Source organism: Gadus chalcogrammus, chromosome 15 (assembly GCF_026213295.1).
Source record: "Gadus chalcogrammus isolate NIFS_2021 chromosome 15, NIFS_Gcha_1.0, whole genome shotgun sequence".
Lineage (NCBI taxonomy): Eukaryota > Metazoa > Chordata > Actinopteri > Gadiformes > Gadidae > Gadus > Gadus chalcogrammus.
In genome coordinates this window covers 27,987,407-28,059,495 of record NC_079426.1, presented here as the reverse complement: position 1 = coordinate 28,059,495, position 72,089 = coordinate 27,987,407, and the positions used below count along the sequence as shown (strand labels likewise).

At 43.0% G+C, this 72,089-nt stretch overlaps 3 protein-coding genes across 3 annotated transcripts; 1 reads left to right on the top strand and 2 right to left on the bottom strand.

Annotated features, from left to right (window-relative positions):
• Positions 1–39,326: 39,326 nt before the first annotated feature.
• LOC130404595 (G2/M phase-specific E3 ubiquitin-protein ligase-like) lies at positions 39,327–40,520 on the bottom strand. Its single transcript, XM_056609411.1, has 3 exons — positions 40,327–40,520; positions 39,821–40,035; positions 39,327–39,748 (listed from the first exon to the last, which is right to left on the bottom strand). Exons 1-3 carry the CDS (start codon positions 40,518–40,520, stop codon positions 39,513–39,515), a joined length of 645 nt encoding a protein of 214 aa, XP_056465386.1. The 3' UTR covers positions 39,327–39,512.
• A 929-nt stretch (positions 40,521–41,449) lies between these two features.
• On the bottom strand, positions 41,450–58,141 carry LOC130404596 (uncharacterized). The gene is made up of 6 exons (XM_056609413.1): positions 57,395–58,141; positions 55,290–57,286; positions 55,105–55,187; positions 54,852–54,904; positions 41,667–41,759; positions 41,450–41,586 (listed from the first exon to the last, which is right to left on the bottom strand). The coding sequence occupies exons 2-6, from the start codon at positions 55,579–55,581 to the stop codon at positions 41,493–41,495; spliced, it is 615 nt and encodes a 204-aa protein (XP_056465388.1). The 5' UTR covers positions 55,582–57,286; positions 57,395–58,141; the 3' UTR covers positions 41,450–41,492.
• Positions 43,633–52,775, top strand: LOC130404594 (uncharacterized). Its single transcript, XM_056609410.1, has 4 exons — positions 43,633–48,965; positions 50,596–50,703; positions 50,933–51,140; positions 51,974–52,775. The coding sequence occupies exons 1-4, from the start codon at positions 48,784–48,786 to the stop codon at positions 52,436–52,438; spliced, it is 963 nt and encodes a 320-aa protein (XP_056465385.1). The 5' UTR covers positions 43,633–48,783; the 3' UTR covers positions 52,439–52,775.
• Positions 58,142–72,089: the final 13,948 nt, after the last annotated feature.

Here is a 72,089-nt window from a genome sequence, read left to right as displayed (position 1 = left end):
GGCATAAAGAAACGTTAAATGGCTCAAATCAAGCAAAGGGATTTAAACAAAAGTTTATGGAAGTTAAAGTCTTAATGGAGTAAACAATGTAAACATGCACACCATTTAAGAAATGTACATGGTTGGAAACAAATAAAGTGACAGCTGAATGAAAAGCGCAAAGCATTGCTAAAAATGCAGAAATGTAAAATGAATTGAACTGAAGAATCTGAAAGGTCAAATGTATTGCCCTGCACTGCTGGTGTGTGTGTGTGTGTGTGTGTGTGTGTGTGTGTGTGTGTGTGTGTGTGTGTGTGTGTGTGTGTGTGTGTGTGTGTGTGTGTGTGTGTGTGTGTGTCTCTTCATGAGAATAGCGAGCCGGTGCGTGATTAAAAGTAGCTCAATAGAGTGGGAAAAACCGCCCCAATCTGGCAACACTGCCTGAACGTCCTCCAAATGTAGTCCAATAAGGCGGGAAAAACGCCCAATCTGGCAACATAGCGAGAGAGAGCGCGGAAGTGGCAGTTGCAGCAAATTACATATTTAATGGCAAAACTATGTAAAAACATTTTTTTATATTAAAATGAAGTTGAAACTATTTTTAATTTGTAACTTTATTGTCAAAGGTCAATGAAATTAACACGAGCCATATAACATTAAACTAATTAACGTTATATTTTATGTAATTATTATATAGAGGGATTATCAGTCTACGTCACTCTACGTCACTCCCCCCTCTACATGCATGTCGTTTGCAGAAAGAGAAAAGAGCGAGAAGAGCCGCAATCATGTCTTGTGGTTGGTTGCACAAACCCTTTTAATAAGACTGATTATCCCATTTATTCTACTTCTTGCTTGCCATCATAATAAAACAATTTAAATACTTTAATAATTATGCATTTTCTTATTCGTATTGCATGCTTATTAGATGTATACTCTGTTTGAGTTCATCTCCCTCAAAAAGTAGTCCCCTTTGATTACGATCAATCAAACATGTTTTGGACACCTCGAAATAAATTAAGATCATTCATCTACATTTTCATGCGTTTTACAATACAAATATAAAGTTTTTCACATGAATAGGACGGACCGTAGCTACAACTTGGCAACGGGAGGTATTGTAGTCAGCTGAGCTATGAGCCAGAGAGCTAACGTTATGGATTGTACATATTTATAATTCGAAATTCGTTCCAGTCTTTATACCACAGATACTCTAGGGTCTATAGCATATAACCACGTTGTCTGATTACAGTTGAATTCATTTTTCACAACTTACCAGCTCTCGACGGTCTATTCTTTCAACATAAAGTACATATTTATCATTTGGAATTCGTCCCAACCTTTATACCACAGATACTATAGGGTCTATAGCATATAAGCACATTTTCTGATGGCAGTTTAATGTAACAATAAACTGACAACATCGCTAATTAATACCGCAATTGCAAATTAACCACACAGAGATAACCATGGCAACTGGTCAAACACATTCTGCACACGCATCCGCCGTGTTGATAAACTCATTGCTTGTTGGCCAACGAGCAATGAGTCTTCCAACAGAATTCAATGGGATTTATAAAAATGCACTAAATGTGCAATAGAACACGATAGAAACTCTATTTCGCTACGATACTTGATTCAACCACTCTATTTCATCCTAGACAAACCAGAAAGGGAGCTCAATGTTCAAAATACCAGAAAAAAAGAATAGCTCATAGCAACATATTGAAAAAAAGAACTATGAACTAGTTCATTTTTGGAACTGTGAACTTAGATAATTTTTTTTAATTATGAACGTTTAACTGAACTAGTTCATTTTAAAATTTGTGAACTAGTCTGTTACGTATTTTAAGCACATAAGCTGCCCCCAGATAGCCATTAGGGAGCAGGATCTAACACACAAGCTGCATTACCCTCACATAGCCACTAGGAAGCAGGATCGAACACTTAAGCTGCAATAACTACTCCAGCCACAGATGGCAAGCACCTTAGACAGGGGCGGAGCCATTACGTCACCCCGGCCACGCCCACTTCACATAGGCCACGCCCACTTGACGGGCAGTAGCGGGTGATTCGAAGTGGAGAGGACAGAGATCAATAGGTAGACGGCGGAGAGCCACCGGGCCTAAGCCCGGGGGGTTTGAAGTAGATCACGGTATTTTCCTCTCCACGCGTTAGATACAATTCCCTCCCTTAAGCTTCATAGTTACCATACCGAAACATGCCTACTTTAACAAATAAAGTGAGTTAAAAGCGACCAAGGATTGGACGACTTTCTTCAAGAATTACGCAATATTTGGTTACCCCGACGTTTGGAAGAAAGTCCAGAGAATCCCGGCGGGCGCGACGCTAAAACAACTTCCACGGCCCATACACGTATGAGGTATGTAGAACCTATTTTCTTAAAGATTAAATCTGCAATAGGATTAGTTATAAGAACATTTAGGTGTAAGTTTGTTTTAGCCACCGTCCTGTCGTGCTGCTCCGGAGGCCTAGACCTCAACTTAAAAAGCATAACACAACGTGTAGATGAACTGTTGCAGAGAACTCTGAAGGCTCTCCCTCCCCCTTTCTTTCATGCCCCACTTTTGAGTTGTTTTGAGTACTCGTCGTTAACGATCGTTCTTGGTACTGGTTGCGAGGTGAAGTCCTCCACTATCGGTCTCCATAGATCGGGCCAAAATAGTATATTAACGAGAGTTCCAACCCTTACTATCTTTCACTTCTCCCATTCCTCTGACCTTTCCTGAGGCCGGCACGGTCTATGTTCCTAAGCAGTAGCTCCATAGCGGACGTTCGGAGTGAATACTATCTTATCTGCCGATCCGCTAATACCACCCTAGACTGCATGCTTACATTTTACATTCAAGTCTGTTGGTATTTTGTTATTAAAGACGATTAATTATTAAGGTACGAGTCCCGCCTGACCCCCTACGCTTGTAAAGTCCCCACCACCCCCCCTCCAGGCCCCCTACACCCGAGAACCCCCCCCTCTCCCCCTCCCTCCGCACCCCCCTCGTAATCTACCCCTCTAACGCCTCCCTCCCCTTGAACCCCTTTCATCTCCCTCTTCAGATCCCGTCCAACACCCCCCTCCCCTCCCTCCGCACCCCCTTCGTGAATCTACCTTCAAACAACTCTCTTCCCCTCACTTCCTTATTCATATTGCTGAAAGAAGAAGGCCACACGCCTTTCTATTTGATAGTTGAATTGAAGTTATTTTCTTATTGTTCTTCTTCCCCTTGCTCCCTTCCACCATAAACACCTGGTCATGTGTTGGGACCAGAATGTAAATTTAGTATATTTGTTTGTATATTTGAGGGTCTGTGTGTGTCTGGGTGCTGAAATACGGGGAGCCAGTCCCTTGTTAATATCGGCAGAACACGCAAGTATTTGTGTAGGTTGTAATCACTGTTTTTTGATTCACCAACATTAATAGTTTAAACGATCTGTAAATGTTTACATTTGTACTAAATTTGTTCTTTCTCTTCAGGCCTTGGCAACCCGAGCAGTGACGGATGCCCGGCATTCATCATTTTAATTGTTTACATTACTACAAATATTCTCTTTTCTCTTCAGGAAGTGGAAACACAAGCACTGCAGGTTGCCCAACACTCATCATTTTACTGCTGTGCATTGATCTAAATATTCTCTCTCTCTTCAGGAAATGGCAGTATATGCAGTAACGAATGCCTAACACTCACAGACATTATGTTTTTCCAGGTTGCTGGGCCCTTCTGTCTATTTTCATGCGTTTTGTGTAGCAAGACAGGAGTGCAATAGACACTGGTTGTGTCATGCACATTGATATTAGAGAACCAGGATGGTTCAAATAGACACGGGGTTCAATTGCTAAAATAATATGTTTAATTAATAAATGATGCACATGGTTTTAACCGGTGCACAAGGAGGGAGTTAGCTCAACTGCTGTAGTTCAATTACAATAATTTTTTTGCAAATATTATGATATTTTGTTAATGTTACGAATTTAGGTTTTGTATGTTTGCATCTTCCCATGTGGTCTTGTCACCCTGTTATTCTGCAGGGTCGTTTAAAATTTAAACCTTTGAGCTTAGTGGTCAATCTGTTCTCACTCTGTTCCTTTGTTATCTTGTATTGGTTTGGGCCTGTTTTACTTGACCCCCTGGGGAGCGTAGAGAAGCAAAGGGTGTTAAGGAATAGCCTCAACCACCTTCTTAACCTCTGAAGAAACTTCAATCAATAGATTAATATCTGGTTAACAAAGGCTTTTGGTTTGTTGGGAGACAACTGCCCTCAACAACCCATTCTAAGTGTGTAAGAACTCCTGGCCACTCAGCGGACTTCTCTGCGGACCTTTTAGAGAATGAAAGGACCCCGCAGGGAGAAATCCCATCTGAGACCTCAGGTTATTGAATAATATGCCTGTTTTATTGTCTGTTGATGCATGTCATCTCTGGGCTCTGCCATGTGCAGAAATACTCAGACGACACTGCGATAGTTGGCTGTATCAAGGATGGAAGGGAGGGGGAGTACAGGAGCCTGGTTGAGGACTTTGTGAGGTGGTGCAAGTCCAACCATCTGCAGCTGAACTCCTCCAAGACCAAGGAGATGGTGGTGGACTTCAGAAGGAAGAAACCACATCTCCTACCCGTGTCCATCGAGGGGGTCGATGTGGAGGTGGTCAGGACCTATAAATATCTGGGACTGCAGCTGGACGACAAGCTGGACTGGACAGCAAATATGGAAGCTTTATACAGGAAAGGGCAGAGCCGTCTGTACTTCCTGAGAAGGCTGGGGTCTTTCAACATCTGCAAAAAACTACTGCAGATGTTTTACCAGTCTGTGGTGGCCAGCGTGCTCTTTTATGCTGTGGATGTTGGGGAGGAAGCAGCAGGAGGAGAGACGCTGGTCGAATGGACAGACTGGTGAGGAGTGCTGGCTCAGTAGTGGGAACAGAGCTGGACTCTCTGGTGACAGTGGCAGAGAGAAGGACCCTTGACAAACTGCTGTCCATCCTGGACAACACCCACCACCCTCTGCATGACACCTTCACCAGGCAGAGGAGTGTTTTCAGTGGCCGACTGCTGTCCCAGTCCAGCTCCACTAATAGACTAAAAAACTCTTTCGTCCCCCTGGCCATCAGACTGTACAACAGCTCCCAGTAAAGGCAGGGAGGACAATTGATAACAACAATGGACATTTTATTTATTTATATTTATTTATATCTGTATTTTTGCACATCCATCTGCACTGTTTCTATGTGTGTTTTCGGCTGCTACTGGATACTTGAATTTCCCCCGGGATTAATAAAGTATCTATCTATCTATCTATCTATCTATCTATCTGTTATGATGCATCTTCGTTCGTACTTTTCTTATGAATGTGTGTATAAAGATAAAAGATCAAATGAAAATAAAAATAAGTAAAAGTGTAAAATAAAAACAAATGGAGGATAAAATACCATGTGTGAATGTCCTCTCGTGTGTGTCAGAGCCACCAAGATAATGGAGGTTACTCGACAGTTACATACACGAGGGGATATTGAAAGCATACTTCAGATAAAACTATAGGATAATTTGGAAATAGTTTATTATAATTGACTTACAATAACATTTGTTTCAACCGATAACTTCTGAATTTTTCTTTTAGGTTCAGTTTTTGTTTTGTTTATAAAATATCACCATATATTTCATACCCAGATGTGCATAATTGTTGTAAGTTTGGATGACTCTTTATTCTACCTACTTTAGACGGTTTGATTGACCTAGCTCAAAATTCACCAGGTGTCAGACGTAGGATTGTGGCACTCCTTGGGAGCCCCCGAGCCACACGTCAACTGCACCAGGTGTCAGGCGTAGGATTGTGGCACTCCTTGGGAGCCTCCGAGCCGCGCGTCGACTGACTAATCGTTCCTGCGGGTTCGGGAGTGGTGACGGTGGAGCTCATAGGGAGGCTCCGGGAGAGTTGGCAATCACGGGCTCACACGGGGAGTGGTGACGGTGGAGCTCATGGGGAGGCTCCGGGAGAGTTGGCAATCACGGGCTCACACGGGGAGAAATCAAGTAAGTCAGGATTACAAGGTTGAATTAATGTATCGATTTGATGTTGACCAACAAAAAACGAGATAATTATAATAATAAATACTGTTCATGTAATGGTATAGTTAGGTCTGGGACCTGCGTAGCTAAAAAAACTGTTTTGGAAATAGTAATGGACGTGTCCGGGACATGTATAGCTATAAATAAGTAAAGATAAAACTGGGTTTTACTTTGCTAAGACATATGCATGTTTGATGTGGTATGCAAAAGGTACTTGAACTCCTTCACTTGGGCTAAGGAATATTCACGTGATAAAAATGGATCTTGCATGTAATAAAAGAAAAGATTTAAACAAACAAAGTAACGACCGTGACGTAGCCAAATGGAACGGCGTAAAAGTACCGTTCTTTCTTCAAATATTTACTCAAGTAAAAGTAAAAGTATGTTGCAATAAAACTACTCCTAAAATTACAATTTATCCAAAAAGTTACTCAAGTATTTGTAACGGAGTAAATGTAGCGCGTTCCTACCCACCTCTGGTTGTAATGGTGTCTGACTGTTTTATGTGTGGGGGGAGGGAGTTCCAGAGCCTGGGTGCTGAACAGCTGAATGACCGGGCACCCATTGAAGTGAGTTGTGATGTGGGGATACATAGTAGTCCAGCAGAGGTTGAGCGGAGGGAGCGGGAGGGAGTGTATTCAAGTAGTGGGCTCACCTTTCAAATGCCACTGCTGCTGCTTTAACGCTTTGATACAACGTCAGCGTTTCATAGTATGATATTTTTTAATTTGGCACGTAGGTATACTGACTCATGTATCGTTTACGGTTTAGTGCATTTGAGAACAGTGTGGTCTCAGACGGCTGCATAGAACCACCAATATCGACCTTTGGTTTTGTATACTAGTTTTCATTTCTCTTCACAATAGATTGGTTTATATACAGATGATTAAGGAAAGGAACTTCAACTTGGTTGCACTACAGTGTTGTTAGGTTTGGTTGTCATTCAATGCGCATGGCTGAAGCAATGCGCAAGGAGGGATGTAGTGTGAAATTAAATCAAGGTAGATACTGTAAATCATGCTTCTGTAACGTGAGCGTTTGGCTGAACCCAAGTGCACAGACTGGTGACGAGGGTGGAACAGTGTCAATAGTTTATTCGGATACAGGATCGGCAGGCAGGATAGTCAGACAGGTAGGGATCAGGAACCGGCAGAATAGTCAGACAGGCGGGGATCAGGAACCGGCAGAATAGTCAGACAGGCGGGGATCAGGAACCGGCAGAATAGTCAGACAGGCAGTGATCAGGAACCGGCAGAAGAGTCAGACAGGCAGGGATCAGAGAGCAGGCAGGATCGGTGGTAGGTCAGGATTTGAATCGCGGGAAAGCACTGTGAAACACAAGGGACAATCTGGCAGGGAATGTTTGGGAGGAAAGGACTGATATAGGGGAAACACAGGTGAAGGTGGTTGGGTTAATTGGAAGTGATCAGCTAGGCAGGGAGGTGAATGAGAAAACCAGGGGCGGATCATGACAGCTTCACTTACATTTCAAGGGTCCCATAAGGGACTTCCATTTGAACAATTAAAAATAGAATTAAAGGAAATATGCTTTTGAACAACTAACATGAGTTGTACATGAGTCTGTATTTCTACAATTCAATTCAATTCAATTCTATTTTATTTGTATAGCCCTTAATCACCATTACAGTCTCAAAGGGCTACAATAGAAACACAAAGTTCCAAAGTCAGATGCAGACACACCCGGAGCCTACAAACTACGTTCGCCGAGCAAGGAGTAACAGTCACATGAGGAAATCAAATAACGGCAGGATTTGAATCGGTTTTGTTTTGGTTGTCCACCATTAGAAAAAATATTGTTTGGATAAATTACATCTATCATAATCAGCAACAGTTCGTGCAGTTTTCCACGAATAAGGTTAAAGGAATATATAGATATGGATATGTTATTGGCAGAGCATGGAGGGGTGTATGCGCTGATAGGCACAACATGTTGTAATTTTAGCCCCAATAACACAGCTCTGGGCCCCGTTTCCCGAAAGCATCGTTAGCCTAAGTGGATCGTGAAGTGCGTCGTAAGGGCATCGTAGAGTTTTCACCGCGTTTCCCGAAAGCATCGTGGGGAACGAACGTCTTGAAAACGCTCGTAGCTAACGAGTACTCCAGGGGTGCTCGTAGGACGCTAGAGCATCGTCAGCTATAGCCTCAGTGGCGACACCATCGGACATTCCGTCTATTGGATGCGTTTTATTAAAACGCATTGCGCCTTTATGTTCTTAGTTTGGTAATTAATAAAGATTATTAATTTATTTATTAATAAAGATGTTAAAATGGCCAAAATAAAACGGGACAGTCCAGAAAATGTTTGCGCAGGCAGGGCACTCAAAATGTGTGAGAGAAAGTGGGGGGATTTGTGCAGACTGACATAGGCTACTCATAAAACGTAGCATAAAATAATGTAAAAAATTAAATTAAATTAAAAAAAATTAAAATAAAGAAATAAAATAAATTATAAAAAACAAGCAAAGGAGCAGGCAAAAGGCTGGGATATGGTGGGGACTGGTCACGTTGACGGGAATGTTTAGTGACATGTGGGAGGGTGGAGGGGGTTAAAAAAAAGTCTCAATCACTCTTCGACGCGCATGAAAACCAGCCGCGTAGTTATGAGGGAGGCCGTCCTCACACCGATCTTCCTCGTCGTCATCGTCCTCAGCGTCCTCCGGTTCAAGCAATGCCACCCCAGCCTTAGCTGCAATGTTGTGCAACATAGCCGTCACACATATCACGGCGCATGACTTGGCCGGCGAAAACTGGAGCCCTCCGCCTGACTTGTGAAGGCATCTAATATAGCGCAACTTCCACCTCCCGATCGTGCGCTCAACGATGCACCGGGCCAGACGGTGGGCTTCGTTGTATTCCTCATCAATACATACCTTACCCTATTTCCGGAGGGGCTTTTATAGCCAATCAAATTATCAATCAAGGAAACCCTTATGCGGAATCAGATTAAGTCGGCTCTCTTTGCTGCGCAAAGCATGTTTCAGAAATCAGCCCATTAAGATAAATGTAGTTGTCACACAAGCAATTTTTAATTTTTTGTCATATGGAATTATTTCAGGGGGGAAAATGCCGTGAAACGCACAGTGCATTCAGGATTAGGACTGATATATGTCGGTTTAAGCCTAATCAATTGTGTTTTAATGTCTTGCTATAGCATTCATCTAATTGCAGTCTATTTTTTTCGGAGGCTACTCTGCTGTTGTCCTTGATGGGGATTTATTTTAACCCTTTTTAACACAATTTTCCTGCGACATTCCTGCGTCTCCCCCTCCTACGGAGCCCATTTCAGCACCGTGTCAGTAGACAGTTACAATCCTACGACGTCGTGAGTGCAGCGAATGCGCGTTCACGTTAAGAGGAGTTTCGGGAAACGCTCCAAAGAAATTGACGATGGATCGCAAGATCCATCGTGAGAATGATCGTACGAGCGTGGATCCATCGTTATCGGGAAACGGGGCCCTGGATGGGTTGGTGGCCAGGGCGCTGGCATGATTACAATCCCTCAGGTTCGAATTGGCAGAGAACTCCGGCAATAATGACCCTTTCACAGGATGGATGGAGAATATGTTTGGGAGATGGAAAGGCATGATCCAGTCAGTGCCCGTCGCGGGAATAATGGCAGTAACCGTGTTAATTGTAGCCGGCTGCCATTGTATGGCAGCACGAGGGCTACTGCATCGGCTGATCACCACAGCAGTGGGCGCTACAGAAGGGCCAAGTGCCATTCAGGCTTACATGGGAATCAGATATGATCCGGTGAAAGTGGATGAGACATCACCTGAGGGGCCCGACCCTATCCAGCTGTAATATGTAGAATAGTCAACACCTATACTATTCTAGTAGTAGCGCCTGTATACAAGATGATCAATATCCCGGATTTACTTGAATAACACATTTTTAAACAACCATACCAGGTTATGTTTGTTATTGTGTAGTGTTGCTTGGTTGCGAATGCAACCCGTTATTTCAACCCGGTCTCACGAAAATACGTGACACTGTCACGTTTTTTAATCTATTGAAACGTGATCAGGGACACGTATTTTCAAAATTTTCGTGTCAAAAAGCACAAATTTGAAACCCATGTATTTCAATTGGAGGTATTTGTCGTGTCACTAAGCACGACTTCCAAACTAAGTTTCTGTCCGGGAGCGTTCTCCCTAATGTCCCTTAAGGAGCTCCGTACAGAACATTTATTGTTTAAAATTGTCTGTGATAACTAACAATATGACAGCTTTCGGCCACCCGTTTCTACTTAAACTTGTCTGTGAACAATATGACAGCTTTAGGCCACCCGTTTCTACTTTCACCTTTGATTCTGAGAAATTGTGCACGGATATATTAAATGCAGGTGCGCTGCTCCGTAGGCAAACCGCGAAGGAAAAAAGGGTAGCTGCTTCATCTGTTCTTTTTAGAATTGTATGTCTTGATGTTTTGATCTAACCATAGATCTATTGTCTTGTTTTTGGCTATGTGAATGGAAGTCCGCGTCGATGCCTCGCAAGTCCAGTGTCGCAAGCGGACGTTGCCATGACATCTAGAAATCATAGCGTATTTAATGGGTTATCATTAATATTGATGTGTAGGGGTTGATTATAACTCGTGAATAATATTGTTTATACCACAGTCTGGGGGAATACTCGTATTCTGATTGGCTGCAGGGTGTGTATTAACTCCTGATATAGGCCTACAGACTCCTGCTAAGTAGTTCCAGTCAGTGTTAAGATTCTCTGCCCGAGCCCGACCCGCGGGCCGGGTTGGGCCGATATTTCCCACCACTATCCTCGGGCCGGGCCTTTGATCAAGCGTTTTTATTTTTATTTTATCATTGGTTTATTGGCCTAATCTGAGGAGAATTATAAAAAAAATTGGGTTGAAATCGGGCTCGGCCTCATAATTACAGTTAATCTGTCGGGGCGGGCCGGGCTCGGACAGAACGTGCACGGGCTCGGGCTTGATTTTCTTTATTTATCGAATGGGAAATGCAATAGGCCTATTTTAGGACCGAATCACCGTTAAACTTGTTTCAAATAACATTTCTAGCGAGAAATATACTTTTTACTTGCATAATCTTTAGTCAGTGATTACGTCTGCTCTTTAGTTTTATAGTTATTAGGAAGATTTTATCGGCTCGCTCGCATGTTTCAACGACGTCAGGTTGCTAGGGACGCTGCTTTCGCTAAACTAGCAGCTCACGTGTTTCCTGCGTTTGTGTTATTAAACCATTACTGTTTCTAACAATGATATCATTTTGTTAGAAACACGTATATCTGAGAGCCAACCCAGTCGCCAAAAGCATACAGTGTACGTTTTCGTGAACACTGGATTACGTTGCATTTCAACATAAAATAGCGTGTTATACACACACACACACACACACACACACACACACACACACACACACACACACACACACACACACACACACACACACACACACACACACACACACACTGTATTTCGCTGCTAAAACAGAACAGCAACAGATATTCCCTCAATTATTATTACTTTCAAAACGTTGGCCAAAGTGGAATCTCTTTTTTATTTGGGCTGCTTCTAGGACATTTTGGGTGGATTTTGAACGATAATGCATAAAGAATAAATTCATGCATTATCATTCAACTTGAACATGTGTTTTTACAGTATAGCGTGGTGGAGGGATGACGTATGTTGGCCAACCCGGAAGTGAGCGTCGCCCTGGTTTCCCTTGACAAAAAGCCAACGGGTTTTTCCATTGGATTTTGGATTATTGCAGAAAAATTAGCATCTTTGAAGCACCTCCTCAAAAACTGAAAATAAATAAATAAATAAAAATCTGTGCTCCAAAGAACGAAATGTAAACGAATGCATTCTGAATGGGAGTGTTTCTCCGATTTTTCCATGCTACACAGAACGAAATGTGAACCCATGCAAATAAAGACTTCATGTTCATAATAATTTAAATATCATTAATCTCCTGAGTGTGTAGTGTGGTATTACATTTTTTTCAACGGGGCTGCATCCAGTCACTTCACCGTCATGTTGCTATGGTGGTTGCTATCGACCGCCCCCTCTAATCCTTCAACGCAGTCGCCAAGAAAAAACGTTGATGGTGTATGTTTCCATGAACACTGGATACGTAGCATTTCAACGTAAAATAGCGTGTTATACCTACAGTATCCACGCGTGCCGCTGTGGAGGCGGGTTTCAGGGTTTGGGTTTCACGGGTTTCGCGGCAAATTTTAGACACGATTGTTGAGGGGGGGGGGGGGTAGACTGTTGTTGACCGGGGAGGGGGGGGATGGAAGACACGTTTGTTGAGGGGGGGGGGGGGACACGTTTGTTGAGGGGGGGGACACGCTCGACAACGAGAGTTGGTTTTTATTGAACGCTCGACAACGAGAGTTGGTTTTTATTGAACGAGACTTCAACACGGAACAGCTGCCCGAAACGATGGTCACGACAACAATGAACACACGAACAATGAACATGTTAATAGAACAACACACAGCCACATAACATCCCGATCCCATTAACCCCACTTAATCCTAACAACAAAAGCCCCTTTTGTCAACTGACAACCCCAATTCCCAGAATCCCCCGCGGCTCCAGAACACGGCGTCCACACCCGTGGTCGCCACAATATATATATATATTTATTTTTTTCATTTTACATTCCCCTCTGCCTTGGAGCAAAGCGTGACCCTGAAAACGTTTTCTTCTCCATTCGAAATGAATGGGGGAATAGCACCAACAGGGGGCCATACGTTCTCCTAGCATTTGGTGAAATTGTTACGTAGCCTATATTAATCTTTATTATCTGAATGGGAAATGCAATATTTTAGGACAGATACACCATTAAACGCGTTTCTAATGACATTTCTAGCGAGAAATGTACATTTTCCTTACATAATCTTCAGTCAGTGAATGTGTATGATCATTAGTTTTATAGTTATTAGGAAGATTTTATCAGCTCGCTCGCATGTTTCAACGACGTCAGGTTGTTAGGGACGCTGCTTTTGTGGTAGAAATTAATGATTATATTCTATGGTAAACTATGATTAAAATTAGGCCTGTATATCTAATGGTAGAAAACATGTAAAGCGTCTTGGATTTTGATCCAGGGCTGGTCACGAGGCCTGGGAGTCTTGGGTCAGAGCAGGGGTTGGGGCGCAACCCCCCAGGAGCAGTTGTCTACTGAGACAATGCATGCTGACTCCACTTCCTGGGTCCTAGACTATCTCGGTGACCATCTGTTTAGAAGTATTTGTGTTTTATTATGTGTGGACACCTAGAAAAACAAGAAACTGCTGAGGACTGTGCTTTTGTGTGTTTAAGAAGAGGCTCAAATCTGTTGGCAAGCCAGTGACTCTTAAGACCCTACTCGGCTGTTATCGTTGTTGTTTTTCTGCACGACAAAGTCTTTTGTCAATTCTTGCTCCGGACCCCTCGTTTTATTTTACTCTCTCTCTCTTGAATTAGCCTAAGTGTTTTAAATCTCGATTAATCTCCGACATAATTGGCGTAACGACCAGGAGGAAATAGGGACTCGTCAGCTGCCGGGCCAGAGGACGGGACGCGAACGGATCATACGACCAGAGCTCAAGGGTAAGTTGTCTTGCCATATATAGGATAGAGTCGTTTGATCTGTTCTTGCCCCGTCTGAACGCCGAGCAGCAGGTAAAGTGTCTCTTCGATCAAACAAACCAAAATTATAGATAAATGAGCGAGTGAGAGATACGGGGGCTCCGGGAGAGATTGACGTGCGCGCGCACATATGCCATAACGCGTTCTGTGGTTCTAAATGACCAAGACGCTTTGTGTTGTTGTTATTGGTGTTGTTGTTATTGGTGTTTTGGTGTTTTGTTTTGTTTAAATAGGCCTTCTGTAAAGTCCTGTGGCTGTCTTCTGAAGGAAGGAAGGACAGTGCAGTGTTTTGTTTAAATAGGCCTTCTGTAAAGTCCTGTGGCTGTCTTCTGGAAGAAGGAAGGACAGTGCAGGTCCGCAGGTCGGTTGAAGTAGGCCTACCTGTTGGATGACTGAGAGTATCCCAGAAAGCTGGGTTGGAATTCATTGCCGTCGATGAATTCATTCTTAGTTTCGAAAAGTTTCCTTGAAGTACCGACTAGTGAATTGTCTCTTGGTTTGGGCCAATCGAACAGTTTTCTGATCTCGGATCGATTGAATGAGTTTCTTTTATTTTGGGCCAATTGAACAGTCTTCTGATCTTGGATCAACTGAGTGAATTTTCTCTTATTTTGGGCCGATTGAACAGCTTTCTGATCTCGGATCGATTGAGTGAATTTTAATTCTGATGTTGGCATTATGAGGGAAAAGGGTTTTTATTTTAAGTTCAGGTTGAGTAGCTCAGATTTGGAGTACTCGACTGTTCATGTTTTAATCAAAAGGCCAGTTTCTACGCTCGGTCAACCTTGTATTTGTAATTGATTACAAACAATTCTGACATTTTTCATTTTTTTTGTTGTTGATTCTGTAAATAAATTAGGCGGACAGAGAATAGTTAATTTGTTTAAAGTAGTTGATAATCATAAATAAATTAGACGGATAGAGAATAGTTAATTTGTTGAAGTACTGAATAAATGTGTAACCGCGCTGACTCTAACTGCACGTGCACGAGCAAACACACAGGGGACGAGCAGGAGCCTGCAGGCCAGTGTTGGGGCCACATTCCAATCTTCGGGAGGGAGACGAGCGCTTGGGAGGAGTTCACATTTGTAGCTTAGAGATAATAAAGTATTTAAACTAACTAGTAGAATAAACTCAAATAAATTGTATTAATAGTGTATTTCAGAAAAAACAAATAAAGTAATAAAGTTATAATTAAAAATGGCACCAACAGCGGTAGAAGTTTTGAGTAGAGACAATCCACTCCTCAGAAATGAGATCAAACGAATTTCTGAGAAGTGGGAGAAGCGGACAGTTAAATCAGGCACAATATGGCCCGCGGGAGGGACTTTTGATCAGACAATGTGTAGGGACATGGAGGTAGTAATAAGGAACTACAAACCTAACAGAAGTGGTAAAAAGCCCTTGGAGAAGAGAGACAGGGAAAAGTTAGTGCTAGCTTTGTTTGAAGAGGAGGGAGAGAGGTGGCGCGCATTACAACGAGTGGCCAGAAGAATAATCACAAAGAAAGAAGAGGCTCAACCTTTGCCTCTGAAGCTTGAGCCACTGCCGTACAAACCAAATAAGATGTGTCCACTGTTAACTGGCAACGTAGAAATTAAAGGGGAAGTCACACTAGATGAAGGAGATAATAAGTGTAACACACAGGGGAATAGGGGCGCACCCATACACATGGACTGCTATGAGGGGATTAGGAAAGCAAGAGAATAGTGTAGCAATGCTGACACTAGTTATAGTAAGAGTGAGGATCAGGACGAAGATGAGACAAGTGGTGATGAGCACAGTAATAAAGATGTGAAAGATGGTAATGAGCGAATTTGCGAAGGGCCTTCTCCTAGAAAGAAAAGGAGAGGAAAAAACACAAAGACAAGGACGAAGTCTCAGAAAAGGCAAACAAAAAAGAGTACTAAACTCAAGGGGGAGGGGTATAGTGAGAGCCCAGCGACAGAGGAGCTTGGCTGCAGTATATCAGTACTAAGCCCCACACCACTCGAGTTAAATGAGAAACTAAGGAAATCGCAAAGGGCAAAAAAGGCACCCGACACCCTCCCCGGGAACTATCCTATTCTAGTCAAAGGACAACATGTCCACTATCAACCGTGGGGTTCACAGGACTTGGAGGGAGTTATTTCTAAACTCCCTAACATTCATAACGGGGCGTCTAAATGGATTCGAACATTTGAGGAACTCACAGTGGGAAACCTAATGGCAGTGGGGGACCTGAAAGCTCTGTTGGCAAGAGTATTGGGGTTATCTAAATTGGAGTCTGTACTGAGGAATGGAGGGTTGGATATAATGGACGTAATGCATGATGGGATTACACTTGATCGCTACAGAGTGGCGATGTGGAACACACTCAGAAGGGAGTTCCCTACCCATATCGATCATAAAAACATGAGAGGCCTCCCCATCAATGACACAGAGAATCCTGCATCCTACCTCCAGGCCCAAGTGGACAGATGGCGCTTGGAGACGAATGAGGATCCTGAGATCCATCCTGTGTTTTCGGTCATTTTCAGAAACTCTGTGATAGAGATTCTACCTAGCTCAATCAAAGTTAAGCTGGATGATGTGGTTGGACTGGTTACAAATAAATCTCACAGAGAGTTTTGCGATCATGTGGTTCATGCAGTGGACAAATATCGGCAGAATGAACACAAAATACAGGAACAAAGCAAAGAGGTGCAAAGGAAGCTATCTCAGCTTCAGTTGGAAGAACTCACAAGAAGAGAGAAAGAGAAACAGGCAGTTGTTTCAGAACCTGTTGATACAATATTGCAAGCCGTCCAGCAGGGCGCACCACAAACCCAACCTCAACAGGCATTCTTCCCCCCAGTACAACAGCCTCAGAGCCAATGGTCACCCATTCCACCTGCCATAAATATACACACACATAACAATGGGAACCCAATGGGTGGGAACAAGCAGAATCACAACAAGGGGCCCCAGGGACAGTATAAGAATAATCAGCAACAGGGGTCCCAAGGGCAGTATAAAAATAATCAACAACAAGGATTCCAAGGACAACGCAGAGGTCCTTTAATATGTTATGGGTGCAACCAGGAAGGACATATGAAGAGAAATTGTTTGACTAACCCTCTTCCATCCCAGCAAGGACAGGGTAACGGTTATCAGGGGAGGCAAGATCAAGGGAACTACAACCAGGGACAGCAGGGTCCCTTTATGGGACAGGGATACTAGGGGTGCCAAGGGAATCCACAGGGGGAGGGTCAGCTTGTAGCAATCACAAAACAAGCTGATGAGGAACCAATGCTGCAGGTTCTGATAAATTATAGAGGCATGCCAATGATGGCCCACACTGGAGCCACTAACACTTGCGTAGGTCCAAATTATGCCTCTCACCTCCCCATGGCAGGAAAATTCACCAAAACTTTAGGATTCTCGGAACACACGCAGTTAATACTTATGACAGCTCCAAGTCATAGGTATAGCTCCATTCTTATTTTAAGTTGTATATGTGAGCGAATGAGTGAGTGAGTGAGAAAGAGTTACATTGAGTTGAGTTAGAGGGGTCAGATGAAGTGATTTGTGAAGAGTGAGACAGAGAAGAGGAGGAGTGTGTGGATTGGCAACGAGAAGTGGCGATGAGATTGGAGAAGGCTTTCCGGTTAGAATTTTCTTTGGGGACATTCATATCTTTCGATGGCCTTTTAAGATTAATAATCTAGTTTTGGAGTGTGTCCAACAGAGAGAAAGAGATTGAATTTGCATTGTGCCTAATAGATTATTTGTGCGTTTGGATGTACTCTGTAATTTGTTCCTGAATGTAACCCATGTCCACTGTTTTAGAAAAAACGTAGAATCACCACTGGGATGGGTGATTCTGTGGTTCTTGGAGACTCTCCAACGCGTCGGAACACCATGTGGTATATATCATTACATCTTGGTACACAGAGCACTGGTGAGACAACGGGTTGGATCAGAGGGAGAAGGTGTTTGGAGAAGGGAGAGGAATGTAAAGAAAGCAAAAAGGGCGGATGCGGACCGACGCAGAGGTAATAAATCAGCGGAGAGGTGGCTGGGGGTCGGTTTAGCTCAGGAAGTAGAGGGTGTCTGGTAACCGAATGGTTGCTGGTTCGATCCCCATCTCCTCCTAGCTGAGTGTTGATGTGTCCCTGAGCAAGTTAAATGGTGATTACAGGATTTAGGGATAATTATAGAGATGCACCGATTGCAAAATTCTTGGCCGATACCGATTTCCGGTTTTTAAGGAGGTCTGACCTGCCAAAACCGTTTTTTCCGATACCGATTTTCTAAGAAATAATTATAATCATATAATATGTTGATAGGTTTTCAATGTAGTGAGTCCCCGGGACCCACAGGTGGCGAGTTTGGTGGGTCCCTGAGAAATTCAATGGGTCCCGACTCCCCAGTTTAAAAAATGTGTTTCTTTTTTATTAGGGGTCCAAGCCAACAGGTTGGATCCCTATTGTTTTTGTAAGGATTATTATTATTCTTATACTTCCTACCAAGAAAGTGGTACCACAGCCCAGACCGTAAATGGTGCCGACATGCCAATTGCATGACTAGATCCAGGTCCGTGAAGACTATTCAGACGACAAAATCCAGACACGCCGAACACTAGGTGGCGCTATACCAAGGGAAAACGCGTTTGGGGCTATAACTCCCACACCGAACCTCCCACAGTCAAAAACCTGTACCCACATATTCACTGGAGTCTGCTGCATCTTTTGGCATAGGCCACGCCCATTTGCGTCTATAATTTTTTTTCGCGAAAACCGCAAAACTGCCTTTTCCCTACTCCTCCCACATTTCTTGACCAATTGACCCAAAACTTTGCACACAACATCTTTAGACGCACACAAAAAGAAATCAAGGAACACTTTTTTGATCCGACCTTCGATTACGAAACGGTAGCGTTTTGAATATTTGTTTATTAGCTACGTTTTACGTCGAAACGCAATTTTAGACACATGTCGGTGCTACCCTTAATGGCGTTCAATAAAAAATTCGGAATATTTCGCCAATAGGGGGCGCAATAAACGAGGAAATTCTATATCTTCGAATTTGCCTGAGGAATGTTCTTCAAACGATAGTTACGTATGTAACTACGGTTCTATGAATCCTGGATGACCGCCAGAGGCGGTGCTTTAAGCACTGGATTTATCCGTCTCGCGCATGCGCAGTTCGAGTACCTAATATCAACAAAGTCACCTGTGACCCCTGATGAGCTCCGGACAGCCTATATCTTCCGGTGACATCAGAGGATCTGTTCCTGCAGAATCTTCTCGCGAGTACACAAGGATTCTGAGTGACAGAGCGCTCTGGCGGTCATCCAGGATTCATAGAACCGTAGTTACATACGTAACTATCGTTCTATTTCATCCTTACTGACCGCCAGAGGCGGTGCTTTAAGCACTGGATGGCTCCTACCAACAAGGTCACGAGGAACTCCAACACCTACCTCATTGAGAGGGAACAGCAGAGTCGGGCAACAGGACCACGGCCAACGGATGGGGAGTGGCAACGTTCACCCGGTAGAACCTGGAGAAGGTACATGGTGATGTCCATGATGCTGCATCACAGATGTCTTCCAGGGGCACGCCCCGCAGGGCAGCCCATGACGTTGAGACAGCCCTGGTAGAGTGGCACCTGACCCCGGATGGCAGGGGGTGACCACCTCCTTTATAGGCATGGGTGATGACGTCCACAACCCAATGAGACAACCGCTGCTTGGAGAGAGCACAGCCCCTCCTAGGACCACCATAGCAGAGGAAGAGCTGGTCCGAGCGTCTAATGCCTGCAGTCGCAGCTACGTACGCTCTCAGAGCTCGCACAGGACACAGCAGTTTGAACCTGTCCTCCCCTTCCGAAGCGACAAATTGCGCCAGGCGGACAGGTCGGTTGAGGTTCGATGATGACAGAACCTTCGGGAGGAAAGCTGGATTCGGCCACAGGGTAACCCCTGAGCCATCCGAGTTCCACCTCAGACATGAGTCACTCACGGACAGAGCGTGAAGCTCCCCGACGCGCTTCGCTGACGCGATGGCGAGGAGAAAGGCAGTCTTAGTGGAGACCCACTTCAGCTCCACCTGAGCCAGGGGTTCAAAAGGAGGCAAGCATAAGGCATTGAGCACCAGGTGCAGATCCCATGCTGGGGCACGCTGTGCTCGTGGGGGTCGTAACCGCAACGCCCCCTTCAAAAAAAGGGACACCAATCTGTGGCCCCCCACTGTGTCATTGTCTACCCGAGCATGTCTCGAGGAGATGGCTGCCACGTATACCCTCAGAGTAGCTGGGGCCCGGCCGCCATCCATGAGTGACTGGAGGAACTCCAAAATCATTGGAACTGAACAATGCACAGGGTCCTCAGCCCTGTCTGAACACCATGCCGTAAATAGCTGCCACCTATTCTCATACTGCGCCCGGGTAGAAGGCGCCCTGGCGTTCAGTATGGTATTGCAGACACCGTCTGAGCACTCCGTCAGCAGCGGGTTGGGCCCTGCAACGGCCAGACCCATAGCTGTAGGCAACGAGGGTCGGGATGCCAGATCTTGCCCTGTAACTGTGACAGGAGATCCTTCCTGTCGGGAAGGCGCTGTGGTGAACTGCTGCAGAGCCTGCGCAGCAGTGGAAACCATGTTCTCCCTGGCCAGAAGGGGGCTACCAACAGCAGTCTGTGACCCTGCTGGAGGACCCTCTGTAGCGTCGGAAAAATCAGAGGGATTGGTGGAAAGGCATAGAGGGGACCCTCTGGCCAATCGTGGGCGAGAGCATCCTGACCCAGAGGGCTGCTCTCCTCTGTCCAGGAGAACCACAGGGGGCAATGGGTCGACTCCTTTGTGGCAAAGAGATCCACCTCTGCCCTGCCGAAGACATCCCAGATGTTGAGGATAACCTCCGGATGAAGCCGCCACTCCCCCGGCGGCGGCTTGCAACGGGAGAGTGAGTCTGCAGCCTGATTCTGTACCCCAGGCAGATACATTGCTCTCAGGCTGGCCAGGCGTGGTGCTGCCCACAACAGGAGGTCCCGGGATGCCTGCAACAGCCGTGCAGACCTGGTGCCTCCCTGGTGGTTTATGTGAGAGACGGCCGAGACATTGTCCGACCGCACGAGCACATGCCGGCCGCCCAGGAAGGGAAGAAATGACTGCAGTGCGCTGTGCACAGCCCGCAGCTCCAGAACATTGATATGCTCTGAGCGGACCTGAACGGGCCACAGCCCCTGAGCTGTCCGGTTCTGCCACACAGCACCCCACCCCGAGAGGGAGGCATCTGTTGTGACGGTTTCCCGACGGGATGCAATGGAACCCATGGGCATGCCCTGGAGAAGAAACGATCTTTCCCTCCACGGAGCCAGAGCAAGTAGGCAGCAGCGTGACACCTTGAGTCCCCTGTGCCGATGCCATCTGACATCCAGATGAAAGCTGTGCAGCCACCTCTGGAGGGGGCGTAGCGACAGCAGTCCTAGAGGAACCACTGTAGCGGCAGCCGTCAGTTTCCCTAAGAGGCGCAAAAACTCCACATAGCGCAACAGCCTGCCTTCCCGAAACAGGAGAAGGAGGCGGAGGATGCCGTCCACCCGCTGTGGCGACGGACAGGCCTTCATGGCGACTGCGTCGAGAGACACACCGAGAAAGACTATGCTCTGCGATGGCACCAGGCAACTCTTCGTGAGATTCACCCGGAGACCCAGACGGGCCACATTGGAGAGAAGAAGTGTCGTGTCCAGGGCCACCTGAGACTGGGATGGTGCACAGATGAGCCAGTCGTCCAGATATGGCAGAATCTTCATGCCCCGTGACTGTAGGGGTGAGAGGGCTGCTGCCACACACCTGGTGAACACCCGTGGGGAAAGGGAGAGGCCAAACGGGAGCACCCTGAACTGAAAACGACGCCCCTGGAAAGCAAACCGCAGAAACTGTCTGTGGTGCGGTGCTATGGGAACGTGAAAGTAGGCATCCTTCAGGTCTACTAATGTAAACCACTCCCCCCTGGCAACAGTACGCAGAACCTCTGCGGTGCTCAGCATGTGGAACCTCAGGATCTTCAGGAACCTGTTTAGGCCCCTCAAGTCGAGGATAGGACGCAGTCCGCCGTCTTTCTTTGCTACCAGAAAATAAGTCGAGTAGAACCCCCCGGGTTGCAACCGGGGATCTACTGGCTCGATGGCACCCTTGTCCAGGAGGGCGGAAAGCTCCTGGGCGAGGGCTTGGGCTTTGGCCGGGTCGTGTATGATGGTCATCTTGACCCGGCCATAGGCTGGGGGCCGGCGTCGGAACTGAAGTTTGTACCCATGGGTCAAGGTGGAAAGCACCCACGGGTCCCTGGTGGAAGCAGCCCAATAGCTGAGTTGCTGCTGGGAAAAACATCCGACGACCGGCCCCTGACCCTCAGCGCCGGGTCCCCCGACCTCTAAAGGTCCTGGGGGAACGACGGGCAGCATATGGGACCTGAGGCTGCCCCGAGGGCAGCCGCTCAGGGGCCCGAAAGGCCTGTGCCTGCTGCTGAGCAGGCTGTGGACGTGGGCGCTGAGACCTAAGGTAGCCACTGGGGTGAGCCTGTGGGTGATAGCTACGCTGTGGGGCAGCTGAAGAACCTCTAGGCCTGCTAGGAGGAGGCACACTCCTTTGAAGCACAGATAGATGCTCGCGAGTCTTCCTGGCCTGGACTGTTCGCTCAAGCGCCTCTAGAGCTGCAGAGCCAAACAGCTCCCCAGGTTCAACTGGAACACTGCGGAGGGTTCTCCTGCACGCCTCAGTAAGAGGAGACTGTGCTAACCAAACCTGGCGGCGAGCCTGGACGAGAGTGGACATCACCCGCCCCAACTCTCTGGACATCAGTGCGAACGCCTGCAAAGAAGCGTCACTGAAATCGTGGGCCGGAGCACCCACTGCAACCTCCTGCAGGGATGCTGAAAGAGCGAGCATCAGGTGGGACATAGAATTGCCTATCATCAGCCGGCTTTTCCTATGATGGTTGCAGTCCGTCACTCCATGATCAAGTGAGCCAGTGCTCACAGTGACTCTGCCAAGTAATTGTGACTGTGCCTGAATTAGGTTGTCCCGAGCTTCAAGGTGGGATCTTACCCGTCGTTGGCTAACCAGCCTTCCATACTGGCTTATTGCAGGATGCCGTACCTGGGATACGTTCAATCCCCACCTATATGGTGGCATAGATCGCAAAGTGGAGGGATGGAGAGAGTCTTCAGCTGCATCTGCCTTATGCAGCCATATGTGTGCGTCATGAATGCACATCAGGGCGACTATAAAACAAAATATAATTTATCAGTTAAAATTATTAAAGTGTTGCAGCAGTATTAGTGGCATTTGAAGGTAAACCCACTACTTCCGAATCCAATTTGACAACATAGCATGTATGACTCCTTCCCAGCAGATATGGCGTCAACCCACCTACTGTCCTTTACTAGGGAGATGTGAAAGAAAACAAAAATCACAATATTAAAACTTGCATTTTCAATATTGGGCGACTCACTTCTGTCTTAACCGTTACTCAAAATCACAATCCTCTTCATAATCCTACCCGATTGCCCTTCACTATCTATTTAAATTGGACGACCAATATGCAATAAACATCCCGCTTTGAACGGTGAACTCTTTACGCCTAGCAGCTATAAAAAGCTACAAAAATTATAAAAACTACAAAATGACTCTATTAATGCAGACTATGTGGGAAATGCGCCGACTTTGGCTCAGCCTGGCTCCGCCTCTTTCACTACGTAGCTACGAGTAGAGGTATACCAAATATGTGTCGATAGAAATATTTACTGTCAATCAACTTTGCACAAATGACCTTCTTTCACTAACAGGTAGACTATAGCCATTTATCAAGTATCTCAGAAGAATGTGTTGTATTTGTGAATATGGTGTTTACATAGTTGAGAACATGCTGGTGGCCAAATGAAAGCAGTTGCAGTGTAAATATATTCATTCTGAGAGGCTTGATGAACGCATTCTGTACAGTCATTGAACTGAAACAGACAATTTAACAAACCCATCCCTGAACATAGCCTACGCTCAAGGGATGTGCAGTTCATCAAGGGTGAATTGGCAGAGGCTAGAATGACCCCATCTTGTGGACCAGGGCCAGCCACAAGCCAAGAAATTTTCGCCATCCAGCTGCCTATCACCAACAAGGATGACTTCAATGAGGCCGAAAGGTCTGACCATGCTGAACATTGATCAGAATGGTAAGTAAGGGATAAAGTAAATAGCGCCAGTCATTATCAGGATTATGGAATTATCATTATCAGGATGCCTAGTGAATCAAGTAGAAAGACTTTACATTTTGGTCTCTACTATTTAGGGAAAGCCAATATACCACTCAAACCATACATTTTCTGAAAGCTTGTGTCCTCTAGATGTTATTAAACATGCAAAGACAGATGTCACACCTGCCCCTAGCTCATGGAGAGGCATGTTCCTGTAATGCATTTCCAATGTATTCCAATGAAACATGTAGTGCATCCCAACATTTTCACTGTTAACATTTTTTATCCATGTTCCGCATGGTCAGACCTTTAACACACCGGTGTTCCAATAGGGGTTATGCGGAGCGCCCAGCGTTCGAACCGGAAAACAGGTGTAAACGGGTCTAATCATTTCCGCTTTTCACTTCCGTACACTGGTTGACTGCAGTGGTAGGTGATCTCCTGGTAACTTCTAAGTTTCGCTTTAGTGTATTCTATTTAGTATTTAGTATTCTATTTCGTGTGATTAAAATTTCATTTTAACATTTGTGAAATTAAAATTTCACAAATGTTAAAATACCAGAAACGGCAACCATACGAGTAGAGGTATACCAAATATGTGTCGATAGAAATATTTACTGTCAATCAACTTTGCACAAATGACCTTCTTTCACTAACAGGTAGACTATAGCCATTTATCAAGTGTCTCAGAAGAATGTGTTGTATTTGTGAATATGGTGTTTACATAGTTGAGAACATGCTGGTGGCCAAATGAAAGCAGTTGCAGTGTAAATATATTCATTCTGAGAGGCTTGATGAACGCATTCTGTACAGTCATTGAACTGAAACAGACAATTTAACAAACCCATCCCTGAACATACCCTACGCTCAAGCTGTGTGGTTTTTCATTATTCTGCATGGACCTGTGACAAGCTGCTCTGACAGTGACAGTACCTCTCAACCTGTCTTTGTTTGAAACTGGTGGAAAAGAAGATACAGCATCATTTCATTCATTCATTCATTCATTCATCACAGTTGTCTTTATACAAATCAATGTTTTAGAAATCTGAAACACCTGCCAGAACGGTAGCAGCTAGTCGACATTAAACCTAGCAGCTATCCTAGTAGAGTCTACTAGGATAGTAGTGTCTGGTCTTATGCGTCTACTAGACACATACGACCAGCGTACCACGTCGACAAAGACCAGCTTAAACACACAGGACATCGTAGTAATTATACTGTTGGTAGTATAAACCCATCGCTAAAATGCAGTCTTCATCTGATTGTCTTAATTGTCTGTGAGCAAAAATACTGCTAAACTAACTGATAGCATACAAGTACACAACTAGGCTACTTACAGTTAACTAACGCTAACGAGCGCTATTAGCAAAAGCTACAAATGTAAATACCTTCATAATTATGAATAAATGAGGAGGCGTAAAACTTAAATCCCTTGTCTAACAGAGTCCCCGGGGCTCTGGACGTCCGTTTGGCAATACTGTGCACATCGGTAATAGTTGTTCAGGGTTGCTCCTGTAAACACCGGCTGTAGAAGGTCGCCATAATAAACTCAGCTTATTGAGCAGCGGACGACCGGAAGCCAAGACCACTGTTTTGTAGAACCCGGAAGAATGTTGCGCATAAGGCCTATTGAGTCACATCAACAGGCAAACTGGCATTGTATTTAAATCCATTTTTCCTCTCATCTCAATAGATTGCCCGCTTGGCCTTGGTGGGAGGCACTAGCTCCACATGTATGGTAAGGAGGATGCTTGCAACGGTTTTGACCAACGGCCTGGCCTGCAAGTTCAATTGGGCAGGAAAAACCTGAACACAAAGGGATGCCAAGCAGCCCTTCAAAGACACAGCCCTGCAAGACTGCATGTTTGGTGAGTTTATCTAAATATTCCTTGTGCTGTTTTGACACAGTAACAGTAATCTGCATTTAAGGCCAAACAAAAAAAGCATTTTCGGTCTCTCTACACATCGTAAGTGTAACTGGACTGTTGACATTTCAACTGCATTAGCACTATTGCACTTTGGGTTATCATTTTTACACTGCCCGGCCAAAAGAAAGTCGGCCTGTTTCAGGTAGCTGGTTTAACATACTCTGAGTTTAATCCTGCGCTCTGAGTTGGTTGACTCAGAGTTCAGGGTTGAAAAGAAACTCTGTGTTTTCGGTTTCAGAACAGGTGATCAGCTTTGGGTTAATCAACGCTGAGTATGTTCACTCTGGGTTGAGGGCGTGCCTGTTGACTATAAAGAGCCATCATCAATGGATTTCTGATAACATGATCAAACATGGACCAAAATTGTAGATCCACTTACTTTCCCCCACGGAATTGGAAATTCTAATGAACGCGTATGTATGCCGAGCAGTTACCCAGAGAGAGCTTGGCCTGAAATAGCTGAACAAGTCAATGCGTGAGTAAAATAAATTAGTAAAATAAAATAAAATAAGAGGAAAGTTTAATATATTCCACTTATTCAATATGTAAATTGTCCTGTCTTGTCTGTCCTGTTGTAAACTCCACTGTACCAAAACAAATTCCAAACATGTTTACATGTCATGGCAAATAAAGACTTCTGAATCTGAATCTGAAATTGTGTGTATGTGTGTGTGTCAATTTACGCAACCCCGAGTTGCCCCAAGAGGACTTGGCAGCAAATGAAGATGAAGTACAAAAATATAGTTCAAACAGGTAAACTAATGTTGAATTGAAATCAAATCAATTGTGCTGTTTTGCCTGCTGTACCTAATTTAACAGCTATATTCAACATGTGATGGGCCTATATTTAAGCAGTAAATGTAAGTAGTACATTTCCCAGCCACCCCCAACACTGCCAATATTTAATAGGATTTAGATATATTAGAAGGCTACACCTAGGCAAAATGCATTGTATGTATGTATGTATGTATGTATGTATGTATGTATGTATGTATGTATGTATGTATGTATGTGTATATACATATATATGTGTCTTCAAAATAGCGCTTACTGAATATTAGGGTAACATTTTCCTCCATGTTAGCAAATCGAAAAAAAGCAGAGCCCCGGCAGACTGGAGGGGGTCCACCACCTGCAGCCCTCACAGAGGCTGAGGAGATGGCGCTCAGCCAACAGAGTATGCGTCCTGTGGCTGAGGGCATCCCTGGAGGGAGCTCCTCTGATCCCCCCACCCCCCAGGATAGAAGTGCCTTTATAAGAGGTTGGTTATTCAAAATAATTAAATATGTACATGCAACCCAGCGCGTTGCAAATTAGATGGGGCAATATTCTGGCTCAAGTAATAATTTCACTGTCTAATCATCTTCTTCCAGTTACTGATGGCTTCATCGCCCTACTGGAACCAGATGCCCTCACCAACCTCCATGCAATTGTAACAATTCTTCACCTTCCACAGATTATTAATAATGTCTTGATAATTGCTGAAAACAACTGTTAATGTCATTACAGGAAGATGATGGAGAAACATTGTCTGCGGCATTTGAAAGGGAAGAGGAAAGGCCTATGGAGGTTAACACCTTTTAAAAATAACATCTAAAAGTTGATGATAGCGTTGTACAATTTAAAACTGACATCTTCTTTCTCTCAAACAGGATGAAATCGAATCCAATGAGAGGCCATCCACTTCTAAATCACAGCTGGAATCTTGCCTTCAGGATCCCGAACGTGTTTTCGACCCTGGCTCTCGTCCTCATATGCGCCAGGTTTTAGCGCTGCTGTGGTCCTGGCACGGGATCGGCATACGGGGTCAGAAGGCAAGGCTGGCAGGGGTACCCTCTGTCACCTAAAACATGACCGTCGAACTCTCCTACGATACAGGTGAAATATTAATCATCTGAACAAATATGGATTATAAATCCTTCAAATATAGGCTTAACTCACCACGGGCAAAGCGAGGTCTCAGATTAGACTCCCGAAATATGCGTGCGTCATGCACAGACCCCGGCCACTTTGTCTCCACTTGGGTGATGATATTTCTGGCATCACATACGACCTTCAAATTGCAGAGAGTATAATTAGATACAGAGGCTGTTTTGTTAAGTATCTTTAATTTAAAATGCTGAAGGTCTAGGCCTTCACCTGTACCTGCACATTGATGCTGTGGAAGGACTTCCTATTAACATAGTCTCCTTCATTCCGTGAAGGAGCTTTAATGGGAATATGAGTTCCATCGATGCACCCGATGACACCCGGAAAATCTAGAACATTACAAATTAATTTATTTTATCAAATTGTGCACATTATTTATTAAATTAAAACGTTCCAAGAAACAAATAGGCTACATTGTTGCTACTGTTACCTGCAATTCTGTAGAACTCTTCCTTGATTGTTCGTATAGGTCGGTGACTTGGAAACATCACAAACGTGTAAAGAAAACGTTTCAAGTCACATTTCTGACAGACCGATACACGGTTGCCTTTGAAATGTGCTCGGCGTCACCGACGTTGTAAAGAAAGCTGCCGTTTGCAAAAAAACGGAGTGCCACACAAATAATTTGTATTGAACTTAAAGCATGCCCCCGGTGCTTTTGACATTTAACATGGGGGCTGAGAAGGTGGTCTAAATAAATGATAGATTGCGCTGAAAAACGATAGCGCTCGTGAAGAAAATTATCAGGAAAAGAAAGTATATCCAACCGGGGTCTTAATAATCGTTCCTCACGGAGATTCCTTCTGAGGATCGCAGCCTCTACGTCCACGGACTCTCGTAGAAAAGGACATGCCATTTCTAACACTTATTTCTGTCGGAGAGCTGCCTTCAGCCTTATAGACAACAGAGTAGGTCTAACCACCTCCCGAGCAGGTTAGGTCCACGGCATATTTTGCCGCAGCAACTAACTCTCGGTTGCGCTGAACCTGCTACCTGAAACGGAAAACCCAGAGTTTCCACTAACTCAGAGCGAACAAACTCGGGGTTGCCTCAAAACCAGCTACCTGAAACAGGCCTCTGAGCAAAAGGTATTGGGCCATTACTGCATGGAACATTATCTTTCAGCTGGCAACGACTTATTTAAACCCAACTGATGCAATGAGTATCTTCGCATTCCTTAAACAACCATTTTGTATTCATGTCTTACAGTTGCTTCTCTGCATTGCAAACTCACACAGCAGGCCTTCAGCGACATTGTAAAAAATTGTCTACGTTACGCCCCTTGGCGATCAGGAGGCATCAAGAAAAAGTAGATGTAGGTGAATTTGATATTCCTAATATTCCTAAATAGCTGTTGCATAAGTTGCTCTGCAAGTGTTTCATCATGAGTGCTGACATGTTGTCTCTGCTTCTCTCCCACAGTGTCCTCTTCATATGAGCTATGGCCCTTGTTGGCCCTGGTTGCAGCCTTTTGTTTTTGATGAGCCTAATGAAGACTTTTTAAAAACAAGCTTAAAATATTGGGCCACATCCTATTCTGTGTCTCTTGTTGCACTGTCCTCTTTGCTCTCCATCTTAAGGGTGTTTCATCCCACCCTTCCCAAAGATGCAAGAACATGTAAATTACACATGTGATTACACTAATTCGCCTTTTCTTGTTGGTATCTTTTGTGGTGAAGGCAAGCCAAAGATTCTTTCAATACCTTGAACAATTTGATTATTTAATTTGTTTTTGCTAATAAATGTTTTTATCCATAGAAACTAAATCAATCCAAAATGTGTCTGTTGTTATTATACAGTTAGTCCTATTGTTGGTGGCATAGTCTTACTGCTAAATAGAGTGTATTTCAATGGAGGTTGATGATTGTTCTGCAAGCTAAAGTGGCCATCAATCATTGTAATACTTATATATATATTATACTCATTCATTCATATAAATTAATATTTAGTATACATTTTAGATAATGGTTGAACCAATATTGATTCAGTAACATTATTTCAACATAAAATCAGCTGAAATTGAAATGTAGATTCTCATTTAGATGATGGTTGATTCACCATTGATTAAGTAACATTATTTCAACATAAAATCAACTGAAATTTAAATGTAGATTCTCATTTAGATTATGGTTGATTCACTATTGATTAAGTGACATTATTTCAACATAAAATCAACTGAAATTTAAACGTTGATTCTCATTTAGATGATGGTTGAATCACCATTGATTCAATATCGATATGGTTGAAGATCCAATGTTGATTCAACGAAAAGTAGAGGGGACACTTTCAACATCGTTTCAATGTCAGGCTTCAACATAGTTTCAACATTTCTGCCAAACCATATTTAAACATTGATTCAACTGAATTTTGCTATCTGGGGTGCCATTTTGTTCTAATAATTGCACCCTTTTATTGTTGCCGCTTTTTTCATTAAAATATAATATCCCAACCTTCTAAGCATTTGTTTTGTTTAGAAAGTAATGGAGGCTCTAAAGATCTAACTTGAAGATCGAAGTAAGCTCTCTTCAGAACTGTCACCTTTTTTTTTAATATGCAAGTTAGCCTTATCTTTATTTACTTTCTGGTCGGTGCAAACACTAATACTGGTGTTGTAACAAGTTAATTACCCGATCGGTAACTTTGCACAAAATGCAATTTATTACTGAGCTTACCTAAAATATACATGTTCATTCAGTCTTTCAAGAATGTCATCCATCTCAGGCAGTGAAGCTTCCCCCCTGGCCCGATAGAGTCAGAGAAGTGTGCTCGTTAATGGCTCCTCTAAAGTCGTCTAGTAGCTTCTTGTTGGTGATCCAACATAATTCTTCCTTGATCTGTTTAATAAAGGAAGGACAATCATTTAAGTTTCAACATTTTCAAAACAGAGGAATTAAATCCCCAAATTTTCATATTTTGTACAAACTCCATTAGGATAACATTTCATCAGCTGCTCACCTCTACCTCGCAAAACAAAACAGGCCATCTCCCTTGCACTTCTGAGACCATAGGCTGTAGCTCCACAATCTCCTTGCGCCTCAGTGAGAAAATCAACTCCATCCGCTGCTTTATGAGTGCATCATTCTTATTCCTCTTCTTTGACTCCTCAACCAGTCCCGTTGCAACCCGGTATCACGCAATTTCGTGCTCATGCGCACGAACGTTAATCTCTTGAAGCGTGTTCCAGAGCATGATAGTCCGACTTTTTTCGTGCCACACAGAACGAAATGTAAACCAATGCATTCTGAATGGGAGTGTTCTCAGACAATTAACGTGCTCCACAAAACGCTACGAGAGAGAGAGAGAAAGAGAGAGAGGGAGGGACAGAGAGAGAGAGCGAGAGAGTGAGGCTTCAGAAAGGGTGTGCGCAGATAGTACAGTGCACCCTAGTTATGTTTATGCCAAAACCACAAATGCTATATATATATATATATATATATATTGCCTAATTATATATATTGCCTATATATACATGTAGGCTATATATATAATTAGGCTATAATTATAGTATTTAGCGTGTAATGAGACAATCTTTAGCCAAATTGTCGAAGATGCCCAAGAATCTCCGGAAATATCAGCATGGGAAATCGGCGCATCAGACCCATGAACCTATAAAGAAAGACGTCATCTCAAGCGGGAGAGAACGTTTGCGGTGCTGGTTTGTGTCATGTAAGTACAGGGCTCTCAAGTCTCACGCATTCGGCGTGAGGCACACGCAATTCAACCCATGCACACGCTCGAACCTGGTCTCACGAAAATACTTGACACTGTCACGTTATTTAATCTATTGAAACGTGATCAGGGACACGTTTCAATAGAAACGTGTCCCTGTATTTCAGTTGGAAGTATTTGTCGTGTCACTAAGCACGACTTCCAAACTAAGGTTCTGTCCGGGAGCGTTCTCCCTAATGTCCCTTAAGGAGCTTCGTACAGATCATTCATTGTTGAAAATTGCCTGTGATGACAAATGACAGCTTTTGGCCACCCGTTTCTACTTAAAATTGTCTGTGATAACTAACAATATGACTGCTTTTGGCCAACCGTTTCTACTTTCACCTTTTGATTCTGAGAAATTGTGACAATACACGGATATATTAAATGCAGGTGCGCTGCTCTGTAGGCAAACCGCAAAGGAAAAAAGGGTAGCTGCTTCATCTGTTATTTTTAGAATTGTATGTCTTGATGTTTATTTTATCTAGCCATCTATTCTCTTGTTTTTGGCTATGTGAATGAAAGTCCGCGTCGATGCCTCGCAAGTCCAGTGTCGCAAGCGGACGTTGCCATGTCATCTAGAAATCATACCGTATTTAATGGGTTATCATTAATATTGATGTGTAGGGGTTGATTATAACTTGTGAATAATGTTTAGACCACGGTCTGGGGGAATACTCGTATTCTGATTGGCTGCATGGCGTGCATTAACTCCTGATATAGGCCTACAGACACCTGCTAAGTAGTTCCAGTCAGTGTTTAGATTCTCTGCCCGAGCCCGAGCCCGACGCGGGCCGGGTCGGGCCGATATTTCCCACCACTATACTCGGGCCGGGCCTTTGATCGAGCGTTTTTATTTTTATTTTATCATTGGTTTATTGGCCTAATCTGAGGAGAAATCTATGCCATAAACAGAAATATTATAGGCCTTTATTACACGGGTCTTCTCAATGCCGTGGAACGCTCCGTTCACTTGCATGGGTAGTAGTCCGGTGACTTGTCTACCCCAGCGTCTTCTGTTGCTAAGCGACGTCACCGTCTTTGCGGACAAATTATTTCGCTGCTGATCAACACTACGAATGGCCAAAAGACTTGTATGCCCCCCCCCCCCCCCCCCCCTTCAATAAATACTACGGCAGAATTATTATTATTCTCATTCAACTTGAACATGTGTTTTTACAGTAGAGTGGTGGAGGGATGACATTTGTTGGCCAACCCGGAAGTGAGCGTCGCCCTGGATTCCCTCGACAAAAAGCCAACGGGTTTTCATTGGATTTTGGATCATTGCAGAAACATTTGCATCTTAGAAGCACCTCCTCAAAAACTGAAAATAAATAAATAAATAAAAATAACCGTGCTCCAAAGAACGAAATGTAAAACAATGCATTCTGAATGGGAGTGTTTCTCCGATTTTTCCATGCTACACAGAACGAAATGTAAACCCATGCAAATAAAGACTTCATGGTCATAATAATTTAAATATCATTAATCTCCTGAGTGTGTAGGGTGGTATTCTATTTTTTTCAACGGGGCTGCATCCAGTCACTTGACCGTCATGGTTGCTATGGTGGTTGCTATCGACCGCCCCCCTCTAATCCTTACATGGCTCTAAAAACCACGCGGCAAAGGAGCTGCCGTCAATTGTGTTGTTTTTGTCGTACACTAGGGTCCGATGGTTTAAAAAATAGACGGATATTCCAAGGTATATTAAAGGCAGCTTGGATGTTTTTATTTTCTGCAGTTTAGACTTTTTCTATAACCTATTTTTGAAAGCAAAACACCAAGCGCATTCATTTAACGAGGCAGGGTTATTTGAAACAATTTATTAAATAAATATTTGTGAGAGGTCATTCCTTCTCCTGAGTTTGCTTCCTATTTATGTCTAGTGTACACCCCTACTGTCCACAAGGATTCCCCCCGCCCCCCTCCCCATATGGATTTGGAGAATTGTTGCCACGTCCCAGTGGTGGAGGTATCATATATATGAAAGAGGGCATTCAATTATACTACAATGATCAATTAGGAGGCCGAAGCCCTAAAGGAAGTGATGCAATAGGTGACTGAGTCGAGAAAATTTAAGTAAGCTGTATCTTGGGGTCTCTTATATATCAAAGGGGGTCTCAAAGGACGCATACGCTTCAACCTGTGGCTCCAGCCCTACAGGAAATGACTCAGCAAGTGCTCCATCTCGTTGCACCTCACCCAGCGGCTCGCTTGCAAGATTTTGGCCTGAAGTTCTTCCCAGACCTACACCCTAGCCATCCAACACGCATATCTGAGTATCAGGCCTCTCTTTAATAATGACAAAAAGTTATGAGAGAAATACACAATAACTTTTGTTGTCTCATAAGTGGCTCCTTTTGACCTTTTGACCCCAGACTTCTGGGGGAATAGCTGAATCAATTCATTAGTCAATCAGAAGTATGTAAATATCTTCCCGGTGGCGTAAGAGGGCGAACAAGGGGTCCTTCAACATCTACGCTTCCAGGCGATTGCAACGGTGCCAGACATGAGCATATTCGAACATGTTTAATGGTAGTAATTAGCTGTCGAAATTGGAGGCCTTAATCAATAATGAGCAGCTATTGATTTGCTTCCCGACAGAAATTTGTGACAAATGACATGTTATTTAGCATCTACACGTTGAGCTGAGTCCAATGACACCAAGCATGACACTCTATGTTCCATGTATTTTACATGGTACACCTACATGATCTCGGTGTGGCAAGAGGGCGAGCTTGATTTCATTGGACTCAGCTTAACGTGTAGATGCTAAATAACATGTAATTTGTCAAAAATCTCCATCGGGAAGCAAATCTATAGCTGGTCATTATTGATTAAGGCCTCCAATTGCTTATAAAATAGCTTTTGGCCGTGATATTATATATACAATCATATTATATTATATACTATTATATATAGAGCTCGGGGAGTCGCAAACGGCAACAATCACTTTCTCCTCCATGTTGCAGTTCACCCCGGACTACACTGCATTGAGTTGGCCGGATGGACGCTGATTGGCTGTTACGTTACACATGTCACTCAGTGGCCACGCTGTTGAACGCTGATTGGCTGTCATCACACGAAATTCGCTTCAAAGTTGCAATATTTCAACTCGAGCGAATTTGTCGCGCCACAAATCCTCGTGAACGCGCTCGCCTGTGCAGGGCGAAATTGTGGCGCGACAAATCAAAACTTGTCGCCAGTTTTCTCTAGCGAATAATTCACCCGATACGCGTCTCTACGTTCACTTTGTATGGGATCTTGTCGCCCCGTTGCGTTTGGTGTGAACGCACAGTAAGCTCATTAGCAATGAGCGACGTCTGCCCCTCTTATTCTTGCTCGACTGCGCTGTTTGTTGCTTGAACATACCGAGACAAGCACCGCAGGCATCGTGCTAGCTTCCGATAAGCTAAAGCTAACGGCGACGGCAAGCATTATTTATTCTGTGTAGGGTCATACTATCTTCAGTGAAAATGCATACCTTATCCACTTATTTATCGTGTATTATATTCACATTCATGAAAAAACTCACACTTCAAGTCTAATTGGAAAGAAGGTTAAAACTTGCCTGTGTTGTCTCCATCCCTGACGAAACACGACTCGTGTGAGTTCAGGTAAAAAACCTCAACTCGGAAAGTTGGCTTTCCCGCATTTTACGACAAGGACATATGAGTTGCCAGAACTTTTTCACTTGTTGTGCACAGGTTGTGCATCCCAACTGAAGGAAATAAGTCGTGACAAAATGCTGTTGAAACATAAAAATGCATGGTTTGCTGGAATTACTTACATTGTGAAGTCAAATATGAATAATACATTTTTTGTTCTTAAAAACTTAAAATACTTCTTTAGGACAACAATATTAAGTTGGAGTTTTTACAGTGTGCAGGAGGCGGTGGTGCCTAAGCGCTGCCCGTCGCGGAGGCGGTGGTCCCTCGGCAGCGAGGCTCCGGCAGGAGACAATCGCGGTCAACAATCGCGGGCAACAATCCCTTTCTCCTCCATGTCGTGGTTCAGTCTACTTCCGATTGATGTGGACGTGGAAGAACCAGACGTTGGAGAACCCGACGCAGTCGTCATAATATCATCTGGAGGCGCACACAGCTTTTGGCCATGATAATATATAACATATTATATAGATATCTATGCGTAATATTATATTATTTAGATATAGAGCTCCAGGACTCCCGCCGGAGCACCTGGAGTGTTCTAGAATATTTACAGAACAAGGCCAAAGGCTGTGTGCGCCTCGCCATTGCGATACATCCACTGTAAACAGAGCGCATGGTACCGTGGCCGCAAGCTGCTCAGGGCCACACCCCCACATTCCTCCTTGACCCACCTTTCTCCTCCTCATTTCCATTAAAGCTACAGACACCGAAATGGCGCGTTTGGGGAAAGCTCAATGTGCGTCTGACTCGTAGTGGCTGTAATTCTGCACCACGGCTGAATTTCGGGAACATCTTCAAATGCTTATATCTATATTAAAGCATCCATAAAGCATGCCATGGGACCTTTAATTAAATTTTCACAACATAAGTCCAAAAAGTTGCAGAAGTTAATTATGGAAACTAAATCATTTTAGAATAAACAGCTGATTCTTCATATGTTTTACAAAGCTCTCTTGCAGTGTCTTATCATTTGGCCTTATGTGTGTGTTTGGTAACATGTACATTAAGGACCAGAAGAAACTGCAACCAATAGTTAAAACAGAAAGCATTATCATTGGAGTTCAGCATTATCATTGGAGTTGATCAGGTATCTGAGGCTAAACTGTAATGACAAATTCTAAATGATTCAACTCACCCTCTTCATCAGATATTCTTAAGAAGCAACGAGTCAATTGGCAGACTCCTGCAAAGGAAAATTAGGAATAGGTACAGCAAGTCTTTTATGCATACAGTAATTAGACTGTCCAACAACAGACTTAAAAAATCAAAGCCTTTTTAAACTATGAGCATACTGTATATATCATTGAACTATATTACTATTTTATTTGCTCACACACGCTTGTCATGTTTTCTTTGTTCTTTCTACTCTGTCTGTCTTGTCCTTGTTTATTCTTTTGATTTTTTTTAATGCTATACAGCAGGCTGGAGCGTGTAATGGTGAACACATGAATTTCCTACTTTGATAATGAAATGTACCTTGAACTTTATCACATTTATTAACATTTCAATCTCATAATTTAACTGTTCAATAAAACCTCCATTATTTCAGACCTGGCTCTTCCCCTCATGCCAACCATTTGCCATCATTGAGTTCCCACCTTTTCCCGTCACCTGACCAGACAAATGCCTGCAGACATGCTCTTGATATCCCCATTTTTCACAAAGTTTATCCTGTCTTCTGGCTGCAATAATTTATATATGCTGTTTTTATTTCTTCTCTGCATTACCCAATTTCCTGTGCAAACCTTTTTAAATTGTGTCTGCCGACAAATTAAACTTGTTCTTTAATGATCCTGATTTCTGAATATGAATCTGTCAGAATCACATAGCTAATGGCACAAAGCTGTTTTCTGGGCCTTTTAGTTATGGGGAATGGACGAGAGGAACAAAACGCTTGACACAGGGAGGCAGAGACGGGGTGGAAAGGAAAGGGGGTTTATTGGAACAAGGGGTAACGACAAGCCGGGGCTAGGCAAGCGGTGGTAAGGCAGGCGAGGGTTCGGTAACAGACGGGTAGTCAGGCAGGCAGGGATTCGTCAACATGCAGGCAGGCAGGGGCTCGGCGTTAGGCGGGCAGTCAGGCAGGCGAGGATTCGGCAACGGGTAAACAGGGTGACGGACGGAGAACTACAGAAGAGTAGAAAAAGGGTTACTTACGGTGGCCGAGAAGGGCAAAACACAAAAACAAACTCGGGAACATTTTTACATTTTGTAAAACAGTTTAACAAGTTTCGAAACACTTTTACAAGTTTTTTACGAAAATTACATTTTAGAAAAAACTTTTGCAAGTTCCGGAGCAAAATAACATCTTAGAAAACATTTTTGCAAGTTCAAAAAAACATTTTTGCAAGTTCAAAAAACATTTTTGCAAGTTCATTTTTCTTACGGAAAGGGAATGTCCAAGCTCCGATGTTGACCCGGAAGTGATAACGAAAGCTCTCGAATTCAAGTTCATTCATAGCGATTCAAGATGGACAGCGGTAGAGCAGCGTTTTGTCCGTTCTGTGGCCAACACATGAGACGATTAACACGGTTTTGTTTTTCGTGTGGCAGGTCTTTAGAGTGTTTAAATCGCGCTGACCAGACGGAAGGACTAGATGTGCTGCAGCAGTGCACACTCTATTTTCATGAGGGACACTCGTACGCTGCGATCGTGGACATGATGTCGTGTTTACATGATGTACAGATCAGTTTGAGGTCTCTGAAAGGCAAACTTAATGACGCCGGGTTATACCGCAGAAGGAATTTCTCCTCTAGAGACGCAGTAATTAGGACAATACATCTGGAACTTCGCGGACCTGGACAGCTGTTTGGCTACCGCACGATGTGGCAGGTACTCAAACAAAAGTACAAGTTGCAAGTGAGGAGGGATCTTGTAATGACTTTGCTCCGGGAGCTCAATCCTCAAGGGTGCGAGAGGAGAACACGCAGAAGGTTCATAAGGAGAACCTACCACTCCATGGGACCCAACTATGTATGGCACGCGGATGGCTATGATAAACTCAAGCCATTCGGTTTGGCTCTTTCCGGGTGCATCGATGGGTTTTCGCGCAAAGTACTGTGGCTTGTTTGTGGACCAACGAATAATGACCCAACAGTGATCGCTCACTATTACTTATCATGTGTGCGAAACCTTGGTGTCTTACCCATGAGACTGAGGACTGATTGCGGCACGGAGAACGGGACCATGGCCGCAATTCAGTGTACCCTACGCCACCACCACAATGACTACTAGTCTGGAGCGTCCAGCCACATGTATGGGTCATCCACAAGTAACCAGAGGATTGAGTCCTGGTGGTCCATATTCAGAAAGGGAAGGTACGTGGCCCTCGTTAAGTCATTCGATTATGGGTAACCTTCATTCATTCAAATATACGTTATAATTTTAAGCATATACATATTATTTTATCGATTTCTATAGGTCTCAGTTCTGGATGGAGTTATTTGCGGACCTTAGAGATGCCGGACACTTTAACGGGAGTCAAGAGCATCAGCGTCTACTGCGATATTGCTTCGGTGAGGTCATTCAGAGGGACTTGGATGAGTGTGTGAGACTGGAACAGTCACAGGATTCGTCCCTCCAGAACAGCATCATGTCCAGGAGGATTGCCTAATGAGCTCTACTACTTGCCACACAGGTAATACTTGATGGAACTGAAAATATTGCCATTTCGTTGGTGTAAGAAACATGAACTGAAGTTTTGCATTATTCTGTGTCAGTAGCTCATTTAACTTGAATGTGTTCAGTGTCTCACACTTGAACAATTAGCATTTGAACACCCCCCCCCCGCTGGGCCCCTTTGTCCTCTGTCGTCACCTCCCTCCCCCCCCAATACCCCCTATAGTGTTGTCACCACTGACTGCATTCTCCGGTCCGTTCTTCAACTTTGGTGTACTCATTTAGATTCCATCAGATGGTATTTGTCTCCCTTTGATCTAAACATTTAATAAATGTAATATTTTGTTTAACACAGGTTTGGCTCCAGAGACTGTGGATTTAAAATTGAAGAAACTGAACTTGATGCCTTTCCTGAGGCTCAGCTGACAAGAGCTCCATGTGGGGACCCAAACATGCAGGAGTACATGGACTTAGCCATCGAGAAAAATAATTTACAGAAGCCAGATCACTGGCAGTCTTCAACTGAACTGTATCTTAGACTAAAATAAATTACTCAGCTCTGAATTGATTGCAGGTTTATTGTAAATGTACACAAAGTGTCTGAATTTGACACCCAGTTTCAATTTTCCAAAGTGGCAATTAAACAAATAACAATGCTAATCGTTTTAGATCCATTATTTTTCATGTTAACTGAAAAAAACAAACATTAAACTAGTCTCAGGGATCTAGGGTTAGGTTGTGAAGTCAAAAACAGCCAAATCCTGGACTATTTTGCATTCCAAAGTCCATTTGTGTCTTAAACACTCCGTAAGAATCTAGGAGTGGTAGTTTTAAGACATTTCCACAAGTGTTTGCCATTGGAAATGGCGAGTTATCTAGGAACTCTAATTGTGGAAGTGGGTCTAAGCCAGCTGGGGGAAGGGATCTCAGTCCAGTTGAAAACATCAACACGTCCTCCACAGACACAGCAGCCTCTCCTTCTGCAAAGAAATAAATGTTCAGACACACCATGGTATGTGGTTTTTCAAGTAGTTACAAAAAGCCTTACAAACCTTCACAATCCAGAAGATAGTCTGCCCAGTAGGCCAATGTTTGGTTTTCTTTCAGTCTTCTGTTACTTCCTGAAGGACTGAGATCAGGTTTGAAGACCCTCTCAAGGTCTAAGCCAGTGAGTTTCTTGTCGACGTGGCACAGGACAGGGGTCAGCAAAGCAGGGTGTTGCTTCAGTGCACCAAGAAACTCAAGGGCTGACAGACCATCTTTGAATCTGCAAAGTGAACACCAACACTGTTTCAATGTTGTGTAGTGCCTACTGCATTTAAATTATCTAAAGAAAACTTAAGGGTTCTCTCCCCGACAATTACAATCCACCTAAACAAATGTACATCTGGGGAAAATAGTTGTGTGTAAACCAATTACTTTGATTTGCACATGTCAAGGTGTTACAAACTGCTAAATTTCACGTGGAGGAATGCCACAGAGGACAGGGTATAACAGATACACATGCCATGAGACACTTCAAACAAACATTTCATACATAAAACTGATCTGATCTTACCTGTCAATTACAGAGGAGTTGCGGTCAATGACGTGCCAATGGAGGTAGTCTGCCACAATCTCTTTTTTTTGTTCGACAGCAGCCACATGTCTAAGACAGCAAGCTGTCTGCAACATTGTGCTGTGTCTTAAAATACTGTCTCGCAGATCATCCAATGACGCAGCATTCTCAATCTGAAAGACATAAAGAGGCATAACCACCACAGTAGATAACTGGATATACTATCTTTTCCCATTTTTATTCTGTGACAGAAACAGCATGCTGTAACCCTTACCTTACCCTATCAAAAACTACATTACATATACTACAATACATTCTGTATGCTTATCCTGTAACGGAAGTAAACATGGTCTTAAAACAGTGCAAGAACAATGTTAAACTCTGTCCTTCCACATAGTAGACTTATGCTATTCTCACCTCTCGTAAAGCTTTCCCTATCTCATCATCAGTTATTAAATTAACTGATGGTTTGAATGAGGGCTGGCCCGCAAGATACTGAACAAGACCCTCTGACAGGAAATGGGGTCCTGGACCTCCATGTACTATTGAGACCGCGACCATCTTTCCTGCCAGGAAGTACTCATCCTCCCTAACGGCTGTGAATGAATTCATATTGCAAAATGAAAACATGAAATGCATTATATTCTTTAAGACAGAGGAAAAATGTAAATGTTTGATGATCATTAACCAACCATTAGCACAGCACACTAATAACCCTATGCATACCATTCGCATTGAAGACCAAGAACTTAATACCTTCTGGACCATCAAAAATAGGCCGGTCTTTCAGGAGTTTCATGAGAAGGGTCAAAAACTCCCTTCTAGGTCCACCGGTGTCAATGCCCTCCTCAAAAACTCCAGCATCATCTGTGAACCTGACCAGCATGTCACAGGCTTCTGAGTACGTTGAACGCTTGAATCCTCTGACAGCTCCGTCCCAAATATTGGACCTCGAAATGTTGAACCTGCTGACCTTCTTGTGGTCGATAAGAAGCGACAGGTTTGCTATAATCAAGGGAAGTGTAGTGCCTATCTCCTCCCTGTAATGACCAAAAGTGATTTAATTAATCAATATCAAATACAGTACACACTTTTACAACAATTATTTAAATACCAGCAATATTGTACAATGGAAAAACTGGAATGCCACACTCAAAAAGCTAATTTTACACTGCTGTGTCTTGGAAATTATCCACACTGACTACTGCAACCAGCTCCTCATCTTCTTCAACACCTGGTGAATACAGGTCTGTGTATTTTCTGTTGGGAAATTACAATAACATTTCTTCCCCATGAATTAAATTGAAAGTATGCGAGTCACTATAATTTTTTTGTTTTACCTGTAGCAAGTCTTGTCTGACTGAGTTGGATCCATGTCCTCAGCATCTGATATGACCACAGTCGGAACCATTCCCGAAGGTCCTGGTTCATCTCTAAAACATGATAAAAAAAAAAGGGTAACACTTTAGTTTGATAGTCCACTGTTGACACTCAACAAGCCATCAGTAGATATGCAGTTGCATGTCAACAGTGAATGAGTTGACATTCAACCGAACTATCTCAACTGATAAGCAACATGTATTCAACTAACTGTAAGTTAACTATAAGTTGCACTATTAGTAGATGGTTAGTTGATATTTGACAGAGCTTGTTCAACAGATAAGAAACATGGATTCAACTAACTGTCTGTTAACTATAAGTTGCGCTATTAGTAGATGTTGTTTTGTACACGTAGCATGCATTCAACTAACTGTCAGTTAACTATTAGTTGCATTATTAGTAGATGGTTAGTTGATAATCAACAAAGCTTTCAACAGATAAGAAACAAGCATTCAACTAACTAAGTTAACTACACGTTGCATTATTAGCTGGCGTTTAGTTGATATTCAACAGTGAGTTAGTTGATACTCTACAGAGCTTGTCAACAAATATGTAACATGCATTCAACTAAGTGTTAGTTGACTATAGTATATTTTTATTTCGTTCATTTATTTTTACAAAAACAGTCTGCAACAGACATTGTGCTTTTTACTACATGTTCTTTACAAATATTCAACTATCAGTTGAGTGTCAACTTCTAGTAAGTTGACTATCAACTGCTGTTATTAACCAATTCTCAACTTACGTTTCATATGGATCAACTTACCCTCCACTCACAAGGAACACATCTAATGAATGAACATTCAACCCTCTGTTGATCATATATGTTCATTGTAAAATAAAGATGAGAATATTTTATCAATCAATAGGCACCCTGTGTAGGTGACAACCTGTTGATTGTCATATGACTGTCGACAAACTATCAGTCAATATTCAACTAAGCATTAGTAGAGAGGTCTTAGGACTGTCAAATTAAAGTGAAAACAGTTTAGTGTCTACACACTATTAACAGAGCAAAACAGAGAAAATAGTTGATTCTCAACAAACTATCAGTCGATGTTCAACTAAGCATTAGTAGAGGTCTTAGGACTGTCAAATTAAAGTGAAAACAGTTGAGAACAGTAGCGGTCTACAAACTAGTAACAGTACAAAATAGAGACAAGTTTTGCTCAACTGATCAGTAAAACTGGATGACCGCAAAGTGAAATAAACAACACATAAGCAGCATATCAGAGAAGAAAGCAACTTTATTATTTTAAAAAAAACTAAGAGTCAAAAGAAACAAGAATACTATACTATATACCGTTTGAACAAATAAAACAAAAACATTTTTTTTTTTTTAAATAAACTAAGAGTCAAAAGAAACAAGAATACTATAAACCGTTTGAACAAATAAAACAAACTTTTTTTTTTTTTTACCGTTTGAAACAAATAAAACAAAAACATTATTTTTTTTTTTTAAATATATGAAAACACTCTCCCCTTTCTCCTCTGTCCATTTCAGCCTCAGCCTCTTTTGGTGAATGGTATCAGTTTCTTTTTCTTTTTAAGTTCTTCAATCTTCAAGAAAGCTCTCCAACTATTTTTGAGTCGCAGACCTTTGCTAAATGGAGGAGCGTCTTTTTGCCCTTTATCTCCTCAGGACACTTCTGTCAGCTATGTACAGTTCCGCGATTGCGGCGGTGTCCTTCACAGCATTTCTTGAGACGCCTGCCTTTGCGAATGCCCTTGACATTGTGTGTCCCCTTTCATTATTCGAAGGACCTGGCGGTACCGCTTCCCACATCCGATATGGTTGTCACTGAAAATGGAAAAAAAATCCATTTCATCACTCAATTTGGCCCACCTGATTGTGTTTACCTGCTCGATACTGCTCACAGTTGGCAAATCATTTGTTTGATCTGTTTTAACAATTGATTTCCGGAAAAGAAAAATGTTGAATTGATAAACAATTCTGTTATTTCAAAAAAAAGTACTGGTATTGATAAAAAATGAGTTAATAATGGTTAAACACAATACAATTCCAAAATGGTCAAGGGGTTCACAAACTTTCAAGCAGCACTGTATATGTAATTTCTGAACCTAAAGAAATACAGGACAATTATATAATTTACTTTACCACGATATCCTTTGGCCTTTGACTTCTTCGACTTCTTCGACTTTTTGCTCCTTTTTTTTGCTTTTTTCTTGTGCTTCCTCTTTTTTTTTCGGCCATCAGAGGAGGAAGAGCTGCTGCTGCTGGAATCTGAGTCTGTGCTGGAGCTGCTACTTGCGTCAGTGTTTGACTCTGGTTCGGGGTCAGTGTTGTCCACTGTGTCACCTAGGAAATGACGAAAAGCAGAAAAAAGCACTTAAAACAACTTTTAAGGGTAACTTTACCCCCAGTCTCAGCATAACTTGTCACACTGCACAATTTTGAAAAATGCGTTCTGACCAAGGTTCTGACGGCTCAGTTAGGAAGGAGGTGGCTGTAAAGGACACTGGGTTAATCTAGCTGTCACTCAGGAAGATCTAAATGATATAACTTCCTTGAAAAGCAGAGTGACAGAGAGTCTAAGGGCGCTATCGCTACACGATGTGAGCTCATATGTCACACAGATGTGTTGTTTGAGGTGGAGGATTTTTCTGATTTTAAATTGTTGGAGGGCAATTCGGAAGTAGATGATGTATCTTGATAGTAGTGTTATGAGACAGAGTAGCCTGAGTGAGTGAGCGAGAATGGCAGTGTGTTGTTGTTTGAGGGATTTCAGTGAGTGAATGGACGAGCGAGGAGAGCGAGCGGTAGCATGTGTCTGGGTGTGTGAATGCAAGCGAGAGAAAGCAGCATAAGCTAATGCAACCAACTGTAAAGTGAGTGCAACGGGAATAAAGTAAGCCTGTCAAGAATCGGTGTCCTCCTCATTCCGAACCACTGCCGGTAGAGTTAAGGGTGTTACCGTAACAGTTGTGTAATTTTTAAAAGAGCGCAGCTGGCTGGCTTTGCAGCGTTCACCTGTAAGGCGCAGGTGTGAATAGTGCCCACCTGATATGCTGATGTCTATCAGATGTTGTGACGTAGAGTGACCCTCATACAATGGGTGAACTCCAATATTGTGGTTGTTGTAGTGAAGCCACATACATTAGTTTTTTTTCGATCGCTAACCTGAAAAAAACCCACATTGAGCTCCAGTTGTGGGCACAACTGGAGCTCAATGTGCAAAAATCTAACTACAGTCTGCACTACCAACAGTCACTGGAGCTGAACAGTTCACATCACCTGCAAAATAGGCTCAGAGCAGTAAACACTATGAACCAGCCTCATCGCGATGACACATGTCACTCAGAACACATCCACACTCTCACTGCCACTCTTCTCCCTCCACCAACCTTTCTTCCTTGGTCCATTTCCAAAAGAAAGTATTTTTGCACTTTCCCTATATACTGTATATGTTCACTCACAAGTCTAAAACAAGACACCTTGTGTTTCAGTTGAAATAGCAATCCACAGTAGGGCTTTGACTTTTGCCCAAAAGTCATATTCGAAGTTCGTTTGTTTATTAATATTAATATTTGAATATATTCGAATATTTATTAATAGTATTTTGACCATTTAATGCCTTCAGTAAGACCTGGGCTGAATCCAAATACTTAGTACATACTATTTCTGTTCAGTGTCTACTGAACAGAAGCGTTCTACGCATAGCTGAAGACCATACTACACTGTCAAGTGTAGTACGGTCTACAGCTATGTGTAGAACGCTTCTGAAAGCTTCCGAACACCGCCGAAACTCCACCGGATGTTTGGAGATGACGTATCTCCCCTCAGATGCCGGCAAAACTACCTTGATAAGTTACCTGTTTTCCGTCTTGTCATCGTTGCTATAAAATTAAAAATGTCTCTTTTTACTTGATGACTTACTTTACTTTTTTACTCTTTTTAATGACTATTTTTTCGCCGCTTTCTACGACGTCTTTCTAAGCCGCTGTTGGTAGTGTCGGGTCAGCCATCACTTCTTCGTTCGTTACCAGACTCCGGTTGCATTGTGGGATAGCGTAGTGACCTACCGTTGTATACTGTGGCGGTAGTACCAATGGGTAGTACGCATTCTTTAACGTTTTCTGTACTACACAATGCGTACTGAGCATTCGGACGCGCTATATTTGTGGCGTACTACAAAATGCATACTATAAGTATGAGTATTCGGATTCAGCCCTGGATTGGGTTTTGCAAGGTTTGTTTACTGGCGTTGCTATGGTTACCGGTCTTGTGTGTTCCAACGGTTTATTGGGTTTCTGATAAATCGCTGTCTAATCAATACTTCATTCACTGCCTCTTCCGTGGTCATTACAATATTATGAATAGACTGCGTCGGGTTCTCCGACGTCTCTCCTCTTGGCCTGCCGATAACAGGTTCGAATATTAAGGGCTGCCTAATATTCGTTGATTTATTTTTTGATATTCGAATTACCGGTATATTCGAATTACGAAGTTCGAAGTCAAAGCCCTAATCCACAGTGTTTAAAATGCACCAGGATGAAGTCCATTCTGTTTTGAATGTGTGGTTTACAGTTGTGACAGCAGTGTGTTAGCATTTGATCAAAGTGCTGAAAATCCACAGTGTTGTGCAGGTTGTGATATAAGCCATGAGATAAGTGTGTAGAGTTCTGAAAATTGTGTTTAAGCAATGAAAAATTAGCTAGTGGTTGGTCCACAGGAACTGCATGCTGAGTTTTGCACGTGTCGCTCCAGTTGTGCCCACTGTGGTTAAGCGATCATAAAAAACTGTATTTAAGTCCTCAGGTAATACTATACTCTAGCTTTACAAACCTTGCTCTGCTGAAGGCCTTTGCTCAAGCTGCTGCTTCAGTAAAGCATTCTCCTCCTCCAGCAACTCGATCCGGGTCTGCAGCTCTTCTGACCGCTTCTTCCATTGGACTTTGCCTAGTTGAAAAATAATATTTTCCATATTAACAACTGCAACATATGACATGATAGATAACAAATTCATGTTAGTAGAGTATATGAGGCAAACTTGTAGGAAAAGTAAAATGTTGATCTATAAAACATACTACTGAAGTCTCGACTGGACACACTGACAAGCATAGAAGAAATTCAAATCTCCGCATGAAGCACATGAATCTGCACCTGCCACTGTCAGGCAACTCGGAGTCCAACAAAAATAATCCCACACAAGGATCAATTCTTCCCCACCATAATATGTGTTAAGGTGTGTTTTTCTGCACAATCCTCCTCTCTCTGGATGTGTTTTACATAGCGTGGTTCCAGAGTACGCCTGTTTTAGGCACCTGAATACTGTGGATATTGTCTTTAATAATCGTGATTACACTGTCAATCAAAATAATCGTGATTATGATTATGATTTTTGCCATAATACACATGCTGATATGTTCAGCGATCAGATGGAGAGGAGCGTCTCCCGTAGCCTACAGTGCCAACAGGTTCACGCTGCGCTTTGCATGAAGTGTGTGTGTTTTTATTTTTCTTCCAAACGGGACCGTCAATACTGTCCCAGTGTCAGTTTGGAGCTGAACTGCGCCGAACTGACACCCAGCTGATACACAGCTAAATCAGCTGTGTTTCAGCTTGAGCCTATTCTTCTCGCGAGCCGCGCGTCCAGCAGCAAAAATACAGTAGGCTATACATTATGTTTCACATCGTAGGCTACAAACCACATAACGTGGCATTGACATAGGGCTACATATTATAAACATATGAAACAACAATAATTAGATGTTTTTCTTCTTTATTTATAGGCTAGATGTAGGCATTTTTATTATTTTTAACCCCATATTATATCAATGATATATTTCGCAGTTTTTATTTCGATCTTCCTGCTTCTCTCCACCCCAGAATGTCTGTCCAATGAATGAATGACCTCAGATCACGTGTGGTTTTGCTTCGTAATGCTGGTTCACTTGCAAAAGGGGCAGTATGAAAGTGGACCACACCAAACAAAAAAAATCTAAATTCTATTTGGTCTGGACCAAAGCAAGTGAACCAACGGACTTTCCATGTGTGAATACACCTTAAGTCACACCACTAAATGCATGAGTAATACCATCTGATGACACTAAAATGCGCCTTGATAGGCGCTCATAGGCGCACAGGTCACACGAGACAAAAACCTGCAAAAATTATGTAGATAAATATCACTGGTAAGGGCTTCTGTTTTTGGTGAAATACAGTTGCTTATTTGCAGCTGAATTATTACTTTGAAAAGTAGTCTAGCCACCGTCTCGCAATTAAACGCTTGTGGTGGCGTTAATAAAAAGTCCCACAATTTTATGGTTCATGGTCTAAAGCTAATTATGAGCCTTTGGTTGATATCCAGACAATCCTCTATTATTCAGTTGGCAATGACCACCCGCAACACTGCTACATGCGCCAAAGTATGTGAATATCGAGACGGGAAGAAAAGTCTACGATGTCGCCAAGCAGCTATTAACGTCGTCACCCCCCAGCTAAGCAAAGCTAACGTTACTAGCTCTTGCCGAGCCCGGCCAGAAACGGTTTGAGTATTACAATAACTTTACAAATGTGTCAACCCAACTTACCAGCAGTAGGCATATCGGAGCTTTCTCCTTCATTCCCCCGCTGTCCTTTTGCCCGGGTAGAGCGCTCAGCAGGCCTTTCCACCATAGGCAGATTCATATTTCCAGGCGTGGCAGATCTTAACTGGTGAAAAATCATATGCTGGTACTGAAACAAGAGATAGGCCAAACATAAGTGGTTCACACATACAAGTAATGGCGCCTGCTTTCGAAATAAAACAATAACTGTTGAGAGAGGGTTGATACTTACCATAGCGACAAGATCCAATTTATTTTGCGCGGACTAATAGCTTCTTTCAACGGCACCGAGTTGGCGGTGCGGCTTAGCCAATCGGACGGTAGAAGCGCTTGATTATTATGATTGAGTCAGGCATCAACCAGGGAATCAGCCCAACCTTTGCGGTGGGAGGTGTTTCGATGTAAAAATCAAGCGTACCTCCACATATTGAACTAATAACAGAAAAGTGCGCCAGATTTTCAAATCAGGGCCAGTAACATCAGTTATTTCCTCTGACCACCGGTGCTATGGCTTCGCTTGTGGGAACACTTTTGAGAAAAGTGAATGTCAAGGAGTCAAAAAAAACATCATTCAAGTTGATAACATGGTTGCAAAAGAAAAGGTTGCTGCAAAGAAAAGTGAAATGCAAAAACTGCAGACACAAAATGAAGATGGTCTACTACACACAGTCCACAGATCTCCACATCTGGTAAGTGTGCTAATGTTATTAATTATTGTTAACTCATGGGCCCATCAGTTGTTTGGCAATCGGCACAACCATTTAGGTTGGAATATGATATTATTGCGAGTTTCCGCGCCTCCACCGCGCAGCAGCTGGTCGCCTCCCTTCATTTCAAAGAGGTAACGCGGCAGAGGGGAGGCGGTTGCCCTACCGCTCAGCTTTCCCAAACTGTTCTCTCGACTTTATTATTGGTAAAAGCTCATACAGAGACTATTACACCGGTATACATGTTTTAAAAGAGCAATACATGTGATGAATTTCTGGTCAAGCTATCCCAACGAGGATGATTTTTTAAAAAGTCACTTTTCGCTTTTCGTGTTTTGATTTCCAAACGGATATGGATTGAACGGAAGATACACTGATTTTGGGGCCATAGGATTTGGGGCTGTCACGTTAAAAATTGTACCGGGGGCGAAAATTGTACCGGCCTACGTCATCCATAGTAATCCATTCCAAACCTGCCTGGCAACAGACGATCGCAACGGGGGATCGCGTCGAATGACGTGGAAGGTTCTTGAACATTCGCGAACTCGTTCATTGAGAGCGACAAGACAGATAACACTTATTTTACAAATAACATTTATTAGCGTTCCTAACTTTATATTTGTATTGTATTGCATTGTATTTATCTATTTCCCTACACAGTAATAGCTAAATGTTATGGGGATAACGTGAATAATAATAATAAAAAACAGTTAGTAAATGCCTGCTCACCTATCTACCTATCTATCTATCTATTAGCTATCTATTACCTATAATCTATTCTCTAAATTTAATTAAGGAAATTAAATTAACACAAGCTAGCTAGACTATGAACACATTAAACACTCAGTTTACTAGCTAAATTCGATTAAACAATTAAATGCAATACAAATATAAAGTAAAAACAAGTGTTATCTAGCGCGATCCGTTATCTGTATTATATTATTTCGTCTTCGGCAACATGAGCGCAATTGAAACCTGCCTGGCAACGAACAACCCCTTACGTAATCTGTTGTGAAGACGTAGGCCGGTACAATTTTCGCCCCCGGTACAATTTTAACGTGACACCGCCCCAAAAAAACAAATGCTGATATTGAAATATTTGTATGGTAGCCCTTATTAACAATTCCCATTTGAATGTAATATATGTAAGTAATGAATCAAATGCTAATGAATGGTTTGATTGATTCAATGTTATTATTTCAGACATATCAAAAAAACAAAATGAAATGAAAAGCATGAAAATACAATAGACAAAAATTATGTTCAAATCAATTCACAAAAATAAAAGAAATTAGATATATTTAATTGATATGCCTGAAACAAGTAGGAAGAACTATACACTTAATCCTACCCCTTTGTAATGCATGATTGAAATGATGAATAAGCTTGTACACAGCGAATAGCCGGAAGCATGTAGCTTGATATGTAGTATCAAGCTAGTTTAAGTTTTAAGATATCTATTTGATCAAGTTATAATTTATGACATGATCGTCAATAAGGGTTATTTACATCGCCACAATGTTTTAGGCTGAGCAGTTTGTAGACAATGTATGTATGTATATGTCAAACTTATAGACATCATTTAAATTTCCAATTTGTTTGCAATTTTCAGGGAGTGCCGTCGTAAAAGATGTGGACGTTTGAGGAGAAGTGTAAGGACCAAGTCTCTTTTCTCAAACTCACACTGTAGTCTCTTCACATGGATGAAGTACATTCACAGGTAATCATTTTAGGTTTTCTCCAACTCCAGTATTTCACAGATTACAGCTCTAGGTTCAGAGTGTGAAATGTTTGTACAATTTAAGCTGAAACTATAGTTGCAAGTTGCAACAGTAGTTTTTCAGTAGAAAAAGCTTTGTGACAAAAGTAGACTTACGGATTGATCAAACAAGCACATATTTTCTTTGTTTATGTAAACAGTTCTGATTAAATCTTTGTTTTCTTTGTAGATTTGCACAGGGTTTGCAGCTACGGCAGGTAGACATGCTTCAGGATGGCATCACTAAAAGCACTGCTACACTCTCAATGATGTCTAAAAAACTGCGAAGAATTTGCCTAAAAAGCCTTAAAAGGCACAGGAAAGAAAAAGGCCAGAAAATCGGTGGAGTCAACGCTATCGTCCACATTGACGAGAGCAAGTTCTGCCATAAGCGCAAGGTATATTTGTAATATAATTCACTAAATATGGGGTCATTCAATTTCAACTCATCAAAAACCTGATCTTTCCTCAGTTCTTGTTTTGGATTTTATTATAAACTTAATGTTGAAATATCAATTGTCTTCAAGAGAAATCTTTAAGCTTTACTTTTAGATTAATTATTGTGGAAGTTTGGCTCTATGAACATAATTTCTGAATTTTCGGAATTTGTATTTAAAGCCTCACCATTCAAAATATTTTCCCTGGAATGGTTTTAACCACACTTGAAAAAAAATATTCATTTAAGTACTTGATGATGTTAATGCAATCAAATAAATAGCACTATGTACTGTATTCACATGCAAATCGGCATATTGGAGGGGCCGATGAAAAGTTACAAGGTCATGACTTGTGTGCTGTATGCATCTTTCAAGAAGTATGGAAGACGCCTCGGAGTGTTTTGATACTATTTGCTATAACCAATCTATGCCTTAAGAAAACATGGGCTACATTATAGTTTTTTCAGGTAGAGCAAGTTGAAATAAGAAATAAAATTAGACCGTATGCTATATCATATCAAGGTAATCATGCAACTTCTAGGTAACTGTCAGGTAGTTCAATGCATGAAAGAGTTATCAACTCATTCACTGTTGACATGTAACAACACATACTAATAATAATATGCATTCCAAACTTAAAAAAACAAAAGTTTTTATATTACTCCATTATTTATATCATTTGGAAATTAGCATAATCATCCTACTTCTCACTGGCAGTAATATAACATTGATTATGTATATGTTTGACTGTAGGGTATTATTTATTTTATAACATTAATATTGTGTTTTGGCAGTACGGAAGAGGGCGCTTCGGGAACAGCTGGAGGAGAAAAAGGACATGGGTCTTTGGAATGCTCCAAATCAAACGGTCTGACAGGCGTCCTATTCTTCGCCTCGTGCAGAGACGAAATAAGGAGACCCTTGTTCCTATCATCAAAAAGCATGTGAAGCATCACAGTCTCGTCGTAAGTGATGAGTGGAGAGCGTATGCCGGTCTCGCCACAGAGGGCTACAGGCATGTCAGGGTGAACCACAGCCAACATTATGTTGACCCTCAGACAGGACTCCATACTCAGAACCTCGAGAGAGCGTGGCAGACCTATAAAAAGGAAATTTGGAGAATGCGGGGGAATCGGTCGGAGAAGGCCTTGAAAGAGCAGCTCTGCTTTATTGAGTGGACCTACTGGTTAGCGAGGAAAAATTCAGAAGGTGTCCTTGGCAGGCTTGTCAAGGACATAAGGCGCTCCTATCAGAAATAGGAAGCAGAGCTTGGCATTTATCAAAATAAGCTGAAATGGACAGAGGAGAAAGGGGAGTGTTTTAATTTATTTTTAAAAGAAAAGTTTTTGTTGTATATGTTCAAACGGTTTATAGTATTCTTGGTTCTTTTGACTCTTCAAACTCTTCCTTTGTAAAAAGAGTTCTGTTAAAGATTAGTTTTTTTTTAATAATAAAGTTGTTTATTTCACTTTGCGGTCATCCAGTGTTACTGATCAGTTGAGCAAAACTTGTCTCTATTTTGTACAGTTACTAGTTTGTAGTTTGTCTACTGTTCTCATCTGTTTTCACTTTAATTTGACAGTCCTAAGACCTCTCTACTAATACTGATAGTTTGTTGAGAATCAACTATTTTCTCTGTTTTGCTCTGTTAATAGTTTGCACACACCAAACTGTTTTCACTTTAATTTGACAGTCCTAAGACCTGTCTACTAATGCTTAATTGAATATCGACTGATAGTTTGTTGAGAATCAACTGATAGTCAACTATTTTCTCTGTTTTGCTCTGTTAATAGTGTGCAGACACTAAACTGTTTTCACTTTAATTTGACAGTCCTAAGACCTGTCTACTAATGCTTAATTGAATATCGACTGATAGTTAGTTGAGAATCAACTATTTTCTCTGTTTTGCTCTGTTAATAGTTTGCACACACTAAACTGTTTTCACTTTAATTTGACAGTCCGAAGACCTGTCTACTAATGCTTAATTGAATATCGACTGATAGTTTGTTGAGAATCAACTGATAGTCAACTATTTTCTCTGTTTTGCTCTGTTAATAGTGTGTAGACACTAAACTGTTTTCACTTTAATTTGACAGTCCTAAGACCTCTCTACTAATGCTTAGTTGAATATTGACTGATAGTTTGTCGACAGTCATATGACAATCAACAGGTTGTCACCTACACAGGGTGCCTATTGATTGATAAAATATTCTCATCTTTATTTTACAATGAACATATATGATCAACAGAGGGTTGAATGTTCATTCATTAGATGTGTTCCTTGTGAGTGGAGGGTAAGTTGATCCATATGAAACGTAAGTTGAGAATTGGTTAATAACAGCAGTTGATAGTCAACTTACTAGAAGTTGACACTCAACTGATAGTTGAATATTTGTAAAGAACATGTAGTAAAAAGCACAATGTCTGTTGCAGACTGTTTTTGTAAAAATAAATGAACGAAATAAAAATATACTATAGTTAACTAACACTTAGTTGAATGCATGTTACATATTTGTTGACAAGCTCTGTAGAATATCAACTAAACACCAGCTAATAGTGCAACGTGTAGTTAAATTAGTTAGTTGAATGCTTGTTTCTTATCTGTTGAAAGCTTTGTTGATTATCAACTAACCATCTACTAATAATGCAACTAATAGTTAACTGACAGTTAGTTGAATGCATGCTACGTGTACAAAACAACATCTACTAATAGCGCAACTTATAATTAACAGACAGTTAGTTGAATCCATGTTTCTTATCTGTTGAACAAGCTCTGTCAAATATCAACTAACCATCTACTAATAGTGCAAGTTATAGTTAACTTACAGTTAGTTGAATACATGTTGCTTAGTTAGTTGAATCCATGTTTCTTATCTGTTGAACAAGCACTGTCAAATATCAACTAACCATCTACTAATAGTGCAACTTATAGTTAACTTACAGTTAGTTGAATACATGTTGCTTATCAGTTGAGATAGTTCGGTTGAATGTCAACTCATTCACTGTTGACATTCAACTGAATATCTACTGATGGCTTGTTGAGTGTCAACAGTGGACTATCAAACTAAAGTGTTACCAAAAAAAGTACTAAAATTATTACTGGACTGCAAAAACCTGCTACGTGTGGGGAGGACGGCTGAAAAGATCATTGGAGTCGCTCTCCCCTGCGTCTCAGACGTCTACACCACAAGCTGCATCCGCAAGGCAACCAGCATCGTGGAAGACCCCACCCACCCCTCACAAACATTTTTTCTCAACTCTTTGATCTGGCAGAAGGTACCGTAACATACGGTCTGTCACTACCAGACTACAACAGCTTCTTCCCCCAGGACATATGACTCAGGGACTGATCTGATCACCTCTGATGTATAGTGTCCTGCTTCACTGTTTTTGTATATTGTTGATACACTATTGCACCTCATGTAAGTAATAATACAGTCACTTAAGTATTTGCACTGAAAACTTCTTGGGAAACGTTATTTCACTGTACTGTGTATGTAATGACAAACCCTCTTGAATCTTGAATCACATGAATGAATATTGTTCTTCAGGCCTACAATAGTCATCTAAGAATGTGAATGAATACAATACAGGCAAGATTCTGATTGGTTGATAACCACAAGAAATTTAAAAATTTTGACTGACAAAGACTAGATGCCAAAATGTACCAACCTTTCATCTCTAGGTTTAGGTCTGGGAGTACTTTGGTTTTGGGGTTCAAAAACCTGAGGGGACAGGCACACATTTATCAACAATTTGTAATAACTTCCATAACTGTTCCCTTACCACATCAATTGTGTGTGTGTATGTATGTGTACGCTATATACAGTATAAATATCAATGGTGAAAGGTTGTCAGTATTGTCATAGATAAATCAATAAACACATTTGTATGTAATTAAGTAAAATAAATAATTATGATGTACCACTGTGTCAGCTCGATTAAATTCGACTGTGCTCCTTGATGGGATGTCAATTTCAGAATCCGACTCTGAAGTATCATCCGCTACTGTAAAAACACAAGACAGATCATGTAGATACTGTAGATTATCAGTAGAGTATCCAAAATATATGAAAAAATATTGAATCATGATATATGAGATCCACTAACCTCCTTTAAAATCAGTTTCAAGGCAAATGAAGAGGGTGATCCTGCCATATGGCCTTCCAAGCTCCTTTTTGTACTCGGCCAATTTGAATGGCCTTTCGGATCCAGGCAGATGGACCACCTCTGACCGGTCCGGATACAAAAGGATGTACTTTCCGTCTTGCACGTCCTTATTAAATTTTGTCATCTTCTGGACAGCTTGTTTGAGCAATTCTGGTGCTGCTATCTCTGGGTCAACAAATACTGGAAGCATTTTCCCTCTTAGAGGTTTTACCTCTGTTCCAATCCACACCATCAATCCAATGTTTATTTAATAAAAATGACAAAGATAAGATACATTTCATGTATTAAACATATGGAAAACAAAAGACTACCGGTACATAATACACAGAATGTAGTGTCCCTCCATGGTCAAATTTGTGCCACCAGTTTCATAATGAGCCGAACATGTCCATAAGCTTGAAGCTCTCAAAATACTTTTGCCCAATTGCTTCGGCAAAGCATCTCGCCCTGCATGAGAGCTTCTGTTATTATGTCTAGAGCGCTATATGCCCTAAAATCTACGTAAAGATACCCACTTCAATATATATTACTTTTTTCTTTTAACTTAAGTCTGTACAATAAATCTAGCGTGACACAGATCGATTTACGAGTCATCTCGAGTCAGACAGTCGAGGTTTCCCCAGGTTTGATAATCCCAAATGAAGGACTTTTTAGACCACTTCAATGAAAATTAAGACCTACATCGCAACCATTATGTGGCCGTAAAACATCAGTGTATATAATTATCATGTTGCAGAGAGAGGAAAAGAAGAGGGAGGATGAGAATGAGAGGGGTAGGAAGAGTGAGAGGTAGGGGTAGAGCTGGTAGATGTGTTCTGTTGTGCATATGTTGCACTGACTTGTTTGGTGAAAAATACAAAATTAATGTTTCAACAGCATGTGTATCTGCAAATATTTCTATGCATGTGAAGAATCTTAAGAATTTGTTAACACTTCATTTCATACACTTATACACCACATCCCTTGTTTCAGTTTAACCTAATTCCCACATTTACTCCTTGGAGTTTAACGTCATTCATTCCTTCATTCAAACAGTCAGTACAGTCATACAGTATCATAGGGGTGAACTAGGCAGCTACCAAACTGCACACGATGGCAGACAATGCTAATATTTGAATGATGTAGGCCGAAAACTCCAAGGAATGAGACGCTCTGACGTTACGGAACCCCTCGTGTTGCATATCATTGTTACGCCCCCCCTGGTGGCTCGGAGTAGGACGCAACATAAGGACAGGTTTGGGCAAGTGAGGGTGCAGTCACACAAAATCCAGGACAAAAGGTGAATTCAATATAAAGTGTTTATGTACAAAAAAAGGCAACACAGGGATCAACAAGGACTGTCAGTGGCACCAAAGAAAAGAACATAACAAAACCCAACCCCCCATTGACAGGTGTTTTGCACCGAAAAAGTACAGTGGGTGGTGCTCACTCTAACCTAGGGTATTAACAACGGGTAAACCTACGTGTATGAAATATGTAAACCCCAGGGTATCTTACCTATCCTTATTGACCCTGTGCGCACAACAAAATAATTAACAAAGACAAAGACAAAACTAAAGTAGGCTGCTAACAACTAAAGTAATAAGGTTTAAACAAAAATGTGTAATAGCTAAAGACAATACAATAAACCAACAAAGAAACCAAGCACTCGCAACCACTAGTAAACACTAGCAAATACACTCCAAATACACTCCAAAAACAAGCCAACAGAGCTCAACCAAAGCTCTGCCACAGCTCAAACCAAAGCACTCCACCCTGACAAACAAACACAGGACTATTTAAAGGGGAATGGTTGATGGGAGATCTGGAACAGGTGTGGTGATTTGGTGATCGGGACCAGGTGCGCACATCTAAGAACTTGGAGAATGAAAACAGGAGGAGGAGACAGAACAACAACACAAACATACTACACAAAACAGAACACAATACATGTAGGCCTATACCATGTATAACATATAAGACATACAGAACACATAAGGAACATGACATAAGATTTTTTTAAGACTTAAGACCCTGCGGCTTAGATAAAACAGTCAGTAACATACCTGGACCGGTTTCCTTTCTGTAGTCTTCTTGTAGCTATGTTTCCCTCTCGACCCGTAATTAAACCCCTCGCGTTCTTTAGTCTTCGCGCTTCTGTAGTCGACAAATTGTTTGAATGATGGGCAAGGTTTTCCTGCTGAAATGTACAACACAGAAAGTTAGCGGCCACTAACCTAACCAATAGCGATATTCACTTTCATTCACATACTAGCAAGCGTTATGCTGCACTTACTTTGCTTTGCATTATCCGGCTGTGCAGAGGTTGCCGGTTTGTTTGGTCCTTCCGTCAGAAACTCGAGGGACCGGCCACACGAGAAACAAAACCGTGATAGTTGGCTGATGTGCTTACCACAAAACGGACAAAACGCGACTGTCGCCGTCGCCGTCCATCTTCAATGGGTGAAAACTAGAATTTGCGCGTTTTCCTTGTCATTTCCGGCTCAACCTCTGAGCTTGAGCATTCCCTTTCCGTAAGAAAAATGAACTTGCAAAAATGTTTTTTTGAACTTGCAAAAATGTTTTCTAAGATGTTATTTTGTTCCGGAACTTGCAAAAGTTTTTTCTAAAATGCAATTTTCGTAAAAAACTTGTAAAAGTGTTTCGAAACTTGTTAGTGTGTTTTACAAAATGTAAAAATGTTCCCGAGTTTGTTTTTGTGTTTCGCCCTTCTCGGCCACCGTAGTAACTGGAGGACAGGGAAAAACGGGCTGGACTTAGATTAACGCTGGTAGGACCGATACTGACTGAGGTGTAGTAAACGACGAACTGGCGCCGGCTAATTGGAGATCCCCGGTTGAAGTAGTAGATTGCAGATTGCAGACAGGTGCGTTGAGAGAGTGAGTACCAGTGGCGCCAAGCGGCCACTAGATGGGGGTGTTGGACCGTGTAGCAGGACGTATATATATATATATATATACATATTTAAGCAATAGATCAATCCAGGCTGTGGTATGTGCTCATTATACCACTGTTAAGGGGCGTTGTCCGGCCCCGACGCGCAGCGGATCACATTAATGTCATTTTACGTCTCCGTCCTTCGGAGGAGATATAAAACCGAGGTCCTGACTCACTGTGGTCATAAAAGATCCCAGGACACTTATTGCAAAGAGTAGGGGTTTCCCCGGTGTCCTGGCCCAACCAGGCTCATTCAATCTGGCCCCCTAATAATCCTCCTGTACAATTGGCTGACTCATCAATTCCCTCACTCTCCACCTCAAGCTGGTGTGTGGTGAGCGTTCTGGCGCAGATTGGCTGCCGTGCATCACCCAAGTGGGTGCTACACACTGGTGTGGTGAGTTAGGGCCCCCCGTTCTGTAAGCGTCTTTGGGTCATTGAAAAGCGCTATATAAATATAATGAATTATTATTATTAATTATTATTATTATTATTATTATTAATTATTATTATGGCGAAACGAAAGTCATAGACACACTACATTTAAAAAGAAACCAAGAAAGTCAAAATAGCCTTTTAATTAAAGAATACAAAAAAGTAGTCCCTCCTGGCTGCCGCTATGCATCGACGGTCGCTATGCAACACACTTTAGCGTCCCTACGAGAGAAGGCTCCGATAGAGCGGTTCTCCGGCAATTTATCTTATGGAGCAGTTCACTCGCCGTGTGCCTAAGCTTTCGTTAGTCTCTCCATCGCCTTGCTCACTCCCGGAGTAACAACATTTACACGCTCTCCATCATCCAACATATGTTTTACTTTGTAACTGTTTCTACTTCCAGGCGCGGAGTGATATGCTAACTTTCACAAAATGATAGGGCGTCATAGCAGTTATGTATACGCTCATTATACAACAGTTGGGAACCAATCAGATCGCTGGATTTAGGTCCCCCGTTGTATAACATTGTATATAGCGCTAATGGAAGCCTATGTTTTCTGGCAAGTTGAATGCAGATGACATGAACGGATGCAAATATTGCCGTAAATTTGTTTGTTATTTGTTAAGATTTTTTGCATATGAAGTGTAAAAACGTATATACCACGCAACAGTATGTAGTCCTACAAGCACAGATGAAACATTAGTAGATTCATTGATAACTTGTTTTAAAAAATGACTGAAAAACTGTTTTATTGTAAGTCATTTTAAATAATAAACCACTTCATTAAAAAAATATCAACAATTTGTATTCAGGGATATACTGTAAATACTTTCAACCTACCTCCGTCAGCATCACATTTAGTATGTTATTGATAGTGCTGTGAAGCGATTAAAATATTTAATCGCGATTAATCACATTAATGTCATAGTTAACTCACAATTGCACATTTCTTTCTATGCTAATATCCCTTGATTTCTTTGTCCCATTAATTTTTCTTATTTTAATGCTCTTATCAACATGGAGAACTGCATCGGCTTGCCTTGTGCAAATGTTTTTTTATTGATAACAAAATTGGCATATACTGATCAAAACAGGACGATACAAAAATAAATTACAAGGTGCAAAGGTTAACTAGGACTCAGCCTATAGTGCAATTAAACGATGAACATACAAACATACTGCCTTGAACATAGCAGTCAGGCTACTGCTTCTTTGTTTTGAGCCAAAGAATAATAAAAAAAAAAGTAAAAGATATTGTGTTATTCGCGCGATAAAAAAATTAACGCCGTTAAAATTGGTTTGCGTTAACGCCGTTAATAATGCATTTAACTGACAGCACTAGAAAATACTAATTAAATTACAGAATCTTTTTAACTCATTGGCTGCCAGCCATTTTCAGTGCAGAGAGCCCCATACTGCCAAGCGTTTTACAGCATTTTGACTGATTTCCAAAGACCCACGGAACAGTGAGTTCTATGACTATGTAAAACACTGAAACCACCAAAAGACAGAGTAGACTCTCTTCTTTCATCAGGAACAAACCGTTTGTTTCTACCTTTTTCCGTTCTTTAGTAATCGGCAGTAGAACATACGTTGGTTTCACCAAAAACACCTGTTTTTGACCAAAAATTGAGAAAACAAGCTTTTTGCTTTAGTGACACTTAGTGACCTTCAACACCTGAAAAGTGGTTTCCCTCCATAAAACAGCAAAAACAACATTGAGACAGGTATTTTGACAGGACAATAATAATTTATTTGCAAATATATAACCAATATATATACAATATATACAAAATGTCAGTTGTACAATTCTTTCCAGGTATGTATTTCTGTATGTTGTCGCAGCTATATCGAATCCTGTGTGTGTGTGTGTGTGTGTGTGTGTGTGTGTGTGTGTGTGTGTGTGTGTGTGTGTGTGTGTGTGTGTGTGTGTGTGTGTGTGTGTGTGTGTGTGTGTCCACCCCTACACAAAATAGTTCAGCTTAGTGTGGTAAGCTGTAAAACACTCCCCTGCGTGCAAGGGGACACGACAGGACTGACACCACATTTTTGTCTCGCTGCGCAGACCCCTGCGAGCACAGACCCTACAGCTCCTTGCTGGTCTCCCCTTCTTGCTGGTGGGCATCAGGTGTCTGAGTTTGTGTCTGCTTAGCCCTCCGTCTAGCCTGCTCTCTGGGTCAGTGTTATATGGTGCTCTCGGAGTACGTCGGCCTTCCTCCAAGTCCACAGACCCCTCAGCCCCCACACCTGCCACTTCCTCCTCCTCCACCTCCTCCTCCTCACACCCCCCCACATGTCGCTTTACTGTCCCGGACTTCACTACCCTGCAAATGAACTCCAAGAGGGTTTTACACTCCCCTGGGTTTCTGGCTCGGTAGAGGACATGGGCGTTAAACATGCATAATTGGAAGAGATAGGCTACAAACTTCTTTGACCAGTTCAGCGATCTTCGGATGAATGGATAGTATGCAATATTTTGGTCCAACTTGTCTACCCCATTCATGGATGCATTGTACGCAACAACACACTCTGGCTTGAGCTGAGCAACCTTGTCTCTGTTTCCCCTCCTCCACATTTCAACCCACTGCATGCTATCTTGGTGGCAGGTAGTCACCATCCTCACCAACCGTTTGTCCTGCCATGTTTCTACCATCACCCTCTCATTGTGCCGCACAACTTTTTCCCCCACCCTCAAGTCAGTCTTTGTCATCTCGCTGATGATCTGAGGTTCCCCCCTATGTTTCCTCAGTGTTCCACAGACGTTGGTTTGAACTCCCAGTAAACGTTCACACAGTGCTACAGAATTGTAGAAGTTATCCATGAACAATGTATAACCATGACCTGGTAGACGATCAAGGAGAGAGAACACTATCTCTGGCGATATTGAAGCAGTACCCTGTGGCAGAGTCACACAGTATGTAGGATTTGATTCCATACTTCACAGGCTTTTGTGGGTTATACACCCTGAAAGACAGGCGCCCCCGCCACTGCATCATACCCTCATCAATGCAAATGTTTTGGCCTGGTTGATACATCTCCTTGAACTTTTCCACAATGTAATCCAACACTGGGCGAACTTTGTACATTTTGTCAGATGCATCCTGTGATGCATTATTGTTGAAATGAAGGAACCTCCATATTATCTGAAATCTGTTCCTTGACATAGTCTTGCCGAAATGGGGCGTGGCATCTACCTCATCAACACTCCAGTACATTTCAAGGCTAGGCTTTTTGATGTAACCAGTGAGAAAAAAAGTGAGTCCAAAGAAAGTTTTCAATTCTGGGACTGACACTGGTTTCCATGCATGTCCTCTGCTATATGGCAGATTGTCAGGGTGTGCTTCAAAATATTGACTTGCGTATAGGTTGGTCTGAACCACAATATTTTGGAGCAGCTCGTCCGTCAGGAAGAGCATCAGGAAGTCAGCTGGCAGGTCGCTATCCAGCTCCGCAGTAGCCCTCCAGGGTCCAGGGGTTGCAGTGAAGGGGAAATTGTTTGGTTGCCAGCCAGCTTGATGCCAGTCATCCCCGCAACCTCTGCTTGATGCACGACCTGTAAATGATAGAAATATATAAAATTACCATAAAACATATATTTTTATTGCTGCGGTGTGATGTGAAGAATACTTCTTTTTACCTTTCTTCTTTGCTTTGCCAATAGGAGTCGGAGCTCTGCTGGATGCACGACCTGTAAATTATAGAAAAATACACAATTAGCCTACAATAAAAAAATATGTTTTTATTGCTGCGGTGTGATGTGAAGAATGCATTTTTTTTACCTTTCTTCGCTTTGCCAACAGGATTGGGAGCAGTGGGAGGTGGAGGGGGAGTGGGAGTGCGAGCTCTGCTGGACGCACGATCTGTAAATTGCAACATTGCATCAGTAGGCTACTGGCAACACATATTAGCTACAGTAACGAACTACTGGGACTAAATTGCGTTCATGTGACGGACTGAAGGAGGAGAGAAGGGGAAAAGTTAACTCTTACCTCCCTCACGTCTTCCTGGAGACGCGTCAGGGGATGAGGCTCTGCTGTTCCCGGTTGACGGCAACCACTCATCCGACGAATCCGGGTCAGGTTCGCTGAATTCATCACCTGATGATTCGGAGGTGTCTGCTGAAATACGCCGTGTAGGCCTACTCTCTCATTGAGATTCTTGACTGCCTCCAAGATTCATTGAGATTCTTGACTGCCTCCAACTTCTGCACTTTTCTCCTCTTTTCTTCCAGAGCTCTTAGAAGAGCCCCATGCTCCTGTTCTAGCTGAGCTTTGATTTTAACTTCCTCTGCCTCTTGGTCTAAGCTGCGCTTAACAATTGCTGCCTCTTCATCAGATATCTTCCTTTTAACTTCTGCTTCTAGACGCTGTATTTCCCGCTGTTCCTTTTCTTGTTCTTCTAACACTTTCAGAACAGCTCGGCTTGCAGCAGCCTCTGCGGCAGCTTCTTGGCGTTTTATAGAGGACCTGGAGGAGTTGATTGAGGGAACTTTTAACTCAGTGGTGAAAGAACCTGACTTAGAGGAGCTTGTGCCAAAGAGAGAGCCTGCTTCTGGCCATTTGACTTCTTCTGCTTCCTTGGCTTCTCCATCGAGTCGGCTTGAGGCTTTGTTTACAATAAAGTTGGAGATCACTACACACAGATCCACTTTTCTGCGCGTGTCTTGATCCGGAGTTGAGACATTGCGCAGCTCATCATAAATTAGCCGGACATCTGCAGAAAGACCTGCGATCTCACCAATGATGTCCTTGTGCAGCTCTTCAGATAGACACTCCTTTAATTGCGACAATGACTTCTTGGCTAATTTTGCTTGTGTTTTCCATTTATCATAAATTTAGTTACATTTTTGTTGAAGCCCTTTACATTTTTCTTCTTGCATTTCTTTGCCTTTCTCTGTGAGAGTTCTTATTCTTGAACTTTGTCTTAGCTTTGGCGCTTCATCATGCTGGGCTTCAGGAAGGCATACTTCAGGTTTATCTTGGTAGTCTAAGCTATGAACTGTTGACTCACTTGGGTCTGTAATTTTTTTAATCACTTATTTAATTTGACTCACTTTTGAAAATAGAGCGTGAATGTAAACATCACTTTAGTTGTGAATATCTTGCAATAAATCAAATAACTTTGGAGTTCACCCTTAAATGCAAACAATATGTAAACCTCTACAACACACTCTAAGTTGAAATACAAAAGTTCAATGAGAACTGTAATTGCCCTTTAACTTTGGCACTTAAATGCTTCCATACAGCATAAGAAAAAACATTCACTTAACACAGCTCTTATTCAGTAAACAACCAAATCCTATACAAAAGCCTTCATTTTTCTGAGATCACTCTTAACTTAGTGTCAAAGATCTTTTTTGCCTTTGCATTGAAGATTTAGCTCTTTATGAACTGCGTATCTCTTCTTTCCTCTTTGCGCATGTGAACAGTGCGTGCTTGTCACTTATCTGTCCGTTGATCGCGGCTCCGTGTGCCTTAACGGGCCAGCAAAACTTGAACAAGCCGCTCCTTTGATCTTGCGCTCCTTCTTGAACTGCCACTCGCGTCGATGAACAGTCCGAGTTTTCACTATAAATCCCTCTGAAAGCAGTCGGCAAACACCAGTGGTTTCCTTTGACGGGTTTTATTGCAGCCTTTTACTCCAACTTCCCTGTGAAAACAATAGATGAACACACACACAGTACAACAGAAATCACGGCATTAGCTTTACATAAAATCATAAATTACACGGCACACAAAGAGCCAAACAAGCAAAACAAAATACAGGGAAACAACAAAAAACATACCTCGTTGGCTGCATGCTATTTACAGGGACTTTGAAACTAGATTCTTCTCGGCGATGCGTATCACAAGCTGTTCACCTTCTCTCATGCCGCATCTCTAGCTGACAGCGTAGTCTTCTAGAACAGTGGTTCTCAAACTTTTACCATGAGTACCACCTTAGAGCTTGCAAAACACTCGTCCAGGGGCCTGTACTACGAAGCTCGATTAGAGGGTTAGCGAGGTATGTTGAGCTGAAAGCCAGGGTTAGCTGTACCACGAAAGTCGATCTCTTTAATCGTCGCTGTATCACCATGGGGACTTATGCTCGCAACCAAACCTGGTTTTCAGCTTAGTCTAGCCGGAGATCGGCTACTTAAATGGGCGTGCGTATTTTCCTAGTTTTTTTTTCCTATTTTCCTCCTCCGACAATGGCGTCACCATTTTTGGGTGTTTCCGTGGACCACGGCGCACTTATCGTACAGGCGTCTCTCCGGAGACAGGGTTTTTCGGGACAGAACCGATCCCTCGGCATTGTCTGACGATATTCTTTATGAGAGATACAGATTCTCATCAGAGGGTATTCGTTATTTGATCGTCCTTGTTGGACCGTCTGTAGGCAATGGTACACAAAGAAGCCGTGCACTTACTGTTGCGCAGTGTGTCTGTGTTTCAAGTTCGAAGGTGGCCCCGCACGTTCAACTTGCATTAACCTATAGTCAAGTGCTGTGTTTTCCATTATCCCTTACATAACCGCTATGTAGGCCTAGGCATTTTTTATTCTACAAATTCATATTATAGCTGTGAGAATTGTTAAAAAAAATCACCTCCATAGTCGCCCTGGAGTCACAGGGCGACAGTCTCCTGCAAGAATCAGGGAAACCTAGACATTCTTTGCAAAAATTAAACATTTAGAAGAATACGTGATGCTTTGCTTTGATAGTTATATACCTCTGATTGGAGATTGATTGTCGGCGGCTCCTCCAAAATAATGTTACCTTCAACTAAAAATGACGCAATTATTTTACCCTCAATCATTTCACATTTGATTAGCAAGACAATTATTTATGTCCTTTGCCAATACATGAATACTCATTACAAACGCCTTGGATGTCGAGGCAGTGGGGTCAGAGGACATCCCCCCTTCCACCATCATCGGCCGACCTTCGATATTGGCGAGAGCCAGCTCCTCCGAAGTGGTGAAGGGCGGTGGAGCGGTATTAATTTGGGTTTTCTTTTTATTTGCTACAGGTAATCAACATGAGATTAAAGGTTGGAGTCTAGGCCATTGCAAATCATAGGCTAGATTCACCTTAAATTATTCAAATGGATGCTTACAACTTACCACATTGAATAATATTTTTATATTTATTTTTGACTTGGCCGCATGTTCGTAGGAGCGTGCTGGCACCACATATGGGGGTAAAACACATGATAATACATGATATTTTTTTGACAATATGCAGAATCATTTCACTTACGAAATTATACGGTCGGCTATTTTTTGCCAGCACGCCACCCTAGCCATATTATGGGCAACTGTCTTCCCCTTGGCTGGGATTTTAACTTTGAATTCCTCGTAGGAGTTCATAATAATTCACTGCTCGCCTTGGGTGAAATACACCACTCTCGCTCGATCCATTTTGTGTAAGGGTGAGTCAAATGACGCGATAAACGCCCCTTTTATGTGAACGCGCATTGAACCTCAAGCGGAAAACCTGGTTCAACTAATTGAATCTAAAGTGAGCGTCGTGGTACCATTGCGAGTTGCGGCTCTGTCGAGCCAGGTTTTTCCAAGAAAGCCTGAGTATGTTCAGCGAGGTTCGTGGTATACCCCCCAGGCTAAGAGACAAAAAAAAAAAATTGTGACAGTTGTAAAAATAAATAAAATGATAAGCCTCAAGGATGTTTTGACATTGATTTTTGATAAAGTATGCTGAGTTTTGTTAAGTCACGCTTAGACTATCGTCATTTGCATATTACATAAAAAAAAAATCCCCCGTGACACTGTCACCTTTTTTCCTCTGAGGAGTTTGCAGGTCTGGTTCTGTGTGGCACAAAATAATTCAGACAACCGTGCTCTGGGACACTGTTCAATCGAATATTTTTGTGAGCATGATACATAACAGAGTGTGTACCACACTATCTGCTGCCAAATTTGTAGTATCCATATTCCATAATACAAAGCATTGACCCTTTGTTGCATTCGTGGTTTTGACACATAGCATACATAGGGTGCACTGTACTTTCTGCGCATACCCCTTCTGAAGCTCTCTCTCTCTCTCTCTCTCTCTCTCTCAAAATGAATGGTTTGACATTCCGTTCTGTGGAAGACAAAAAAGGTGCAACCGAGCACAACGAGTCGACCAGGTCGACTCGCTCGTTGAAACGGGAATCCGTGTGTGAGCCACGGAATATCAGTGTCAGTGTCATTAACTTGCATTGGAGCGAATTCCGTGGCCACATCACGGAAATCAGCGTGTTTCCGTGATGTGGCCAAGGATTTCGAGTTAAGCGTCCGTAGTCATTTCACAGATTCCTGTGAGACCAGGTTGTGGAGAATGTACGTGTGTGCGCTGGGACCACTTTATCCAGGACGGCAACTCCGGTCGGAGAGTAGACGCATACACAGGGATATACGCTTTGGGACCGCCCTAGACCTTGCCATAACGAATGAGACATGGACGGTGTCATCACTCTTCGTTGTGAGGTAAATTACCGAACCGTATGCCTGTTCGGAGGCGTCACAGAAGACATGCATTGTATAGTCTGTGGCTTCAGTGGCGATGTCCTGTGGTGCGTAGGTTCACGGTAGGGAGATATTTGCCAGCACGGGGAGTTCCCTCTCCCGACTGGACCAGGCCTCGAGGATGTCTGGAGGAAGGTTTGGGTCGTCCCAGCTCCTCTTCTTCGCCCACAGTTTCTGGACGAGGACCTTGGCCCGCGTTGTGTAGGGAATGATGACTCCCAGAGGATCGTATTGTCTGACCAGCACCTTGTATATGTGGCTCATGGTGGAAATCTCGCTCTCAATCTGCTTGGGCTTGTAGCCAAGTTGATCAGTCGGACAATGCCACCGTAGGCCCAGAGCCGGCTCCTGAGGGTCGGTGCTCTTCTCAGCTAGCCATTGCTCTGTGCTCTCTGATCTGGCAGTGGAAGGCAGATGGGAGACAACAGATGGGAAGTTACTTGCCCACTGCTGGATCTAGAATCCTCCTGAGGCTAGACACTGCCCATCTTGTCCACGAGGAGCTTGGCAGACTTGGGTGTTGAAAGGCTCTGGAGACAGTTGTCCACGTAGAACGCTTCCCTCCGTGTGGTCTTTGACATGCTTCTGCAGCGCAAACTTTGCGCAGCATGGGCTGCTTGTTGTACCGAACGGCAAAACCTGCCATTGGTAGATGTTAGGTTGGTCTTCTCTTCGCAGGTTTCTCCAGACGAACCTCAGCAATGGCCGGTCCTCCGGTAGGAGACGAACCTGATGGAACATTGCCCGGATATCTCCACTGATGGCGACAGCATACTGCCGGAATCGCAGGAGGACCCCGATGAGCGATTGTCCGAGGGTTGGACCCGGGAGGAGTTGCTTAGTAAGGGAGAGGCCGCAGTAAGTGAAGGAGCAATCAAAGACTAGGCGATCCTTGCCATTGTGATGGACGAGGTGATGGGGAATAAACCATGGCTTGCTGTACTTATCCATCTCTTCTTTGCTGAGCTTGGTAACACCCCCTCCATCGATGAGCTTTTGGATCTGTGCTTCGTAGATTTTAGCCTTAGCTGGGTCTTTTACCAGTCATCGCTCTGTGCTGCGGAGCATTGGCATAACTGCTTCAGCAGCGGCTGTCAGCAGTGGCGCATTCTTGGCCCGGAGCAGAGGTGTGGTGTACCGGAATGTGTCAATGACCTTCACCCTCTCAGTGTGTGCTTCCAGAATGCTCACGGCCTCTTGGTCCAGACGGGACCGTACTGCTAGCTTCTCGCTTCGAAACGGGGGCACGTCGAGCTGCCAGAGACGTTCGACATGTAGATGTGAGAGATGTGAAGTAGCATGAAGCAGCTTGAGACCCGAGACCATCTGGACCCTGGAGCACCCAGCCGAGCGCTGCGTGAACGGCTACGGGTCCACCTCTGGGGCCGAACCTGACAGGCTTTTTGGTTGTGATCAGGTGGGTGCAATCTGCACCGATTAGCAGTAGCGGATGCACCTTACTGAAGTTCTGCATCGGAGGCCCCTCAAGTGGTGATAGCAAGTGGTGATAACTGACAGGGCTAGCCGACCCGCTGTGAAGCCACCCTTAACCAGGTGCTGTTCTGAAGGCTGTGCCAGGGAGGCCACATGGAAGTTGACCGACGCACCAGTGAGGCGAGCCACATCTTGGCGGATCGTCCGCAGAGCGAGAGATTCGGCTTCACCTTTGAGTTCCAGGTGACGAACGGCAGCTGGCAGTATTATTGTGCGTTCGGCCCCATCGTCAAGGATCGCGTAGGTGTGCAGCGACTTGCTCCCGTGGCTTATAATGATTGGTACCACCTTGAGGTACACCTTTCATCCTTGCTTGGAGTTTGCGAGTGAGGCGCGATCCTTCGGTGTGATGAGGTAGACGCGGGGACGTGGCTTGGTGATGGTATGGAGAACTCTGAGGTGAACCTCCTGACATTCACTGCACGCTTTCTTCAGGGTGCAGGCGTCTTGCTCGTGGTTGGTGCGACCACACTTACGACAACGCTTGCCGTCTGCTATCCACTTCTCGACCTCTTCCGGTGAGCGCCGGACGATGTCTGGACACTGTGATAGGTAGTGATCGGCACTCTTACAGAAGAGACATATCCTCTTGAACTTCTGCTGCTTGGCCTTCGACCGAAATGTGTCTGATGGCTGACGGCTGTCAGATTTAGGCTTGTCGGAGCCATGATAAACTGAGAGGTTGCGAAGCCTGGGAACAGTAACTTGCTTGTCTCTTTTTGGGACCTGTGGCCCTTCAATCCGATTGCGCTGTGCCATTCTTGCGGACAGTCTTTGAGCTTCGGCCTTTAACCTGAGCCAGTCAGAGAGGTCTCGAAGGTTGTACGGGTTTAGGCTGTTTGTATTGAGGCGACCTTGAGCCTGTAGATGCTCCACGAAGCCGTCCCTCGATTGCTTAGGAAGCTTACTCAGGAGCCGATCGACATGGCCGGTCGACATCACTTCCATCCCGTTGGGCCCTTCCTGCAATGTAAGCATTCCCACTAGCAGGTCGACGCTAAGGGCGAAGCTCTGGAAGGCTTTGGAATCTCCTGCTTTGAGGTCAGGAGAGTTCAGGATCGCGGCAATCTCGCTTTGCGCGAGTTGATGTGGCTGTCCATATTGCCGCTGTAAGGCCTGCATGTGTAGGGCTGCGCATAGTGCCTGCAGGACTATGCTATCAACCTGGCTTCATCCAGAACCAGGTGCTCCATAAGTACACGGTACTTGAAATGCTCGGAGAGTTCAGTGTGGGGACTGAGTAGGTGGTCCAGCGCCATCTTCAGGTCAGTAAAGTCTCTCTCATTGTCATTGACCAAGTTAGGCAGTTTTGGTACTGGGACTGGCTGCCTGGGAGGCTGGAGAGCGAATGGCATCTGTGTTGGTGTATACTGGGGCTGAAGGGCATACTGGACCGGCAGAGTTTGTACTGGCTGATACGGTGCTGGTCCAGGTGCTGGAGGCACCAGCCGATAGGCCGGCTGAGTTGTTGGAGCAGGCTGGGGCTGTTACACCGGTTGTGGATGATGGCTCAGCTGGTACGGCGGCAGTTGATACACTGGCTGTGCAGGGATGACTGGCGGAGGCTGATACGCTGTCTGCGGGGGGACAGCAGGTGTGAATGGTAAAGGCGCCACTGCCCATGTGGGTGGTTGATAGGTAAACTGCTGAGGCGTGCCTACTGGGTGCTGGCCCACTGGCTGGAGAGCAGCTGCAGTGGGTAACTGGTGTGCAGGGTACTGCGCTGTTGCAGTCTGGGGTTGATTTGGCTGTGTGGAGAATGTACGTGTGTGCGCTGGGACAACTTTATCCAGGACAGCAACTCCGGTAGACGCATACACAGGGAACAGTTTTTGTTGTTTATATATCTTGAATAGGCGAATGACATCAACGATGGCTTCAAAGAATAATCAGATGAATGAAGGAATGAATGAATAAATGTGCGAATGGTTTTCTGTAAGACAGAATAAGAAAATAGAAAAATAATTATTACAAGATTTACATACTAAAACACCAGACTTCAGTACTAGCAATATCCCATTGTAATGAACCTACATTTATACTTTGTTTCTGAATTGTTTTGTTTTGTTTTGACATGATTCTGTATTTTATTTGTGGTCAAGGAAATCTAATTTGTTTTTGTCAATCATCAGATCAGCATGCGTGGTTAGCGATAGTGATTGGTGATTGGCCCATTCCTGATTACACGCAGTATATACCGCAGAGAATTACGGACAGAGGGGGCTTGACTCTATCTGCGCCCGTGGATGCGCTTTCGTTTGGACGTCACTTCACTCCCTGAGCTTTCGTGGACGTCGTATTTTTGGATGGCAACACTCTTCACTTCCTCCCTCGTGACGCGGACGTCTCTTCACTCCCTCCGTTCTCGTGGACGCCTTGGTTTTTGTATCGTTTGGACTCTCTTCACTTCCTCCCTCGTGAGGCCCTATCGTTTGGACGCTCTCCGACGCTCCGTGGTCGCGATGGACATTGTGTTTAGGGAAGAGGGGGAAAATGGTGTAACTTTGTGATAATAACATGTCTTGATCCTGAAGTGGAGGATAAATACTCGAAACACATCCATGACTCTCTGTCTGCCTTTGCTGCCATTTTTGACACGTAACGCCATAAATGCTATAACAGCCGACAACGGCGCGACAGAGTGACGTACACATATGCAATGTATACACGAGGTGCAGGCTTATACACTAGCTGCCCGATTAATGAGTGAATCAACTAACACAATAGCATACACCAGCTCAAACACACAAGTCACAGCCACTATATGGAACCGAATTGCGGACTGCATATAACATTTATCCTGCATAAATATACGTTGTTCAGTATTAACTCACTCTTCACGAGTGCATTCTCTGTCGTTGCGGGTGATGCAATAGAGGCGCAACGAACGAGTAGTCCTGTGCACCTCGTAAAAGTCTAGGACCCTACGGCGCTAGGCTGTCCCAAATGCCTGAATAGAAATAACAACAGACAGTATATATCTATGTGCGATGCGATATAACAAACTAACAGGGAGTTTACAACACCTGCACTTCCTGATAGTTTACAGAACATGATATTTCAAATCTGTGTATGCATATCTATTTTGTCTAATGCATATTATTTTCTAATTAGACGGACAGGCATGCAGGTCGGAAGACAGGCTGCCTACAAACAGATGGACGGACAGACACAGGCCAGACAGAAATTAGTAGATTGCAATTAATTGTAATATATCATTTAGACTTTCTCCATAAATAAATGATCTTACTACATGAACTATTTCAAATTATACATTTGTTTAATCATTGTTTTTTTTTTACTGATTTGGAATATTTTGTGTGCCTATTGAAACCCATTGAAGGTACGGCAGTAACTCTCTGGCG

Bases quoted from the DNA above. Each gene is read 5' to 3' on its own strand.
- LOC130404595 (XM_056609411.1), bottom strand. From the start codon at position 40,520: ATGCCTCTTTATGTCTTTCAGATTGAGAATGCTGCGTCATTGGATGAT. The intron at 40,036-40,326 runs GTAAGATCAGAT...TTCACTTTGCAG, and splicing joins AACTCCTCTGTAATTGACAG to ATTCAAAGATGGTCTGTCAG. The intron at 39,749-39,820 runs GTTTGTAAGGCT...ATTTCTTTGCAG, and splicing joins CTATCTTCTGGATTGTGAAG to AAGGAGAGGCTGCTGTGTCT.
- LOC130404594 (XM_056609410.1), top strand. From the start codon at position 48,784: ATGGCTTCGCTTGTGGGAACACTTTTGAGAAAAGTGAATGTCAAGGAG. The intron at 50,704-50,932 runs GTAATCATTTTA...TTTTCTTTGTAG, and splicing joins TGGATGAAGTACATTCACAG to ATTTGCACAGGGTTTGCAGC. The intron at 51,141-51,973 runs GTATATTTGTAA...GTGTTTTGGCAG, and splicing joins AGTTCTGCCATAAGCGCAAG to TACGGAAGAGGGCGCTTCGG.
- LOC130404596 (XM_056609413.1), bottom strand. From the start codon at position 55,581: ATGGTGTGGATTGGAACAGAGGTAAAACCTCTAAGAGGGAAAATGCTT. The intron at 55,188-55,289 runs GTTAGTGGATCT...GTGTTTTTACAG, and splicing joins TGAAACTGATTTTAAAGGAG to TAGCGGATGATACTTCAGAG. The intron at 54,905-55,104 runs GTACATCATAAT...CTGTCCCCTCAG, and splicing joins TTAATCGAGCTGACACAGTG to GTTTTTGAACCCCAAAACCA.